This window comes from Pleurodeles waltl, chromosome 6 (assembly GCF_031143425.1).
Source record: "Pleurodeles waltl isolate 20211129_DDA chromosome 6, aPleWal1.hap1.20221129, whole genome shotgun sequence".
In the NCBI taxonomy this organism is placed as follows: Eukaryota; Metazoa; Chordata; class Amphibia; order Caudata; family Salamandridae; genus Pleurodeles; species Pleurodeles waltl.
In genome coordinates this window covers 274,194,252-274,266,340 of record NC_090445.1, presented here as the reverse complement: position 1 = coordinate 274,266,340, position 72,089 = coordinate 274,194,252, and the positions used below count along the sequence as shown (strand labels likewise).

Genomic DNA, 72,089 nt, shown 5'->3' with positions numbered 1-72,089 from the left:
TTTGCCCCTTGGGGGCGACCCTTGCCAAAGGGGGCGTGTTGGAAAATGGGTTATTGGTAAGGGCAGGTAGGTACCTACACTTAGCAATAGGCCACTAACCTCCACTAAGGTCCAGTTAGGTCTCAGTACATTAAACCCAGCTCAACCCTTGGTAGCTTGGCAACGAGCGTCAAGGCTTAACTTAGGAGACAGAGTGTAAAGCATTCAAATATCACAAAACAGTAATTAAATAAAACACAGGAAACAGTTTAAAAATCCAAAACCAATTTATAAAAATAGATGATATGTTTATCTTTAAAATGACACCAAAACGAATAAAATCAGATAAGGGGAACCGGAGATATGAATTTTTCAAGAATTATTATTTTTTTAGCGCCTAGAAACAAAAACTCCAATCGGGTCATCTGGTTGCACCTCGACCGGGGCAAAGTCAAAGTTTCAGGCCGACCGTAGGGAGCCCTGCTCGGCTACAGGCCGCTGGAGGCCTCAGTTAAAAGTTTACCTTCACACTTAGGCCCTCATTATGACCTTGGCGGTCTTTTCGCGAGACCGCCGAGTTACCGCCGCGGTGAAGACTGCCGACCGCGGCGGTATGCCGCTGTGCGCATTCCGACCGCTGAGAGCGTTCCGCCGGGAAACCGCCAGCAGCCACACTGGCGGTCGGCGGAAAAGTGGAGACTGGTCAACCGCCACGCCAGCAGAACACCGCCCACAGAATTACGACCCACATATCTGTGTGGCGGTCTTCTGTTGGCGGTGTTCTGTTGGCGGTCACCTCCCCATGGCTCCCGTCGCCTCCCGGAGGACCAACACACAAGGTAAGTTGACCGTCCGTGAGGGGAGGGGGAGGGGGGGTGTTGTGTGATGTGGGCGTGCATGGGGGTGTGCGTGTGAGTGTGTAGAGGGGGTGTGTGAGTGCGTGTATGCGGGCGGGGGGTGCTGCTGTGTCTATGGGTAATGTGTGCTGTTCGGCAGGTGCGCATGTCTGCATGTATGTGTGCGGGTATGTGTCCCCGTTGTGTATGTGTGTGTAGGGGGTGTGTATATGTGCATGTTGGGGGTGTGTGCATGTCGGGGTGCATGTATGTGCATGTCGGGGTGGGGGTGGGGAGGGGGTTCGTACCACCTCTGGGGGTGGCAGGGGGGTGGAGGGTGTGGGGGGAGGACTCGGGTGGGTAGTGGGGGGTGGGGGAGACCCCTATCAGTGCCAGGGAAGGAATTCCCTGGCCCGATAGTGCTTACCGCCATGGTTCGCATGGCGGTTCCCGACCGCAAGAAACCGCGGCGGTAGGCAGGGTCATGATACCGTTGGCGGTCTTGGGACGACCGCCGGGCCGGAGTGCGCAAACTCCAGCCCGGCGGTCATGACCGCCGTGGCGGTCGGAGTGGCGAAGTGGCGGTCGATCGCGGCGGTGACCGCCGCGGTCAGAATGCCATTTTTCTGACCGCCGGTCTGTTCGCGGTCCGACCGCCGCCTCTCCGCCGACCGCCAGGGTCAGAATGAGGGCCTGAGTCTCTTTTTCGAAGATTTTCTTCAGCGGGACGAACCTGCCAGTCCAAATCGACCTCCTGGAGCCCTTCTCCGGATACGCGATGCTGGAATCCTCGGTGGAGATTTTTACCTTCGGACTTAGTCGTTTTTTCGAGGTGAAAATCCTTCGACCGTGGTAAACCTGGATCTTGATCCGACGTCTATGGAGCCCTCCTCGGATACGCTGGCTGGGAGGTCCCGGTCAACTTTTTACCTTCGGACTTAGGCGGTCATTCCAACCCTGGCGGTCATGGACCGCCAGGGCCAGGGACCGCGGATGCACCGCCAACAGGTTGGCGGTGCATCCATGGGCATTCTGACCGCGGCGGTACAGCCGCGGTCAGAAACGGGAAACCGGCGGTGTCCCGCCGGTTTCCCGCTGCCCTGGGGAATCCTCCATGGCGGCGCTGCAGGCAGCGCTGCCATGGGGATTCCGACCCCCTTACCGCCAGCCTGGTTCTGGCGGTTTTGACCGCCAGAACCTGGCTGGCGGTAACGGGTGTCGTGGGGCCCCTGGGGGCCCCTGCAGTGCCCATGCCAATTGCATGGGCACTGCAGGGGCCCCCTAACAGGGCCCCACTAGGATTTTCAGTGTCTGCATAGCAGACACTGAAAATCGCGACGGGTGCAACTGCACCCGTCGCATCCTTCCCACTCCGCCGGCTCCATTCGGAGCCGGCATCCTCGTGGGAAGGGGTTTCCCGCTGAGCGGGCGGGCGGCCTTCTGGCGGTCGCCCGCCCACCCAGCGGGAAACTCAGAATAACCGCGGCGGTCTTTTGACCGCGCAGCGGTATTCTGGCGGTTCCCGTTTGGCTGGCGGCACCCGCCGCCAGCCAAAGTTGGAATCACCCCCTAAGTCTCTTTTTCTGAGATTTTCTTTACCGGGACGAACCAGCAAATCAGGCCGGGTCGCGGTTGAGGCAAGCCGGCTAGAGTTGCCGCGGCGGGCCGGTCCCTCTATGGAGCTTTTTTACAAAAGTTGTCCAAACTTCTCCAAACTTCTGGGGCTTCTCCCAGATGTCCTTTTAAGGTTCTTTTGGGGTCCACAGCACACCCCGAGGGTCCAGAAGTTCTGAGATGGTCCTTGGGCGGTGCGGACTACAACTCCCAGAATGCACCTGGCGCAAACTCCTTTTTGGCCACTGGACAGTGGTCAGCTGGTCGCTTTCTTCAGGAGTTGGTGCAGGGGACTCTGAATAGCAATTTTTCACCTGTAGCAATCAGGGAGTCCCTCCTTGAACCAGTTGAAGCCAGGCAAAGTCCTTCTTCTGGTGAAGCCCAAGTGTGCAGCTGGTGCAGTCTTTCTGAGTGCAGGTTCCTGGTGCAGGCCAGGGGTCCAGCAGGGCAGTCCTTCTTCTTCTGTTGTTCTTCCTTGTTGGATGTGGTAGGGAACTGAGGTGTGGGTGCAGGTCTGCCAGTTTTATCCTTGCTCCTGGGTGAAAAGCAGGGGGGTCCTGGTTCTCCAATCAGGTGCAGGGTCCTTCCCCCTGTGATGACCACTTCCTGGGAAGTGTGGCAAAAATCAGTGCCAGGAGGCAACATCCTCCAAAAATCCATCATGGCTGAATCTGATTTTTGGAGGTTACATCTGGCTGAGCCCACCCACTGGTGTGGCTAAAAATCATAAACACACCCCTCTCCTGCCCTCTCCTAATCTAATAAAGGGGGCACCTAGTTGTCTGGGGTTGCAGGATGTGGGGGTGTTGCTGGTTGCTCCAAATGTCCTTCTCTGCCTTTGAAGACCAGTTTGGCAGCCCTCCCCCTTCCTGCCTCACCATCTGCTGAGGGGAGATTCCCTCCCACAGGCACATTCCTTTGTGTGAAGCCAGGCCACTTCACACCTCATCAAAGCAGCTTGGCCAAGCTGCTAGAGGCTGGCCAATCAGAGCAGAGCAGCAAAAACACTGCAGGGCTGAAATTGGCAACTTTTCAGGTAAAGTTTAAAACTCTTTACCTGAACAAGTTATATTAAATCCCACAACTGGAAGTTGTGGGATTTATTACAACAAGTAATTTGATACCAAATTCTTGGTATGCATCACTTAAGGAGACTTTAAAAATTAAAATAAAGTCTCCCCATTCTAGCCTATGAAGGCCATTTACTACTATGAGGGAAAAACGAATTTGGCTGTTTTTACCTCACCATGGCTTATAAAACTATTTTTATAAAGTCCCTGCTTATAGTTACATGGCACCCAGCCCTAGGGGCACATAGGGCACACCTTAGGGGTGACTTATATGTAAAAATAAGGTAGTTTAAGACTTTGGAACTACTTTTAATTCCAAAGTCGAATTTGCATATAACTTTAATTTAAAAGCAGCCAGCAGGGCAGGCCTGCTTTTAAAATGACACTGGGCACCTCAGCAGTGCACCTATGGGTGCACTAGCTATGCTGTGGTCCCTAAACCTACATGCCCTACCATATACTAGGGACTTATAGGCAGGTTAACTTAGCCAATTATAATTAGCCTAATTGGCATATCCATTTTACACAGAGCACAGGTCCTGGGACTGGTTAGCAGTACCCAGGGCACCATCAGAGTCAGGAAAACACCAGCAAAAAGTGGAAAATGGGGGCAAAAAGTTAGGGGGCCTCTGCAATCAGCCCTGTTTTCTCACAGGGCGCTTCCCCCAAGGGCCGGTACATGGACATAATGGTTACATCCGTGGCACCTGAGAGGCGCAACCACAGTCGTAACCATTACGTCCATGGCGTACAAGGGGTTAAAAAACAAAGGGGCTCCTTATGAGTCTGACGGACGGAAGAGGCCGTCCGACAAACTCCTGTGGTTAGGTTGCCGCAAGTGTGGCTGTCTTCCTGCTGGCCCCATTACGAGTTCCCCGATAACCCAGCAGGGAATAAGCTACAACATTGACGCTAGCTCATAATTGAGCCGGCGTCAATGTTGCAGTATGTAGGGTGCACCAGCAACCGTTGCTCTGTTCACTGACAGTGAACACCGCAACGGGGCAGGCGTTGCCAAGTGCAAGTGCCAAGTGCATGGCCAGTGCAGGGACCCACTTGGCGACCCCTGCACCCCATTCCCGCCAGCCTTTACATGGTGGTGCTACCGTCATGTAAAAACAGGTAGAGAGGGGAATTGTAATCCCCAGGGCGGTGCTGCTTGCAGCGCTGTCCTGGAGGATCAGGACTGCCAGCACCGCCAGTCCCTCATGGGGAGGTTAACTGGGGGTGCTGGCGGTCAAACCGTGTCGCAACCACCACAGTCGTAAACTGGTGGTCAGACCGCCTCCAAAGCGGTTGGACCACTGTTCTGGTGGCAGACAGGATCGTAATGAGGCCCAAAGTACTTTTATGCTTTTGAATTAAACTCAAAACCATTGAGAATTGCATGCTATTGTTAACTGTGCAATCAATAGCTTGCAGAGCGGCCATAAAAACCATAACTTGCATACCAAATGCAACGCTTATTACCTCACAATATTTACACCAATAAGTAACAGCACATAAAAGCAAAAGTAATTAAGTAACAAGGCAATAAATTATATTACTTTCCTAGTCTTTTATAGTGTTAGGGTTATATATGTAATCCCATATGATAAATTATATAAAACAACGCATTTGTTTTTTTTCACTGCATTTCTGTTTTTGGTCATATACTAAATCAAACGTCAATGAAAGTACACCCTAACCATGTCCTGCAGCCACGCTCTATGACCAATCCTCAGATTACTTCAAACCCCGCTTCACATGTCCTTTGGCCACGCACAGCGGGTGATGGCTGCAGGGCCTGGTCTTCATCCCTTGCTCCTTGATATAGCTTTATCAAGTTAACTTCCACCCAGGGATACCAGGATACTTACAAAGGAGCCCTAAGCATGTTAAGAATGGACCGTGGTGCGTTTTCTGTACTAATCTACCAGAACAAATCACGTATCAGATCAGGGCCAGTATAGACAAATTCTTTCCCGCCAAGAAGCACTAACAATATAAATTAATGATTATCTTTTCAATGCTATCACTCCCATTTGAGTAAATAGTCATGCGTTGTATGAAGCTGGAGTTTCCCATCTCTCCATGATCATCCAACAAGATCATAGAGTGTGGGAGAGGTGAACCAGTGTCAGATAGGCATGACTCTATGTTCACCCCAAAAAAACTCTTACATGGCAGCTCACAGCTATATTTTACGACTATCAAAATGTGACTGAAATATATTTTAGTAGCATTAATTTCGCATTGAGCGTATGCAAATTAACGTGGAACTATCTTGTGCTGTTCTCCATTCCCCTGAAATCACAAATGTACATAATGTCCTTCCATAAGGTCAACAGTTTTCATTGGCATGGTGTTTGCTTCGTGCACTTGGTATTAATGGAATTATGCAAAAAAACGGAGAACCAATAAAAATATATCATATAAAATACTACAAACCTCTTCACATGCTCACACGCTCGCTTCCCTGCCACCTCAGATTTAGAGGGAAAGGATCACCTAATTAAATTGACCACTTTTATTATGATAATATTAATGGTTTATTTTTATAGCTACCATAATTAGTATTCCTGAACCTTTTACAACTTGGTTTCACACATTTTAATTGTCCCCTGTTTTGCATTTGTCCTCCTTAAAACCCTTTAGAAGGTGAAGAAATGTGCTAACTTTGCATGTGTTAGAGCTCCTGATCCTCAACTACTGCAGCCCTAATCTGTATGCTGAACCCAACTAATTTTACTTATCAAGCATTCTTTGATCCCAACTGCACCGCTCCATGCCCCCCCCCCTAGGATATGGTTGTGAAATAACTGTATTCCTTTAAAAGAGGGTTGCGCTTGAGAACCCTGAGAATAACAAAACTCAGGTACGTTTTCAGGACATTCACATTGAAAATGTATGACAAAATGTACATAGTGGACATCAATGAAGTATTTGGGGGAGGGGGTGTTTTATGGTCACTCACCAAACTTGAATGGATTTTACCTATTGGTGAGTCTAATAGGTCCTCCCGCTTTACATCACACTCCCAGAACAATATAGCCTTCTCACTCATGGCACACCTGTGTCAGGAACACCACGTAGTTACATTAAAATGATTTATCTTGTCATCAGTGGCCTAGCTAACCTGAGGGAGAACAGGCTCAATGGTATTTTCTGTTTCAAATAAACCCGAGTTCCCACAATTGTGTCATTAAGCTAAAAGTCATTAAGCTATAAGCAGAGACGCAGTTATAGTGAAATCGGTATTAATGATATCACTGTGGACATCGTGATTAGTCTTCTGTTTTTAAATACGTATATTTCGATGGTTTGCTACCACTGTGTGTATAGTGAAATGCTCATGTAGTGTGATGACTTCATCATTGGGAGACGGTGTGACTGGTCTTCTAGAAGGCTCAGTCTTTTTTTCCCGAGTACATCTGTTTCTAATGGCCACCATTATGTTCATTGTAAGTTGTCCATGTAGTGTTTAATGAGCCACTACCAGTGGAGATGCAGGCCCCTTGGAAATGTTTTTGAAGCATCATGAAGCCTTTTTGATGGAGGGTCAATCGACATTTCTAGTTTAACATAAGTCTGTTTCAATTTTACGATCATTGTGTGCGGCACGCTGTTCCCTTGTAGTTATATTTTATGATCTACAGTGAACATTTGTTTATACAAAGTGTATTTTCAAAATAACTTGTAAGGGTAGCCCAAAACACTTTTGTTCACTTTAATTAGGCCACGAATGCATCACGTTTTCTCTCATTCATTTCTGTCAGCTACAATTGTGGCATCAGTTCTGCTTTCCAACCTCGGACGCAAGACACGATCTTCATAAAAAGGAAGTGGCTAAATACGCTCACGGAAAACTTAAAATTTACTTATTTAAATATTGAGGAGCATAACAGTTCTTCTAGTCTTAATGGTCGTTAGTGCACTTTACTGTTCAAGAAAGTTATCTGAACATGATCAATCCTATTCCACTTTCTGACAGTAAACAAAACATGCTGCTTAGTGGCTACTACAGCACTGCAGTGCTTAATTTGTAAATAAAAACGTGCTGGTGCTCAGAGTTCTGACACGCAGCTGCTGCAGTTAAATGTGCGTGCACGGAATAATGAAGCAGAGTAATCCTGAAGCCATCTCCGGCCTCTTCAATACATTTAAAGCCACTCCCTGCCCCTTCAGCTCACTCCTGCAGATTTCTGCTTTCTCCTATTGTAACGCTTTTTCGTTTTTCTCTTCCTCTGTCTTTCCCAAATGCGAATTTTGCTCGCACCAAATGGTTGAGGCAGAAGAATTAGCGCCGGCCCTCAAAAATAAGTACAGCAATATGACCACGGCACACAGAATAGTATAATCACAATTCGTATTGAGGACAAGTGTCCCTGGTGTTCAGGTTCAGGATGTGGAGAACAAATTAGAAAAGTCCACAGTCGATGATGCACAGTGTCTTTATTTGTAGGCACAGTTTGCCACAGACTAGCGTTGTCTTCGAGAAACAAGTGCCGGTGTTCTGTCTTTAGCCGCTCCCCATCCGAATCGGGTCGGCTGTGTTATGTGCGCATGCGCACAACTGTGCGCATGCGCACCAGCGATTTTGTCAATTTCGCTGTCTGGAACTGCTCCCCTCAACGGGCACTTCTGGAGCGCATGCGCGCTTTGAATTTTATTGAGGATGACGCGCATGCGCGTTTTTCATTCTAACGGTCGGCATTGCCAGGGGCACAACAGATTGCGGTCGGAGCAGCATTACCGCGTTATAGACTCGTCGGAGCGGTGCTACCCCTTCTCTAAGGTCAGCATTCGTGCCGATTATATATTCTATATATATAATCTCGGCTTTCCTCTTTTACTGAGTTTCTTTTGTGTCACTGCCCTTCTACTAGTTACCTGTTCCCGAGCTGTGTCGCAGCACCTCATTGGGCCGTTAGAAGCAGCTCGGGACGCCTCACGCATTTTGGGAGCACTAAATAAATGGCAGTTAGCGCGATTACCATTATGAAATGCGAGCCTCTGTTTAGGTGGGGCCAGGCGCGCAGGCATGAATGTTACTGTTATTAGGGTGACCACCTGTCGGTAATTCCACGGACTGCCTGTAATTTGGCCTTGCCGCCTGTTGTCCGCGATGAAAGGGTTAAGGAACGGTATTTGTCCGTAATTTTAGCCTTTCACCAAAAAGGACAACGGAGGCAGGGCCAAATTACAGGCAGATTAGTTTCCCCAACTGGACTGAAAGGCAGGGGGTCTCCTGTGCTCAGAGGCAGGGAGGGGCAGATAGATAAGAAACTGCCTTCTTGCCAGGGGGTCTCCTTCCCTGAAGAAATGCAAACGTGGGCAACTGGTAAATCTGCGAACATAAAGGGGCTTGAAAACCTGCATTGACTTTAACCAAAGGAGTCACTTGAAGTTTTCTAATAGCAAAGATATTTTCTTTCAGAGAGATACTGTAATGGTGTTCCAAGGTGAGCTGTGGAGTGTGTGGTTTTATTAGACTGTTATAAATAATGTTAGTACTAGGTATAAACTATATATTAATCAAATCTGTATTTGAAAAACACTTTTTTAAAAATTTAACTGAAATGTATTTGCACATTTTGTAGCAGCCTATATTATGATGTAATTGTATTTATATAACGTTTACTATCCCCGACGAGGCATCAGTTGCATGTTTAAAACAAGGACTTACACATTCACAGTTCTTTCAGGGACCTCATACCTCATAGTACTAACAGGCATTGACAAAGCCAATAGGTCTTGTCTACGCAAGAGTTATTGGGTGTGCCAATGTGTTTTAACCAGAGTGGCTGCTGTTTAGCATGGCTATAAGTTAGTGGCATAGTGGCGTGAAGTTAATTTAGAGTACAGTGCAGTGGGGTACTGTGCAGTTGTTCAGAGTGCATTTGCGTAGAGTGCAGTGGCATGGGACAAAGTAGAGTGGCATACAATAGAGTGGCAGAGTGCAGTAGTGTAGAGTGGTACAGTGGCATAGAGTGCAGAGTAGACTTGCGTGGCAGAGAGTGCAGTGGCGTAGTGTTGAGTGGTGCAGTGCAGCGTTGATTATAGTGCTGTAGAGTGTAGTTGCGTAGAGTGGATTGATATAGAGTGCAGTAGCGTAGAATGCAGTAGTACAGAGTAAATTGCTGTACAGTGGCGGAGAGTGCAATGTTGCAGAGTAGAAGGTAGTGGTGTACAGTGTAGTTTAGAGTGCAGTGGCATTGAGTGGCATGGGGTAGAGTAGCGTAGAGTGGCATACAATAGAGTGGCAGAGAGTGCAGTAATGCAGAGTGGTGCAGTGTCATAGAGTGCAGAGTAGACTCATGTTGCAGAGTGCAGTGGCGTAGAGTGGTGCAGTGCAGAGTATAGTGCCTAGAGTGCAGTGGCATAGGGTGCAGTGATTCAGTGTAGTGGCATTGAGTGCAGTAGTAAAGAATAGTGTGGTGTAGAGTGCAGTTTTGTAGTGTCAGTGCAGTGATGTGGAGTGGCACAGAGAACAGTGGCATAGAGTACAGTGGTGCAGAGTAAAGGGCAGCGGCATACAGTGCAGTTGTTTAGAGTGCACTGGCGTAGAGTACAGTGGCATGGGGCAGAGCAGTGTCATAGAATACAGTGGAATAGAGTGTATTGGTGCAGAATGTATTAGTACAGAGTAGAGTGGTGTAGAGTATGGTGGCGACCAGTGCAGTGTTTCTCAAGGATTCCAAAATTAAATGCCCATTTTTCAGAGGATTTATACGATCTTGTATTGTCTGACATCTGCCCTATTACTGTTTCTTTCATGGAAAGAAGAGTGACCTTCATTTGTATTACGGACATTTGAGATAAGTAGGTGAGGTACTGGTTAGTTGAGGTACATCATCATACTTCGTATAACTCACATATAGTATGGCTCCCCTGTTAATATAGTTGATGTACAGTTAGCAGCTGAACTTAATTGTGTATGGGCAGTCAATTTCTTCTTTAAGTTAATTGGTTAGTCCAGTCTACTGGTATTTTGTACGAGCATCTATCCTATCTGCTCAGTTTATATTTTTTTCTGCAGAACATATTGTTACAGTGGTTCAAAAATGAGAATCAAATACAATATCTGTATGTATTTTTTGCGTTTTGCTTATTGTCAAATGTCCTTCTCTTAAGGTTCACCCCCAAATGTTGGCCTTCCTTCTCTTTCTCAGACTTTTTCTTGTTGTCGGGCCTCTGAGCACTTTACCACTACTAACCAGTGCTGAAGTGCATGCGCTCTTGCCTTAAAATATGGTGATGTATGCTTAACACAGTTGGCATATTTCATTTACTTATGAGTCCCTAATAAATTGTACTTACCTATGCCCTGGATTTGTAAATTAAAGGCTACTAGTGCGCCCACAGTAATGATTGCGCATCCCAATTAAGTAGTACGTCAACATAACTTGCTTGTCATTCCAGAGTCTGTGTGTGCAGTTCTAAACTTCCATTTTGATCTGTCAAGTTAAATCTTTCCAGGTTCAAACCTTTATTTTTAAAACACATGTAACCCCTTTAGTGGGCCTGGGACAGATCAAAGGGCAGGGGCAAGTTGGGCGTGTATTTTTAATTTTAACCTGTTGTGGTAATACAAAAACGATTACACTTGTCTTTCACCACCGCAAGGCCTAACTTTCACTTAAGCTAACATCAGGGTTACCTTGAAGCAGCCTGTCTAATTTCGAATTGAAAAAAAAAAAATTTGGACTTTGGTGTCTATGGACTCTCAATTCAAAATCACAACTTATGGTCAAGTCTAACATTAATTTGTGTGGCTGAAAATGTCACATTAATAAATTCGCCGTTTTATTTTCTTAAATATTTACTGCCTACTGGCATGTCTACATGTTTGGGTGGGTGACGCATCATCTCTTGTGCATTCCTTCCAGACAGGCACACGCCAAGGGAGCTCAGGTGTGACTGGATCATAAATATCCTGATGGCCCACCCTTGGCAGGATGAAATGGTGCAGCTGGCACATCTAAATGGGCTGGCTATTCTTCCCACACATGGATGCATAATCCCCCTTAGCAAGTCTGCAACTAGTCACTGCACTTCCTGTCCTATTTGCACTTTCTTCAAAGGCCTCTTTTTTAAGTCTCCCCCATTTCAGAGGCACCACTGGGCATAATAATTGGACCTTTTTTTCCCTTTCACTTGCTGCTTTTCTGTCCTTTTCTCTTTTTCTCCCTCTTGTGTTTACCCCGCACTGCTGGTGTCCCAGCATCCCCACCCGCCCCATGCAAAGCGCTTCTCCCACCTCCTTATCGCTGGACCACCGCCTCCATACCTCTCTTCCTTAACGACGGCCGCCACGCTAGTGCGCCACAGGGAAGCCTATTTGTGCATGGACGCCACCCAGCACCAGGGACCCTGGTTCTCACCCCTTCTGCTGGTTTAACGCAAGCACTCTACGTGCACTCAACCCCATAAGATCATCAGCATGCCACCAAGCTGACCACATGTACAAACATGGATCATTTTCTTGCTGCGCCTGCTCCAGCATACTCCCAAGTATCACCCCATGATTCCTCACTGCTCCTTAACACATGCTCCCTCGTCAAGCATGCACTACAAGTCTGAGACCTCGACTCAACAGCTCTGGACGTCACCATCTCGCTATGAGTTGGATCACCCCTGCAGCTACCACGGACAATGCCACGGCCATTACGCACAACTACAAAATCATACACAAGGACAGAGGCAACCTTCCTGGAGGTGTCATTGCCATAATCTAGTAGAACAACCTCCGCCTTTTATCATCTAGTCGCATTCTGTCAACGCACAAGCATCTACATTTCCACATCCTGACCAACCGAAACACCTTCCTACGTGGCACCCTCATCTACAGGCCATCTGCACCTCAACCCCAGTCTTTACAAGACATTGTCAACCTCATTGCCCCTCCAAGCACTCACTTCCTCCTGCTACATCCCACTCTGTGATCTCGATTTACAGCTTGATACCCTCAATGACCCCCAATACATCAAACATCCTGTACGACCCCACAATTCTCGGCGTCAAACAACTAGTCAACGTCCCTACCCACAAACCCCTTCACATCCTCTACGCCATTCTCTCAGCAGGGGACAACCTCACCTTCATCCACACCTCCAAACACTGTTGGCTTGACCAAGTGCATCTACTTAACCTACTCAAACACTGCACGCCACCACATTCCCTAACCCCCTGGCAAACATTGGGGTATAGTCGCGGAAGCACAGATCACCAAACGCTGTCAACCACTCCCTCCAATGAATCCGCAGGCAAACTAAAGCGCTGCCTCTGAATGTGCAGCCAATGTAGCCCCCCTAAGGAAATTGGCATGGAATCTACATAGCAAAACTCCCAAGTGGTTTACGCAAGACCTACATCAATCCAAGCGCTCCTGCAGACGATTGTAATGCAAATGGAGCCTCTGCAAATCCACCAAACCGCACCGCCTGCAAAAATACTGACACAACGTACCACCAGAACATACGAGCCACCCAAAAAGCTGCATTTCAAGCACGCCTCAACACCAGCACTCGCAATATCAAAGAGCTCTTCATCCTTGTCAAAGAGTTCACGAACCGCAGGGTAGAAACCTCATCCATCCATCCCTCCCAAGACCTCCGCAACGATCTTCCCCACCTTCTTTCACTGTAAGATCTGGGACATCTACAAAGTCTTCAGCATACAGGGCCCGCCTTCACTGCTCAGCACCATGGACCTTGCTCCCCCACCAGATACGAACTGCTGAACCACCATTACTGTAGAAGACACCCAAAGAATAATGAACTCCATCCACTTGGGAGCACCCTCAGATCCATGCCCTCATCACATCCTTAAGCTTGTCATTCCCATCATTTCACCAGAGCTTTGCTGAACCATCAACCTATCGTTTAAGACTGCCACATTCCCCTCAGACTGTACACACGCAGAAATCTGCCCGCTACTCAAGAAACCCAAAGCCGACCCTAGGGAGCTGAAGAATTACTGACCCATGTCTCTGCTCGCTTTCCCAGCCAAGGTAACGGAAAAAGCCATCAACTAGGAACTCATAGAGTTCCTCGAGAGACACCGTATCCTAGAACTTTCCCATTTCCGATCTGGAAGCAACCATAGCACCGAAACGGCACTTTTAGCCACCACCAACGACATACGCATCATACTGCACAGCGTAAGCACTGCCGCACTCAACCTTCTAGACCTCTCTACTGCATTTTAGACAGTCTCCCACTTCAGCCTCTGTGACAGGCTGCTCGACGCTGGCATCGAGACAAAGCCCTGAGCTGGATCTGGTCCTTCCTCACCAGAAGAACACAGAGGGTCAGACTACCACCATTCACATCAGAACTTAGACATTTGCTGCAGAGTGGCCCAAGGATCCACACACTGCCAGAAGCTTTTTAACCTCTACATGGCTCGCTCGCTAAGATCATCAAACACGCGGTAAAGATAGTCTCCTACGACAATGACACCCAACTGATCCTCTCCATGTCGGACGACTCTGCTCAAGCCAAGATGCATTTTCCCAATGGGAGGAGAGCAGTCTGCCCTTGGGTGGACGTCAGCTGCCTCAAGCTCAACTCAGACAAGAAATGCTTGTGATTGCCTACACCCCATTCTGCCTGGAACGACTCCTGGTGGCCCCCCCCACTCATGTTAATGCCCCCGCCCACATTAACCAATTGCGTAACCTGGCCTTTACCCTTGGCTTCTCTATCAATAACACAACAAATTAACGCTGTCTCCTCAACAAGCTTACACACCCTCTGTAGGAAAATGCCTCCTTTTTGCAGTCCACAACCCCCACCTACCCCAAACACTTTTTTCCTGCTATTGATGCTGACTCTACTGAGTACTGAAGTGTGCTGAGATCCTGCTAACCAGGCCCCACCACCAGTGTTCTTTCAGTTAAAATGTACCATTATTTCCACAATTGGGACACCCCTCGCACACAGATAAGTCCCTGGTAAAAGGTACCAGTGGTACCAAGGGCCCTGTGACCAGGGAAGGTCCCTAAGGGCTGCAGCATGTGTTGTGCCAACCTAAGGGATCCCTCAGCTAACACGGAGACACTGCCATTGCAGTTGGTGTGTGTTGGTGGGGATAAAAAGGCAAAGTCGACATGGCATCCCCTTCAGGATGGCATGCACACCAAATACTGCCTTGGCATACGTAAGTCACCCCTCTAGCAGGCCTTAATGCACTCTGCCTTAGGGCTTTATTCCACAGTTGAGGGCATAGCTGCATGAGCAATATGCCCCTACAGTGTCAAAGTCCATTCTTAGACATTATGTAAATATAGTGTGTCCATATTAAGAACATGGTCTGTGGGTTTGCAGGGATGTGGAATTCCTATCGCCCGACGCCCGGGACATCTTGTTTGGGGTCAAGGGCAACAAGTTTTTATGTTTACTTTGTCCTTGGGACAAGTAGGCCCAACCCCCTGCAGCACAAACCCTTTGGCTGCCTGTTTACAGAGAGTTGAACTCTCTGCAGTTGAGATAATGTGTTTTCAAAGGATAATGCTGTTCGAACTTGTATTTATGGTTCATTATTTGAAAGCCTTCATTATTAGGGTGCGTGCTGTAAATAAATGTTTTAAGGTCACACTTCACTACTGACGTTGGTTCCAGTACAAAAAAATAAAACGTGTACACACATGTTTGAAAAGTTTAGGCTAAGAGGCTAAGTATAATGCTCCCAGAATGCTCTCTGATTATATGCAAATGAAGTGTCATTTAGTAAAATGTGTTGATGCATGCTAGTATTTCCCAAAAATATTTCTAATGGAAAATCAGTGTAACCATTTTCAACACTATTATGGGAAGCATGAAAATGAACAAACACTGACAAAGCCAACTGATCTGACATATTTTTATAAGTCTTTTAGTTTTATCAATGCGTGTCTTGTTTTGTTTTGACATGGCTTTTGTAACACTTTATTGTTGTGGCAGCTACCAGGCCCTCAACATTGTAACAAACATTGGCAAAACCCCCCCAAAAAGTTTTTGAACTCTTAAAGCACACGTTGCCACCAGCGGCATAACAAAGGCCCACAGCCGCCCTCCAGGGGGCCCCGTCAGCACAGCACCTGCCCTGAGTGAGTCTGGAGAAGGGGCTCCTCCATGTTCTTTGCAAAGGGGCACCCTGCAGTTTCGTTACGTCACTGATTGCCACTGTAGTTACTGACACTGAACAAAACTACTTTGTGTGGCAATATGCTCCTTGTGGAAGAGCAGAATGCGATCACTCACAGTAAAGCCAGCCAAAAGAGAGAGAAATAGAAGTTTAATAAAAACAAAATGTCTTTGTTAACACCAGACCTAATTAGGGACCAAGACCCACATGTAGGTAGCTTTTTGCATGTCGCAAACAGCGACTTTCGCTGTTTGCGACGTGCAAAAAGCACATTGCGATGCACAAACCCAGTTTTGCGATTCAGTAACCTGGTTACCGAATCACAAAACGGGTTTGCGACTCGCAATTAGTAAGAGGTGTTCCCTTCCTAATTGCAACTCGCAGTGCAATGTAGGATTGTTTTGTGACCGCGAACGCGGGTGCAAACCAATCGCAGTTTGCACCCATTTCAAATGGGTGCTAACACTTTCGCAAAAGGGAAGGGATCCCCATGGGACCCCTTTCCCATTGTGAATGTCACTGTAAAAAAAATTTCAGAGCAAGCAGTGTCCTGTGGACCACTGCCTGCTCTGAAAAAATGAAACGAAAACGTTTCATTTTTCGTTTTTGTTATGCATCTCGTTTTCCTTTAAGGAAAACGGGCTGCATTACAAAAAAAAACTGCTTTATTGAAAAGCAGTCACAGACATGGTGGTCTGCTGTCTCCAGCAGGCCAGCATTCGTGAGGGGGTCGCAAATTGCGACCCACCTCATGATTATTCATGATGTGGGCATTTGCGAAGCCCTTGCGAATCACAGATGGTGTCAAGGACACCATCCTACATTCGGATTTGCGACTCACAATTTGCAGGTCACAAATCTGAACCTACCTACTTGTGGCCCCAAATTCTTAAAGAAAGTCACAAAAGTGCACCCATGGTATATGTCGTACCCCTATAAAATATTTGTGAACTGTATTTTAGCGTGGGTAAATACGATGTGTAGATTTGCTCATGTGAAAATCTATTGAGCATTTGCAAGTTCATTTTCCCTCCAGCCACTTTCTTCCCAACCCTGGAAGAAGTTCTAATTCTGCCATTGTCAGGAGTAAATGTCCAACCTTTCTTATTATGGGAAAATATTAGAGAGAAGCTGGTAAAAATCTTTAAAACATGCAGGTTAGTAGGTTTGCAGACTCAAAGGCATTCCAGCCCTGGAACTATTGCTTACTGCTTCCTCCAGCCCCAGTATGCAGATCTGCAGAAAGGTGGCAAAATAAGGAAATTTCTACAGTAGGGATTGAAACTCCAAGTATTCAAGCCCTACTATGGTAGTAGCCCTGGCATAATCAGAGAGGCTATTAATTGCTGCCATAATTTGTCGCCACACTACATGGCACCAAAGGGACAAGTAGATCTTTTTACAGGACAAGTAGATTTGAGAAGCAACCTGTCCCCTGGACAAGTAGATATTTTAATAAATTCCACACCCCTGGTTTGTCAAAACGAACTCCACGGCTCCATAATAGCTACACTGAGCACTGTGAAGTTTGATATCAAACTTCTCCAAATAAGAAACCCACACTGATGCCAGTGCTGGATTTATTACAAATGCACTCAGAGGGCATCTTAGAAAAGCCCCCTGTATTTTACCCAATCCTTCAATGCAAGACTGACTGGTCTGTGCCAGCCTGCCACAGAGGGACTAGTTTCTGACCTCCTTGCGTGAGAGCCTTTGTGCTCTCTGAGGCCAGAAACCAAGCCTGCACTGGGTGGAGGTGCTTCACACCTCCCCCTGCAGGAACTGTAACACCTAGCAGTGAGCCACAAAGGCTCAGGCTTCGTGTTACACTACCACAGGGCACTCTGGCTAGGGGAGATGCCCGCCCCCTGGACACAGCCCCAACTTTGGGCGGAAAATCTGGCGGAGATAATGAGAAAAACAAGGAGGAGTCACCCCCTCAGCCAGTTCCACCCCTAAGTTGACCAGAGCTGTAGTGACCCCCTCCACCTCCTTGGAAAATCCTCCATCTTGTTTTGGAGGATTTACCCAATAAGGATAGGGATGTGCCCCCTCCCCAAAGAGAAGCACAAGGAGGGTGTAGCCATCCTCAAGGTCAGTAGCCATTGGCTACTGCCCTCCAGCCCTAACACCCTCCTACACTCAGTATTTATGGGCGACCTTGAACCCAGGATTTCCTGAAAACCTAAAGGACTGCTGACCTCAAAACACCCGTGGAGAAGATGGAGACAACAACTGACTTGGCCGCAGCCCTACCTGCCTGTCTCCAGACTCAAAGAACCTACAACAGCGACGCATCCTGCGGGACCAGCGACCTCTGCCGACTCGGGACTGCCCTGCAACCCAAAGGACCCAAAAACTCTAGTGGATATGGGCTCTGTCAAACAACAAGGAAGAAACCATCTTTAAAGGGACACCCACCTCACTCCTGAAGTGTGAGTCCCCAGCTTGTGTCCAGAGAAACCAACACTGCAGCGTGGACCCCCAGGTGACTCCAACGACATGGCCACCCTGAGACAATCTCCCTGCATCCCCACGGTGAAGCCTGCAGAGAGAATTCAGAGGCTCCCTCTCACCGCAACTTCCTGGTAACAGAGACCCCAACGCCTGGAAGAAGCACTGCCCCTGCAGCCCCCAGGCCCGAGAGGAACCAACTACCGGTCCAGAAGTGACCAGCAGGCGTCCCTCATCCTAGCCCAGACGGTGGCTGGCCCAAGAAGAACCCCATGCCCTGCCTGCATCACCAGAGTGACCCCCATGTCCCTCCATTGATTTCTGTTCAAAACCTGACACCTAGGGCCAGATGTAGCAAAACGGCAATTTGCGACTTGCAAATTGCGAGTCCCTGCGACTCGCAATTTGCAAGTCGCAAATTGCTATGCAGTACGGTGTCTCAGACACCGACTGCGACTCGCTATGGGGTCGCAAATTGCGGCCCATAGCGAGTATAGGCACTCGCTAACATGGAGGCCTGCTGTCGTCAGCAGACCTCTATGTTCGTGACTGCTTGATCAATAAAGCAGTTTATTTTTTTTAAGTGTAGCCCGTTTTCCTTACAGGAAAACGAGCTGCACTTAAAAAAAAAAAAACGAAACCTTTAGTTTCGGAATTTTTTCAGGGCAGGGAGTGGTCCCTTGGACCACTCCCTGCCCTGAAAAAATATTTGTGGGTCGAGTCACAAACTGGAAGAGGTCCAATGGGGACCCCTTCCAATTTGCGAGTGGGTTACCATCCACTTGAAGTGGATGGGAACTGCGATGCCATTTGCGACCGCGTACGGTATTGCATGACACTCAGACTCGCAAATAGGAAGGGAACACCCCTTCCTATTTGCGAGTCGGAAATGCATTTTGCGAGTCGGTCCCGACTCGCAAAATGCATTTCTGCATAGGAAACTGCCTTTTGCGACTCGCAAACGGCAAATTTTGCCGTTTGTGAGTCGCAAACAGTTTCCTACATCTGGCCCCTACTTTGTACACTGCACCTGGCTGGACCTGTGCGCCTGTTTGGGACACCCCCCAACCCAGTGCTCTACAAAACTCCCCGGGTCTGCTCCGAGAGGATGCAGGTACTTACCTGCTAGCAGAGTGGAACCGGAGCACCCCTTTTCTCCATAAGCGCCTATGCTACTTTGACCTCTGCTCTTGACCGGCCCTGTGTTGCTGGGTGTTTGTGGTTGACTTGAACCCCCAACAGTCGGCTGCCTATGCCCTGGAGACTGAACTTGTGAGTGCTTTACTTACCTGCTAAATTAACTTGTACTTACCTCCTACAGGAACTGTTGAATTTTGCAGTGTCCTCTTTTAAAATAGGTTATTTGCATATTTGCCAGAACTGTGTACCTTACTGTTTTCATTCCAAGTTCTATATTTGCTTATGCCAAGTACCTTACAATTTATGTACTTACTTGAATTCAGAATCTTGTGGTTCTAAAGTAAATTAAGAGAAGAATATTTTTCTATATAAAAAACCTATTGGCCTGGGGTTAAGTCATTGAGGGGGTGATTCTCATTGAGGCGGGCGGCGGTAGCCGCCCGCCTCGCGGGAACCGCCATATGGCCGCTCTGCGGTCAAAAGACCGCGGAGGCCATTCAGGCTTTCCCGCTGGGCTGGCGGGCGACTGCCAGGAGGCCGCCCGCCAGCCCAGCGGGAAACCCCAACCCACGAGGAAGCCGGCTCCGAATGGAGCCGGCGGAGTGGGTATGTGCGACGGGTGCAGTTTGCACCCGTCGCGTATTTCAGTGTCTGCATTGCAGACACTGAAATACACAGTGGGGCCCTCTTACGGGGGCCCCTGCAGTGCCCATGCCATTGGCATGGGCACTGCAGGGGCCCCGAGGGGCCCCGCGGCACCCCCTACCGCCATCCTGTCTCCCCGCCGCCATGGAGGATTCCCCCGGGAGACCGCCGACTTTCCGCTTCTGACCGCGGCTGAACCGCCGCGGTCAGAATGCTTGTGGGAGCACCGCCAGCCTGTTGGCGGTGTTCCCGTGGTCGGTGGCCCTGGCGGCCACCGGCCGCCAGGGTCAGAATGACCCCCTTTGTCTCTTACCCACTATTATTCCTCAGTCTAGTGTGGTGACATACAGCCTGCTAGTCAATTTGAGTCTTTAAAGTCACAACATAATCTGGCTGAGGTCTATGCATTTTTGTGCCCTCTGTTATAAAGTTTCAGTTTTAGACTCCCACAGACTCTGCACCAGAAAGTTCAAGCTTGTACACACCATGGAAGATCCACAGGCAGCTATCAAAATGTTCTGCGCTTGTGTGACTAACGCTGCAACATTTGGTGCTGGCAAGGAAGAGCAGGCTATTTGGGATCGGCTCTGGATGTGGAGCTACGCAGACTTGACGGTAAAGTGCCTTTGGCTTGGTATTTTTTATTTTTTCAGTGCCAAGGTTTGTGCTGACTAACAGAAATGGGAGGGAGTCACTGGGAGGAATGGAGTTGGCAAAAGCAACAGCAGTGGTCATCTACATTTAAAAACCTGCGAAGCTCATGACCTGTTGCTATGTTCATTCAGTGTCTGATGGAGAGCTAATCTTCCTTGCTCCAGCGGGTGTTTCCATTTCTCTTCTGCACAAGCGCAGAGTAGGTTGTCCTACCTCCAGAGATAGGTTGTGGTTCTTTTTCTTTTTCATTTCTTTGTGCACAAAAAAAACTAAAAGGTCCTTTTTTGTTGTTGTCCGTCAACAGCTACCTCCACAAAGACAATTTCTAAATGCACACTCTGGCTGAGGTGTTGTCAGTGCTCAAACAGGATACTTTATAGTAGTGCTGGACCTTCACAATGCTTATTCACACACCCGCATCCTGAATTTTTCACACATGTTAACTGTGTTTCAAAGTGAGCAAGTAGCTTTTTAAGTTTACTGTGATCCTCTTTCGTGTCTTCACAAAACTGATGATGGGGGTGTCAGCTCACTGGCGTGGGACTATCGTCATCTTTGAGCACAAACAAAGGTTAACTTTCAGTGTTTCCAGCCTGTTTGCGGGTGCCTGACCGATCTTCCATGTTAGTCACCAGCTGTCGATAGTATTTCGAGCAGCTTGTTTCACTAGCAGCCTAAACATGTTTTTTTAGAGCACACTGAAATCTTACATTTGTTTTTGGAGATTTTCTTGTGAACTCCATTTGAGCCTAATCACTATGGCCCTCATTACAACATTGGCGGTAACACCAAAGGTCAGTGATAAACTTGCGATAACACACCGCCGCGCTCAAAATACACTCTCTTACAAAACACAACCACATTGGACAATTCCAAATACACGCACCTTATACACATACACACCCCACTCCCACATCACCCACAAACCCTTGCTACCTAAAATATTGACGAAGGCCAGAGAGACAGCACAGCAAAGATGACAACACCATACAGAGGCACAAAACACCATCACACACACATCCACGCACAAAACACCACACACTCCTAAACATCACCTCAGACATCACCCACACCACCCCATGTTCACCGCAAAGACACCCCAGGTTTTCTGAGGAGGAGCTCAGGGTCATGGTGGAGGAAATCATCCGGGTAGAGCCACAGCTATTCGGATCACAAGTGCAGCCCACCACCATAGCTAGGAAGATGAAGCTATGGCGCAGAATCGTGGACAGAGTCAGTGCAGTGGGACAGCACCCAAGAACACGGGATAACATCACTAAGAGGTGGAACGGCCCACGGGGGAAGGTGTGTTCTGTGGTCTCAAGACACCACATCGCGGTTCAGAGGACTGGCGGCGGACCCCCACCTCCTCCCCCACAACTAACATGGGAGGAGCAGGTCTTGGCTATACTGCATCCTGAGGGCCTCACAGGAGTAGCTGGAGGAATTGGTTAGTCAAAGCTTTCACTACTTCATCCCCCACCCTACTTGCATGCAATCACATACCCTCACCCTCACCCCCCATCACTCCAACTCCTCACAGATGTCCCACTATCACAAACCACACATCCCAACACCAGGCCCTGCATGCAACAACAAAGCATGGGTACCCATCATAAATGCATGTCCACTGCACATACCCACACAGACCCCTAAACATCAAGCACACAAGCTCCTACACAGGAATGCAACCACTGGGGTACAGGGTCACCCACCCATTGCACACCATGGCACACACAGATAAAAAACTATGCCTTTAAACCCCCTGCAGGACCCCTAACCAATGTCACCGGACAGGATGTTCCAGACATGTCCACTCCACCCACAGAAGAGGCCCACATTGATGACAGCAGCTCTGTCCAACTGGATCTAGATGACCAGCCCGGCCCATCTGGGACCTCAGGACAGTCGGTTCCCCTCACACTGGCAGAAGCCACAACAGAGCCTCCCCCCTCTGGAAACACCAGCACCCACTGGGCCCATACCTCTGTCCCCATGACACGTCAAGCAGCAGTGTGTCCACCACTACAGGGAACTCAGGCTAACCCACCACCCCAAGAACAGCAGGGACCTGGGGGCATTGGCAGTGGGCACACGGTTCAGGGGACAGAGGCCCAGGAACACAGGGGAACTGGGAGGGCTGCTGGGCGACAGGGGGAGGACAGGCCTAGGGAACCCACTCTCCATGAGGCCCTCCAACATCATGGGAGCCTACCACTATTCCCAGGAGACGATGGCAACAGTACTGTCCAAGTTTCAGGAGATCCAGCGGCTGCAGGAGGAACAGTATTTGGGGTTCAGGGAGGAACTCGGATCCATCAATACCACCCTGGGCACCATTGTAGGGGTGCTGAAGGAACTCGTGAACACCAGGAGGGACACTGTGGCACAACAAGGGGCCCCTGACACTCGCCTGGACGATTAACTGCCCACCGCTGGCGCTAGTGGACAGGAGGCACCGCCACAGGACCTCAACACCAGCACCCCACCCCCTGCAGATGGAGAACCACCCCGCAAGCGGTCCCTGAGATCTAGGACAAAGACAGAGCACGATGCCAAGACCCCCGTCAAGAAATGAGACCACCCTGATTGTCATCCTTCTGTCCCACTTTGTCACCCTGTCCATCCATCAACTGCCCCAGCTCCACTTCCTAGGCCGCTTTGGACAATGCACCTGTGAAACAAATAGACTGGACTCTGCCATGGACATTCCTCCACCATCAACCCTGACCACTTTACAACCCCCTCCACTATTTAGCACTTAAATAAACACACTTAAATCACAAAACAATCTGGAGTCAGTCTGTGCTTTCACAAATGTTTATTTGCAATAACTGAGGAAAATAGCAATATCCATTGTATTATCAGCATACCTATGTCACACAGCTCTAGTCCATGAGGAAACATAGCAGAGGTCACACAGTGGGACCCACATCTGTGAAATCGAAAGGGAAAGTGACAAATCAGGGTCCATACACTGGGTGAAAGTGACAGACAGATGAGAGGTAGAACAAGTGTATCATATGTAGCAGGCAGTGATGTCGTCTTACCTGTGTCTCACTGGAAGTATTGATGAATCACCTTGTTTCTGTTGTCGATTTCCTGTTCTGCTTCCTCGTCTTCACTATCCACAGGCTCCACAGCTGCCACAAGACCTCCTTCAGGACCATCCTCCTGCAGAAAAGGCAGCTGTCCTCGCAAAGGCAAGTTGTGCAGCATACAGCAGGCCACGATGATCTGACACACTTTCTTTGGTGCGTAGAATAGGGAAACACCCGTCATGTAGGCACCTAAACCTGGCCTTCAGGAGGCCGAAGGTCCTCTCTATAACCCTCCTAGTTCGCCCATGTGCATCATTGTAGCGTTCCTCTGCCCTTGTCCTAGGATTCCTCACTGGGGTCAGTAGCCATGACAGGTTGGGGTAGCCAGAGTCATCTGCAAATGTTGTTACATCTGTTAGACACACACTTACCCTTAGGGGCAACCCCATTCCCAGACACCTAGTCACACTGTATAGGGTCCATGTCCTCACCTAATAGCCACACACAGTGCCTCTGGAGTTGCCCCATCACATAAGGGATGCTGCTATTCCTCAGAATGTAAGCGTCATGCACTGATCCAGGAAACTTGGCATTCACATGGGAGATGTACTGGTCGGCCAAACACCATCTGCACATTCATTGAATGGTAGCTCTTCCGGTTTCTGTACACCTGTTCACTCCTGCCGGGGGGGGACAAGGCCACATGTGTCCCATCAATGGCACCTATGATGTTGGGGATATGTCCCAGGGCATAGAAGTCACCTTTCACTGTAGGCAAATCCTCCATCTGAGGGAGCACGATGTAGCTGTGCATGTGTTTCAGCAGGGCAGACAACACTCTGGACAACACGTTGGAGAACATAGGCTGGGACATCCCAGAGGCCATGGCCACTGTCGTCTGAAAAGACCCACTTGCCAGGAAATGGAGTACTGACAGCACCTGCACTAGAGGGGGGGGGATACCTGTGGGATGGCGGATAGCTGACATCAGGTCTGGCTCCAACTGGGCACACAGTTCATGGATTGTGGCACGGTCCAGTCTGTAGGTGACAATTACATGTCGCTCTTCCATTGTCAACAGGTCCACCAGCGGTCTGTACACCGGAGGATGCCTCCATCTCCTCACCTGCCCCAGCGGACGTACTCTGTGGAGGAGAACAGCGAGCAGAGGGTCAGCCAACACTGATGTACGAAAACACAACTTTATTGCACATATTTTTCAATCCGCTATGTGCCTGTCTTAGTGTGTATGCAAGGCCTAGGTATGTGTGACGCATTTAAACATAATGCCATGTGGCCCCCTGAAATGGCGGCTGCCTGACCTGTAAGGTGGGACAATGGGATATGAGGTAACTGAGCTGGCGTTGTACACCGTCGCAGTAGGCGGTCGAAGACCGCAGCGCAATCCTGCATTGGTTAACATTGGGCCCTATGGGTCCCAGGAGCCAATGACGATGTACGCTGGCGGTGACGGTATGCACCGCAGCGGACGTGACCGCCATTTTCTATGTGTTCACTCACTTGATACCTGATGTTCAACAGGAGATGACCTACACTGCAAGTGCTGCTGTGACCTCAGTCTGGAAGAGACAATAGCTCATGTGTCTGGGGAAAGGGCCCCTGCCTTCACCACGGAGGAGTTTGAGAAACTAGTGGATGGGGTCCTCCCCCCGTACACGCTATTCTACGTTCCTCCAGACAAACAGGTAAGTACACTGTGACCATGCTGTATGGGCAATGCCTGTGTGGATGGAAGATGGGGGGGGGGAGAATTAGGCGTGCATGAAACGACGGTGAGTGTATGTGTGTCATGGCAAGGGTAGGAACGCGGGCCAATGACTGTGACGGTGCGGACGGTTATATCATCTCCTTTTCCCCTGTCCTATTTCTGTAGGTCAGTGCCCACCAGAAGAAGGATATTTGGCGTGCCATCGCCAAGGAAGTCAGGACCCTGGGTGTCCACCACAGACGTAGCACCCACTGCCGGAAAAGATGGGAGGACATTCGCCGCTTGAGCAAGAAGATGGCGGAGGCCCAGCTGGGGGTGGCCTCCCAACGTTGGGGGGGGTGGGGGGGGTGCCTGTCGCACCATGACACCCCTGATGTTCCAGATCCTGGCGGGGGCGTACCCGGAGTTGGATGGGTGCTTGAGAGCATCACAGCAGCCACAAGGGGGTGAGTACACTCTCATTCAGCTGATTCAGCGCACATTAGAGGTGTCTGGTTGGGGGAGGTGGGCTGTGGGTACCCCCTTGGCTAGGACGAGTTTTGTAGGCATGTTCCCTCAGTAAGGCAGGCTATGTGGCACCCCACCAGTGTTAAGAGCCATCTACACATAGTCAGGCTCCTGTGACTCATGTGTGCAGCAGTCGGGCATAGGCCTTGTACCCCATGTCCCTGTGATTAATTAGGGAACTCTAAGTGCATGGCGTAGTGCAGAGGGCTGCTGTGTCTGTAGTGTCCGCCAACTGTAGCGGTATTGCATGCACTGAACATGTCTTTCTTCTGTCTTCCCCCACCTTTTTGTGGTCTACCTGTTGTTGTGTGCATTAGCATCATCAGGCAGAGGAGCAGTGGCACCGGAGCAGGAGGGAGCTGCATCCCACATGGCCCTGGAGGGCGAAACAGCGGAGTCTGAAGGCACCAGTGGGACGGAGGGCAAGGGGAGTTCCACGGCAGGGACAGGAGCTGAGACCAGCGACACGGACTCCTCCTCTGATGGGAGCTCCCTTGCCGCCACCCCCCCCTACCAGCACCGCCTTAACAGCAGCACCTCAGCCCCTGCCCCTGTCAGCCCTGCTGCCCTCAGTGAGGAGGCCATTGACCTCCTCAGATCCCTCACTGTTGGGCAGTCTACCATTCTGAATGCTATAAAGGGTGTAGAGAGGCAGTTGCAACAGACAAATGCATACCTGGAGGGCATTCATTCTGGTCAGGCAGCCCAACAGCGAGCTTTTCATACGCTGGCCTCAGCACTGATGGCAGCCATTGTCCCTGTGTCCAGCCTCCCCCCTCCAACTTCCTCCACCCAGACCCAATCCCCTGTACCTCAGCCTATCCCAAGCACACCATCAGACCAGCATGCACACACCTCAACACACAAGGGTAGCTCTGGCGAACATAAGCACCACACATCCCACAGGCACTCACACAAGCATCATACCCATGCAGACATACCAACATCCACTGCCTCCACTGTGTCCCCCTCCTCCTCGTCTCCCTCATCCCTCCCTGTCACGTCTCCACTCACACCTGCATGCACTACATCTTCAGCCACTACGTCCATCACCACACACCGCTCACGTGCACTCACCACACCACTACCATTCACACATCCCCAGTTTCCTCTCCCAGTGTGTCTGTGAGCCCTCCTCCCAAAGTACACAAACGCAGGCACCCACCCACCCAACACCCATCCACCTCACAACAGCCTCCAGCCCATGCACCTTCACCCAAATTCAGCAGATGTACACCTCCTACAACCACTACCTCTTCCTCCACTCCCAAACCCCCTCCATCTACCCTTCCCAGTGTGTCTAAAACTTTTCCTGTCAATCCTTGACCTCTTCCCCCTCACCTCCCCCACCTCTTCCGTCCCCTATGGCACAGCTTTCCAGGTCACAACCAAGCACCTCAGCCACCACATCAACGGGAACAGTGGTGCCAGCAGTAACCGGCTTCTGGAGTGCGCCAAGCAGCAGGGCAGCCAGTGTGCCAAGGAGCCAGACCACAGACAGTCCCCCACCTCAGAAACATAAGAAGTTGGCCAAAGCCCGGAGGGAGAAGGGCAAAACACCTGCCACCAAGGGCTCTCCCAGGACTACAGTTGGGAGTTTGAAGACAGCTGCACCACCATCCAAGGTGGGTAAGGGGCACAGAAAGAAAGGTAAGTCGCCGCCAACCTGCACGGCGGACAAGACCGCTTCCCAGGACACCGCCGCCACCAGCACTGCTTCCCAGGACACCGCCACCACCAGCACTGCTTCCCAGGACACCGCCACCACCAGCACCCCTTCCCAGGACACCGCCGCTACCATCACTGCATCCCAGGACACCGCCGCCACCAGCACGCTCACTGAGCCACCCACCAGCACTGCAGGCCAATGAGCGCCGCAAGCACCGCCGCTACTGAGGCTGCCACAATCACCACCAGTGGACACACCACATATGCCAGTGGCACCACCGCAGATATGGCTGCCATCCTCCGTTGTCAGACGTACGAAGCTGGTGGTCAGTTTCAGGGGCCTGGACAGCTTCCATGGCCCACCGGGAGTGGAGATTCACATCCACTACCTCTGTCCTTGGCAGGATGAAGCACTCTGGGCACCAAGCCCCCTCCAGAACCAGTGGAGATTCACATCCACTACCTCAGTCCTTGGCAGGATGAAGCACGCTGGGCACAAAGCCCCCTCCAGAACCAGTGGAGAAAAGCATCCACTACCTCAGTCCTTGGCAGGATGAAGCACTCTGGGCACAAACCCCCCTCCAGAACCAGTGGAGACTGTTATTCACTTGTGAGACTGTGGCTTTGCACTTCCCAGGATGCAGCAGTGGGCAAACCACCCACTGAAAAGACTTGTGAGACTGTGGCGTTGCACTCCCCAGGATACATCAATGGGCATGGAGCCCCCTCATGGATCTGGCGTTGTGCACTCATCCGGCTGAGGTGCCCCCCCTTCCCTTCCCCCTGAGGTGCCTGTTGTATTTCGATCTGATGCCCCTGCAGTGTTCGCTCCGTTTTGATTGGATATCTTGTGTGGGCCTCGCCCATGCATTTTGGGCCCAGTGGTCCACGGACTATGTATGTGAGGCACATGGACTTTAATTCTTGGTGTATATATTTGTTAATAGTGTGTATATATATTTATGAGTACTGGATTTTTATTGATCAGAATCGTTACAATCATTTCCATTGTCCTTGCATTCTTCCGGGGGCCTTGGGGGTGTAACTGTAATGTATCAACATGTATTTGTGTGTGTGTGTGTGTGTGTGTGTGTGTGTGTTGTAGTGGGTGAGGGTGGGGGTGTTGCGTGTGTGTGTGTCACTCTTTTCCCTCCCCCCTCCCCTGTGTCGTAGGTGCAGTACTCACTGTGGTCTTCGCCGCTGGCATTCGTGCTCCTGGTAGAGGAGCAGGAAGACAATGGCTGGTAGAATATGGAGTTCCAGCTCAATGGCATCCTGGTTCCTCGTATGGTGTGTAGAAGTGAGCATTTTTCCTTCCAAGTTCTTTTTCCGCCGTGTTTTTGTTCGCGTTGAATCCGCCCCTGAAAAGGTGGCGGATTGGCCTCTCATGATACTGTGGGTGGTACATTGTCTTCCGCCTGTCTGTTGGTGGTGACCACCATGCTGTTTGTTTGTACCACCGTGGCGGTCGGAGTGTTAAAGTGGCTGTCTATGTTGGCGGTTTCCACCACGGTTGTGATTACATTTTTTTTACCGCCGGCCTGTTGGCTGTTTTACCGCCGCTTTAACACCGACCGCCAGGGTTGTAATGAGGACCTATAGGTTTGTTGACGATACAATATTCTTTTTTTCCCGTAATTACTTCTTACATAAGGGTTTACGAGCATCTAACCCTCTCTGTAGCCACACATTTAACTACCATCTATTGAGGCAAGCTGGTTCTCTTTTTCCAAAAGTGTTCACTCTTTCACGTTGGTTTAAATATTGTCCTGACGACTTTTTCTCTACCTCCTCATTCTTACATATATTTGACCCACAGCGGTCATTCATTGTACTAAACAACGCTAAATGGATGATCAGCTTTTTATTTGCTTAATTGCTGTGAAAATTAGGCAAGCTAATGAGAGAAGAGGACCATATCCAACTATCTTTTTCTTCCTATTAAAAGGTGCAATGCCTTGGCAAAGAAGCAGACTTCTGATGGCTTATGTGGTCCTCCCACCAGAGCGGTGGCAGCTACTGCGGAGAGATATTCTTATGGTATCCATTCTCAAAAAACGAATGTGTGGGTGCAAATTGTCAATCAGAGGAACACATTATTTACCTTTGTTAACGTATATTCATCCATGTGATTTTATTTCTTTACTATTACGATGTTTAGATTTTCTTCAGTTTATATTTATTTTGTTATTGTAAAGAACAATGGATGCTACAAAGTACAACCAGATTCTGAATTTTATATACGAAGTAATGTGTACCCTGATGATTTCAGTAAAATAATGAAGCATAGATTACGGAGACTTTCCCAAAAAATCACCATTGATGGTAAGTTATTTTTCAAATTACTTTGGAATTAGAAAATTGTTATACATTCATACAATTTACTGTACTTGTTTGAATGAAGCTTCATGAATTGGTGATCCTTTCAATTATATTGATCTACCTACTTATGTGTTAACAAATATTGTTTAGTCTGATTCATTTCATTATATTTTATTTTTTTAAATGGTTGTTAGCGTGTGTGTGTGTGTGTGTGTGTGTGTGTGTGTATATATATATATATATATATTACGTGCTTTTAATGTATCTCTCGTGCAACATCTGCAGTAAATAGAAATCGTCCTTTAAACGTTCTCATGTTTTTTTGGCAAATTAGGTGAAAAGGTGTTCTTTGTAGGAAAGGGGAAGAAGGCACAAGTTAACGTTGGTGAAGAATTGGCAAAACACATTTTTAATAAGTTACATTCTTCACTAATTGGAGGTTACTCTGGAACTAACAAAACTAAAAAGAGTATTGGCAGCCATTTCTAGTGGCCAAACATGACTGATATTGAACAGTGGGTGAGTTATGTGTTGCTAATCTTTCAAAATAACTTCTAGGTAAAACATTTATTTTCTTTTATGTTTTTATTGAGACATACTTGTAAAGCTATTGCTAGGCAAGTTTTTCATTCCTAATAAAGGTATTTTTGCACACATCAGTCATTTGAGCAATCAGACGCTTTTAAAGGGCGGCTTATCACCCATGGAGGCTCAAATAGCTGTTGCGGACGTGCTGCACACTCTGCGATCCATGTCTTTAGATCCTTTGTGAGCTGGTTCAGTGAGTCTGCATGTCTGAGTTTGAGTGGAAGCGTGTTTGACTGGGCTACAAGGTAAGAGAAGCATCTACCTTCAGATGTGCTCTTCCTGATTCTGTGGATGGCAGCAAGGGTAGGTTTGGAGGATAAGATCTGCCTGGTGTACTTTCCCTAACCGGTACCCACAATTGGCACGGCCCTGGCACACAGATATGTCCATTGTAAATGGTACACCTGGTACCAAGGGCCTGTTGCCAAGGAAGGTCTCTAAGGGCTGCAGCATGCCGTATGACACCCTGGAGACCCCTCACTCAGCAAAGACACCCTGCTTGCCAGCTTGTGTGTGCTGGTTGGGAGAAAATGACTAAGTCGACATGGCACTCCCCTCAGGGTGCCATGCCAACCTCACACTGCCTATGGCATAGATAAGTCACCCCTCTAGCAGGCCTTACAGCCCTAAGGCAGGGTGTACTATACCACAGGTGAGGGAATAGCTGCATGAGCACTATGCCCCTACGGTGTCTTAGCAAAACCTTGGACATTGTAATTGCAGGTTAGCCATAAGAGTATAAGGTCTGGGGGTTTAACAAACACGAACTCCACAGTTCCATAATGGCTAAACTGAAATATGGGAAGTTTGGTATCCAACTTCTCAGCACAATAAATGCACACTGATGCCAGCGTGGTATTTGTTTTAAAATACACCCAGAGGGCATCTTAGAGAGGGACCCGGAATACCAGTCCGACTCCTAGTGCTAGGCTGACCAGTTTCTGCCAGTCTGACACAACCAGACGAGGTTCTGGCTACATGGGGAGAGTACCTTTGTCAATCTGTGGCCAGGAACAAAGACTGTACTGGGTGGATATGCTTCTCACCTCCCCCTGCAGGAACTGTAACACCTGGTGGCGAGCCTCAAAGGCTCATGCCTTTTGTTACAACACCCCAGGGCATCCCAGCTAGTGGAGATGGACGCCCCCCACTTTAGGCAGCAAGGCTGGAGGAGATGATGAGGGAAACAAGGAGGAGCCACCCACCAGTCAGGACAGCCCCTAAGGTGCCCTGAGGTGACGCTTAACTTTTATAATTCCTCCATCTTTAGATTGGAAGATGCCCCCAAAAGCAATATGGATGTGCCCCATCACCTCAGGGTGGAGGCACCAAGAGGGTGTAGCCACCCGCAAGGGCAGTAGCCATTGGCTACTGCCCCAAGACCTAAACACACCCCTAAATTGAGTATTTAGGGGTGACCCTGAACCCAGGAAATCAGATTCCTGCAACCTGCACAAATAAGTTCTGCTGACCTGAAAGCCCTGCAGAGATGACAGAAACACCAACTGACTTGGCTCCAGCCCTACCGGCCTGTCCCCAGACTCAAACTGCACAGCGACGCATCTGTCGGGGAACAGCGACCTCTGAGGACACTGCAAAATTTTTGCAAGTTTTGAAAGAACTCTCCTTTCCCGCCGGAAGCGTGAGACTTCTCACTCTGCATCCAATGCCCCCACCTCAAGCTCCAGAAAACAAATACCGCAGAGGGGACTCCCAGGCGACTGCGATAACGTGAGTAACCTGAGTTGAATCTTGTGGTTCTAAAATAAATTAAAATATATTTCTGATGGATACAACTACCTGTGGATTCCTCACCTTATGAATTGGATCCTTGCGCCAGCATCCAACAGAAAGTCTTCTTCCTAGCTGTCTACGTCGACGAGGACGTCATAATGGCATGGCTCCACGTGACTCCATCTGACGTCAACGTGCCAATAAGAGGTCCTTGTCGGCGTACTGACATCAGTTTTCCTTTTTTCCGGTTTTTCTTCCTGGCTCGTTAACTGTAACGATTTTTGGTGGTTACAATGTCGCCTCTGAAGAAGTCCGGTTTCAGGCCGTGTAGAGAATGCGCGGGTCGGATGTCAGTGACCGACCCCCACTCGGACTGTATTTGGTGCCTTAGTTCAGAGCATGATGTGGAAGGTTGCTCTTCGTGTCAGAGCATGAATCTAAAAGCTCTGAAGGAGCTCTTCTTAGCCAAAGCAAAGAAGAAGGGCCATAAAAAGGATTCCTTCCATGCTTCTCCCAAAAAGCATAAGAAGCAGCGTCATCATGACTCTCGGCGTCGTGCGGAGCCGATCGAGGTCTCGATCTTCACAATGCCAGAAGACATGGGAGACGAGTCCTACTGTCACGCCTCAGCAGGAGAGTCCGGAGTTGTCACTGGTGCCTTCAGTTTTTGAGGTCACTCAAAGTAGCCCTCACTTTTCGCCGGCGCCGAGGGATCCTGATGTTCTGCAGGCAAACTATTGGACTTAGATTAAGTCTTTTGAGTGTGTGTTCCTCATTTATTGCCTGTGTGTGTACAACAAATGTTTAACACTACCCTCTGACAAGCCTACTGCTCAACTACACCACCAAAAAATAGAGCATTCAAATTATCTAATTTTGCCACTATCAACCTCTAAGGGGAACCTTTAGACTCTGTGCACACTATCTCTCACTTTGAGATAGTATATTCAGAGCCAACTTCCTACATACATCAAAATAGAACCTCATATATTGTAAATGTGAGGGTGTCACACAGATTATTTCCATGAATAGTAGTGAGCTGCTCCTGTGTTACAATAATGGAAAGACCTCCCTATCCCTGAAAATGAGATGTTAAAACTTTTAGAATGTAGACCAGTGTGCCAGTGACCTGGCCAAAGAGCAAAAGGCAGAATGGGAGGGGGAACAGGGTCATAGAGAAGCAATCACCAGGAGAAAGTAGAGAAGAAAATGAACCTGCAAGGATAAAATAAGGACAAAGGAAGAGTAGGACGGTAGAAGAAAATGGGATAAGGTGAAACCAAGTAAGTCTTGGTTGCCTTGGAACTGAGCTGCCCTATATTTAACAACTTAGGCCAAGGTCATAATACATTCAATGGCAAGATTTTTTTGGCACCACGTGCCATACTTACAAATTCATCTCAACTCCCAGCCCGTGCTCCTTATGTAACATTGCAACCAATTAACGAACATCACAAAAAAGTCATACTCGCACTTGTACGTAGCTGTCCGTCCCTTGCCCCCTCCCAACTTGTTGCCAAGTTTTGATGCAGCTTTAACTGAAGTTCACTGGCTTCCTGGTAAGCAGGTCCCCAGTGCCAGTCTTTCCCCAAAACAAGACACCTGATCCCTTGATCCCAAGTGATAAGGCTCTGTAGCACCCTTCTAAGTCCCATAGTAAGTGTTACCTAGAGTGCCTCAGTACTGCAGAGGGTCGCTAAGAGCTGTAGCAGAAATTGTTCTTCTCTAAGGGACCCAGCACTGACCTCATGCAGACTGCTTGACAAGGTGCCCCCTAAAAGTGAAAACGCAACATAAATTATGGACTGTGTGCCATGTCTCCAAAACACTGCATGTAATATTTGTAAGTCACCCCTATAGCAGGCCTTATAGCCCCAAGGCAGAGTGCATATTATTATATGCGTGGTCATATCTGCAAGAGAAGATATGCCCCTGCTAGGTCTGTCGTTTCTTAGATATATTAGGTGAACAGGGAATCCATTTTAAATAGATGTGTTGGCCACTGATTAATACGAGTTTCCCAGCTCCATGTTGTCTTCAATGAAAATAGGGATGTTGAACCTCATGTTTTATAAGCCCTGGCGATTGATTTATTAATGCACGTATCCAGAGTGTACCTTTCAGTTTCCTCCTGAAAACATAACAACTGCTTTTGAGCTAACTGACCTGTTTTAGCCAGTTTGCCACCAACAGACTAGAATGAGATCCAGGGGTGAGATCCTTTGCTCTTTGGAGGTCAGACACAAAGCTTCTCAGGGTGAGGTGTTGGACACCCCTTCCCATAGCATGATCTGCATTCCAAGACAGATCTAGTCTCTGAGAGGGAGATGCCCACCCCCAGACCCCATCTGGCACCTGGATATTCAGGAACATTAGCTATGTAGGAGGCATTTTGCATTTCGAGGCTGGACACACCCCTAGGGTGACCAGCCCGAAATGGACACAGCCTAGGAAATTCTACTTGTGTCTGGGGGAATTTAGGACCTCTGTACATGGTGTTGCCCACTCCCCACAGAAAGTGGTCATCTACAGGGTGTTGTGACTCCAGGGTATGTAGCCGTAGCAAAGTACCCTGATTGTGGCATGGTTACCCGCACTTTTTGTTTGTCAGTATGCTAACCAGGACCCCAGTTACTGTGCACTCCCCCTGTACATTTGTTTGCTATGACTTCATACCTCCCACATTTGCATACTGGTGCCCCCATGTAAGTCCCTAGTATATGGTGCCCAGGGCGGGGAGACCCCAGGGGTTCCCCATGGGCTGCAGCATGTTATGCCACCCATGGGGACCTATGTAAAATGTGTTTGCAGGGCTGGCATTGCAGCCTGCATGTAAAGGTGCATGCACCCTTTCACTGAAGATCACTGCACCAGGTCCCTGTAAGTCACTCCTAAGGCAGGGCCTCCTAGCCCAGAGGGCCTGCTGCAAGTACCGATGTCAGAGGGCACCCCTGCATGAGCAGAGATTCCCTCACAGACTCTTCTCCATTTTCCTGGACTTCATTAGTGCAGGGATGCCATTTCACGCGTGTACTGGACATAGGTCACTACCTTTGCCAGCTACATGAGGGTAACTCTGAACATGGGCATGTTTGTTATCAAACGTTTCCGACTTGTAGTCCAGGAAGGCAGAACAAAAGAATTTCCTTTAGGTGACGGAGGCAACACCCTTTTCCTTTGGGTAGAAAAAAGGTGTTAAATGACTTGGGATGGGTAGCCTCGCAAAGCCACTGTTATGCTTTGATGGCCACCATTGGTGCCATCCTTTCATAAAACCAATCTGCACCAGTTGAGGGACCCCAAATCCCTGCTCTGTCCTGGAATTGAACAATGGAAATGGGAATGACCACTCCCCTGTCTATCACCACCCCAGGGTTGGTGCCCAGAGCTCCTCCAGATGGCCCTTTGATTCTGCCATCTTGACCTTAGGGTGGGCAGAGGCCTCTGGGGGCATCTTAGTGGCCATGTGGTTAGGTGACCAGTTCCCTTTCCAGGGCTATTTAGGGTCTTCCTCATGGGTGGGTTCCCAGATTCGACATGCAAGACTCCAGAAGGAATCATCTGCATCGTTTACTGAAACTTCTGGCCTCTCGAACCGCAGCTGGACTCCACAGGGACCTACAGTCCGCATCTACAGCTACGCCTCTGCTCTCCAACATTGTTTCTCTGGCTTCTTCTAGCAACTGCAACATTTCCCTGGCTGTGCATCATATGAGGGTGGCGAGTCTTCAGTCTGCCCTAAGAAGCAAACTTCCCGTGGAATGAAAGTCGCTCCTGTGCATCTGCAGGCATTCTGCTGCAATGATGACCGGCTGCATGGATCTCCTCTTCTATGGAACTGTGTGTTCCTTTGCGTCCTCCCTACCAGCTGTCCAACTTGGGTGAAGGTAGGACCTTCCCTTCTCCATGCATAGTGTCTCTTGCAACTGACAAGGCTTGATGGCACCGCCTCCAGGGGAACTTCAGTCTTTGTGTAGCTCCAGTCCACATCACTCTTCCCTGTGACACTCAGCCCTTTGCATGGTTATTCAGCGACGTGGGACTCCTTTTTAAGTGTCCTGCATGGGCATCACCGTGACTCCTGTGCTCCTTGCCTGCGAGTCATCTGTGTGGGCTGCATCATCTTCTTTGGACTCTCCGCACTGCTGAGGGTCGCTAGGGACATCCCCTGTGGGTTTAGTTCCCTCTCCCCCTCCCTTGGGCTTCCTGGTCCCCAAAAGCTCCACTGCTAGCAACTGCGATATTTGCCTTTTTCAGGTCTTGTATGTGTTTTTTTTCACTCCACAGACTGACTGCAATCCTTCATCCAGCGTGGGACGTCGACCGCATCAGCCAGGAACTCTTCACCTGCCCCAGTGTTGACCGTCTTCTTTCCACCGTCGACCAACTCCTGCATCCACCTAACCCCAACACCACCCCACCCCCACCCCCCCTGGTTTTGAGTGTTGTCTGCTGTTTTTCAGTGTTCTCAATTGCTTTTTAAGCCTATTCCTGATTGTTACTGTACATGTATAGTATGTTTACTTACCTACAATTAGAGTATTGCCTAACTAGTGTTTGTGTCTTTATTACTCTAATAAAGAGCCTCTATTTTCGTAGCACTGAGTGCCTTCTTTCATTTGTATAAGTGCTGTATGACTACAGTGGTATTGCATGAGAGCTTTGCGTGTCTCCCAAATAAGCCTTGGCTACTTATCCACAGCTACCTTTAGAGAGCCTGGCTTCCTTGACACTGACTCCACTTCACTCATAAGGGATACATGGACCTTGTATAAGGTGATCATACCATAGGTAGTTAGCACACACCAGGCCATATTCCTACAGTACTCCAGTGATTACTACCCTTCACTCTCAATACCGGTTCCCCTAAATTGAGTATTTAGGGTAACCACTGATACAAGATTGTAGGAAGATGGCTCTGGATATGCTATATCAAATTGAGATATAGTTGTACAGGGATTCACCAGAGTTTAGAGGCAACAAATATGATACTAATGCTGTTTTGTTGTACTGTGGTCGAGCAGTTAGGCTTATCAGAGGGTAGTGCAAAGCATTTTTTGTACACACAGGTAATAAATGAAGCATGCTCTCAAAGCCCTAATTTCAGGGCAATTCTTTTTAGATACCAAAACTTGTTTTTGTCCATTTATTTCTAGAACCACAAGATTCAATTTGCAAGGAAAGCACATTTACAAGTAAGTATCCAAAATATGTATCAATACCTATTTGTTTTAATTTGGCAATATAAATGGCTTAAGTGAATATAGCAAATATGTTTTAAAAGTTGACACACTGCAATTTTCAGGAACAGTTCCGTAGGGAATAAAAGAAAGTACAGTTTTGGCGGTAAGTACCAGACCTACAGTTCCATTCTCTGGGTGTTATAATACCATGGGTCTGAGTTTGAGTTAGTGCCAAGCACCCTCCACCAGCCTGGCTTTATGCAGGTTAATGTTGCTGCCGGGTTTTACAGTGGGAACCTATGGAGACTGGGGGCACTCAGAATCAGGCCTGCTTCTAGGTAAGAAGCCTAATCATTTGAGGCTCACCACCAGGTGTTCGAATTCCTGCAGGGTGGAGGTGTGAAGCACGGACACAGTGTCGGCTTTTTTTCTGGCCTACGAGAGCACAAAAGCTCTCACCCCATGGAATCAAAAACTTGTCTGTTCGTGGTAGGCTGGTGCAGACCCGTCAGTCCTGCATTAAAGGAATGGGTAAATACAGGGAGCATCTCTAAGATGCCCTCTGGGTGCATGTTTCAATAAAACCAGCACTGGCATCAGTTTGGGTTTATTGTGCTGACAAGTTTGATACAAACATTCTAGACTTTAGTTTATGGATCTGTGGAATTCATAATGACAAACTCGCAGCCCATATACTTAATATGGCCCCTCTAGACTTACAATGTCTAAGAATGGACTTAGACACTTAGGGGCATATTGTTCATGCAGGTATGCCCTCACCTATGGTATAGTGCACCCTCCCTTAGGGCTGTAAAGCCTGCTTGAGTGTTGACTTACGTATACCATCGGCAGTGGTTTGTGGTGTGGCACACTGAGAGGTGCAATGTCGAATTTGCCTTTTTCTCACCACCAGCGCGCACAAGCTGCAATGGCAATGTGCATGTGCTAGGTGAGTGGTCTCCAGGGTGGCATAAGACATGCTGCAGCACTTGGGGACTTTCCAGTTAACAGGGCCCTTGGTACCATGGGTACTTTTTACAAGGGACTTAACTGTGTACCAAGGGTGTGCTGTTGTGTGGACACAGTGCTACAGTTTTGGGAAAGAACACAAGTGCTGGGGCCTGGTTAGCAGGATCCCATCACGCTCTGTCAAGTTATCACCAATATCAGACAAAAAGTGGGGGGCAACCATGCCAACAAGGGCACTTTTCTACACAGATTCTCTGACTTTCTTCCATGACACAAAAGGAGTGTGCAACAAGACTGCAAAACCATAGACCTAAAAAGCACGACTGATGTGGTGCCAAGCCTGCTGCACCTGGCCCTTGAGGAGCATCTGACCTGTCCTGCCACTGAAGGTTCCAAAAATCAGGGAGCGCTGTCCGTGCTTCACAAATCACCAAGAAGAACTCTTTTGGATTACAGGAGCTGCTGCCCTGCATCTGCAGGCACCCAAGGAAGAACCATGAGGACCTTGACTGCCAAAAACCCAACACTGGGCAACATCACTGCAGCTGAGCTGCCTAGCCCGAGTTGAAGTGGTCCAGAGGTGTCACCATGGTCCCCAGGCCGTTCAGACACAGCCTACCCAGAGCTTGCCCTCTGTGGACTTCCTGACAGCGTTTGCAGCCTGATTCTGCAGACCCCTAGCAACAGTGAGTGACAAAGACCCCATGTCTCAGGACACCTCTGCACCCGTCTGCCCTGGGCCTAGGAGAAGAGGACCAAGGCTGTCCCCACATCTCTCTGCCTCGTGAGACCTGAGGCTTGTTTGGACTAAACCCCAAGTCCATTCCTATAGACTGTTTCTGCGGGGCTCCTTACAACCACAAGGAACTCCAGCACTAGACCTGATGCGAGAAAACACCACTGCACCTGCACCCCACAGCCTGAGGTGAAGTGGACCGGTGGTGTCCCTACGTGCCTAAGGGTCTCCAGGTTCAAAACCCACGTGGGTTCCTCTGATGTGGACTCCCAATCCATCCCTCAAGCAACTTTGTGACCAAACCGGTCACCATAGACTTACATGGGGCACCTGACGCTGAGGTGTACCCATGCACCCTGCTGCCTGAGGTGAATGGTCCGTGTGGCCGAAGTCCAGGAGATTGATCACGTAAGTCGCTTTACTATACCTGTATGCGCTAGCTCTTCCTTCATAGGATAACTTTACCACATCTGAAAAATGCACTGTATCAAGTTTTGCAAGCTGTAAAAATTCATAAATCAAAATATCAGACTTTATATAAAAGTACATGTTATTTGTATAAATTGGTGTGATTTCTTTCAGTGTGTGTCTCACTTACCGTAGGAGTCGCTTGACCACACTACCGAAAAAAGGAGCATTTGGGATGTAATTTGTTCCTCTGATTGCTTTGACTTTTAGCGCAGTGTACCTCGTTTTGGTTCACTATATATGCTGCTTCCTACAATACTCACATACTCATGCGCCCAGTAATACACCCACAGAGGCAATCGTGAACTCACACAGACCTGCTCAGAGAATCCCCAAGCACTCACACTCACAGAGCCACTCACTCAGCGACTCGTGCACCAACTGAGTCTCTCAGACCCAAACAGAGACCGGTAACTCCGCTCTGCACAAGTTGCCCCTGCTGCCACCCCTAGAATTGGTAACAATGCAGCCAGAGGGAGATCCTTTTCCTACATCGCAGAACAGACCTGGAACACGCTACCTCGCCAACTCAGTCAGCCCCCTTTGTAGGAAGCTCACTCTTTATATACTATATCAAAATGACATGCACAGACTCCAGGTGTTCCACAGAGGCTAAAGTAGATACTACAAATGCATCTGTTCTACACACAATAGAAGAAGCACACACTTAATGACTGAACTACAGACCAATAGGTTTTTATATAGAAAAATACATTTTGTTAATTTATTTCTAGAATCACAAGATTCTCTTTGCATGTAATTACATCAATAGATAGTATTTCACATATATATCAATAATAATACTTTGAATGGAATTCATATAGCATACAGTTTTTGAATAAATGCCAATAAAGCTATTTTAAATGTTGACACTGCAATTTTCAGGACACATCCTTGGGGAAGAAACTAAAGGACAGTTTTAGAGGTAAGTACTTGACTTACAGTTTCAGTCTCTGGGGCTTAGGAAGTCCACAGCTGGGGGTTCAGATGAACCCCAAGCTCCCAGCAACACTGGGCCGGTTGGGTGCAGAGGTCAATTTTGAGCCATTTTGAAGTGGGCTCCTACGGAGACAGGGTGCACTCTGAATCAGATATGCCAGAAGATAAGTACCTGTTCTTTGGTGGGCAGACCTGGGTTAGGAGGGGGAGGGTTAGAGGGGCACTGTTGGGGCCACAAGGAGGCATCAAACGCACACCCTCAGTGGCACTATGGCAGCTGGGTGCAGGATGCAAACAAGGCACTGGGTTTCCAATAGATCTCTGTGAGGAGACCCCGGGGTCACTCAGATGCTGCATGTGAGGACCAGGGGGTCCCCTGGAGCAAACCCTAAGCTAGACAGGGAGGAATGTACCTGTGCTGGAGGTCGGGTTCTCTGGGGGCTGCGGGTGCAGTGGTCTTTTAGGCATCTGTAGGAGGCTGGCTTTCTATGCAGTGTGCAAAACTAGGCACACTATGCAGTGGGTCCAGGCAACCACACTTTGGTTTCCAGGAGCAAAAATTAGACCACTTAATGCTACAATTTTTAAGGTAGCTGGTCGAGCAGTTAGGCTAATCCAGGAGATGTGCTAAGCATTTGTTGTGCTCACAAAACCAATCATGCAGCACATGCACTCAATGAATAACTCGAGACCAGAGTTTATAAAAATACTTCAGTTTTATTTAATTTTTAAGACCAAGATCATTCAAATACTTTTTTAGATATTAGTTTTAAAAGTTGTAATAAAGTTAGTCTTTCTGCGCATAATTACGCATCATTGGAATCAATGTACAGTTACCATTCAAAATCGTACAATTAAGTTACCAGTCTCTTTTGTGTATTTTTTTTTTTGTTTGTTTTTTGCATGGTGGTCGCAGCAGTCAGTAGGCACCTTGTACCAGCCGGAGAGCCTCTTGCGGCTCCCGTTTCAGGCGGGAGCAGCGTAGGAAACGCTTTTGGCACAGGGCCACCTGTAGGGGCCACTTGGAAAAGATGGTTTCAGGGGGTCCCCTTGGGCTGTCGAGGTCGCATGGGTTTGGGGATCAGTGGAGCACAGCTAGGTCCTTGTTGCGGGCGCAGAGCGGCCGGATGCGGCGTGAGATCCAAACCTGTGCGCAACTGAGTCCTTTTGGAGGTGAGTCTCTCTGGCTGCTTACAGGACACTGTGAGCAGTCTGGTGGTAGGTCCCAGGGTGTTATTAAAGTCCCTCTACAGGGGCTTCCTCCTGATCCTTTCAGCTCTTGGGGAGCTGGTTTGAGGTTGTCCCAGGGAATTGGCGTAACTCGGCCACTGGAGGGCACAGTGCCACCAATCTTGGCACACTTGTAGGTCACGTCCGGGACGGTAGTTAGTGTGTTGTGGGGTCCGGCTGCAAATTCCGGTTGTGGACATATCGGCCAGCCAGTGAAGCGACCTTCACTGGCTTATTGGATCTTGCTTGGTTTTTGAGTGGTGCCTCTACTCAAAAGGGATATCTGGGGTGATTCTTTAAGCCTGGATAATACCTGGGTTTGTTGGGCTCGGTCCAGTGTCCAGATCCTCCACAGCAGCAATTTGCAGGTCCTGGGTGCAGCAGGCAGGGTTTGGCGCCTTTTCTTGTGCAACAGGTCCGTAGTTCTCTTGCTTTGGATCTTCTTTGGTGCAGGTCTTCTTTGTATTTTGAAATTTGATTTCTTGTTCTAGGGATGTCCAATAAATACTGAATTTAGTGGGCGTGCTAGGGGAAACCTGGTAATGTCCAATGGGACACTTACCTATGGGTGGCTCCACCCACTTTAGTGTCCACTTCCTTTGGGAAGGGTGACTTCCCTAAACTTGATTGGCTAGTTTTCTTCATTTCAAGATGGAGGAAACTGAATTTGAGGGTCCACTTCACAGACAACACCTTAGAGGTGGTGCATGCTAGGCCGCCACTCCTAATCTTTGTGTGGTTTCCCACCTTTGCTCACTCAAAAAGTGGGTGTTTTGCAAAGTGGCAACCCCTCAGATGCTAGCAGCAGGCCTGGAGGCTCGAGTTTCAGGGGCTGTAGCCCTTTGAAGCTCACTACCGGGGTTTTGCACGTTCCTGGGGGAGTGGGTGGTTAGCTCCTCCACCAAGGGAGGGCATTGGTTTACGAACCAGGGAGACTGGGCTCTCCACCAAGGTTTGTATATGGACTGTGTGGGTGTGGCAGGCTGGATGAAACCAGTCAGAAAATATGCCAGGATAGTTGGCTTTTGCAGGGGACACCTCTAAGGTGATCCCTGGGTACATTTTATTATAAATCCAGTACTGGTACCAACCTCAGCTCTGGACACCCTAGGGATGGCCCTAGCTTTGGATGGCAGGGGGAGGGGTGAGTTTTGGGGGGTCACTCCTCCCTGCTTTCCATAATTTTCCTGGTGGACTTGCTGCCAAAAGTGGGGCTTTGTCCATGTGCGGACAACTCAACTAGCTGGAGTGCCCCATGGCACTGTAACAAGAGGCTTCAGCCTTTGAGGCTCACCATCAGATGTTACAGCTCCTGCAGGTGTGATATTGGAAATGGCCCTTTTTGCAGGGTTATCCCCAAACGTTTTGCTGCCTTCCTACAATATTTTTCTGGTCCGTTTTTTATGGTTTATTGTCTGTGCACTTCACCACTGCTAATCAGTGCGCAAGTGCTCCCTATAGAGCTTGTACTCTTGATTGGTTTATCCATGATTGTCATATTTGATTTACTGGTAAGACACTAGTAAAGTGCACTAGAGTTGCCCAGGTACTGTAAATCAAATGCTACTAGTGGGCCTGCAGCACATTAGTAGCCTTGTAACCATGGCTCGGACCTGCCACTACAGTGTCAGTGTGTGCAGTTTTAAACTGCCAATTCAACTTGGCAAGCTTACCCACTTGCCAGGCCTAAACCTTCCCTTTTACTACTTGTCAGGCACCCCGAAGGTAGGCCCTTGGTAGCCCCATGGGCAGGTTGCAGTGTATGTTTAAGGGAGTACATATATACTATTTCAAATTGAGAAGTAGTGTGCACAGAGTGCAAGGGTTCCCCTTAGAGGTAAGATAGTGGCAAAAAGAGATAATTCTAATGCTCTATTTTGTAGTAATGTGGTCGAGCAGTAGGCTTATCAGAGGGTAGTGTTAAGCATTTGTTGTACACACACAGGCAATAAATGAGGAACGCACACTCAAAGACTTACTCCAGGCCAATAGGTTTTTATATTGAAAAATAGCTTTTCTTAGTTTATTTTAAGAACCACAGGTTCAAGATTTACATCAAACACTTTAAATGCAAGGTACTTCACGTAGATACTTTAGGAACTTTGAATAAACACAATATCATGTACAGTCTTTGTAGAAATGGCAATAAGCTATTTTAAGTGGACACAGTACAAAAATCAACAGTTCCTGGGGGAGGTAAGTAAAGGTTAGTTTTGGAGGTAAGACAGACACAAGTCTCAAGTTTGGGGCATAGGCAGCCCACCATTGGGGGTTCAAGGCAACCCCAAAGTTACCACACCAGCAGCTCAGGGCTGGTCACGTGCACAGGAAAGAGGTATCCAAAACACATAGGCGTCTATGGGGAACAGGGGTGCTCCGGTTCCAGTCTGCCAGCAGGTAAGTACCTGCGTCCTCTGGGGGGCAGACCACGGGGGTTTTGTAGAGCACCGGGGGGGGGGGGGACAGGAGAAGGCACACAAGGTACACCCTCAGCGGCACAGGGGAGGCCGGGTGCAGTGAGTAAAGCAGGCATCGGGTTTTAGGTTGAAAACAATGGAGGAACCTGGGTGGGGGGGGTGTCACTCTAGCGTTGCAGGCAGGCACAGCGGGGGCTTCTCGGGACAGCCACCACCTGGGTGGGCTCGGCAGAGGGTCACCTGGGAGTCGCTCCTGCAATGAGGTTCGATTCCTTCAGGTCCTGGGGGCTGCGCGTGCAGTGTTGGTTCCAGGCGTTTGGTCCCTTGTTACAGGCAGTCGCGGTCAGAGGGAGCCTCTGTATTCTCTCTGCAGGCGTCGCTGTGGGGGCCCAGGGGGGTCGTCTCTGACTACTCACAGGCTTGCAGTCGCCGGGGAGTCCTCTCTGTGGTGTTGGTTCTCTGCATCTCGAGCCGGGGACGTCTGGTGCAGAGTGTAGTGTCTCACGCTTCCGGCAGGAAATGTGCAATCTTTGGAAGTTGTTTCTTTGTTGCAAATAAGTAGCTGGTTTTGAACAGGGCCCCTGTTCACAGGAGGTTCTTGGTCCTTTGGTTCAGGGCAGTCCTCTGAGGCTTCAGAGGTTGCTGGTCCCTGTCGGATGCGTCGCTGTTGCAGTTTTCTTTGAGTCAGGCGACAGGCCAGTAGGGCTGGGTCCAAAGCAGTTGTCGTCTCCGTCTTGTCTGCAGGGCTTCAGGTCAGCAGTCCTTCTTGGTTTAGGTTGCAGGAATCTAGTTTCCTAGGTTCTGGGGAGCCCCTACATACTGAATGTAGGGGTGTGTTTAGGTCTGCGAGGGCAGTAGCCAATGGCTACTGTCCCGGAGGGTGGCTAACACCCTCTTTGTGCCTCCTCGCAGTGGGGAGGAGGGCACATCCCTAATCCTATTGGGGAATCCTCCAAACTCAAGATGAAGGATTTCTAAAGGCAGGGGTCACCTCAGCTCAGGACACCTTAGGGGCTGTCCTGACTGGTGGGTGGCTCCTCCTTGTTTTCCTCATTATCTCCTCCAGCCTTGCCGCCAAAAGTAGGGGCAGTGGCCGGAGGGGCGGGCATCTCAACTAGTTGGGATGCCCTGTGGTGCTGTAACAAAAGGGGTGAGCCTTTGAGGCTCACCTCCAGGTGTTAACAGTTCCTGCAGGGGGAGGTGAGTAGCGTCAATACCAACCACTGCCTACTTCTGATATGGGGCCCTTTCTATAGCTCCCTTGGCTAAGAGCTGTAACTTCATGTCAGAGCATAGACAAATGATCCTTCACCAGCCGTTCGTATGCCGGTGGTATTGGTGAGGGAAGGATTGAAAAGGCAGGGCATAGCCCTTCCGAATTATCTGCAGAACCCAAGCGTCTGATGTAACAGACTGCCAGTGGAGGGGATGATGCTGAATTCTACCTCGAACTGGGCATGCATGGTAATGCAGAATCAAACTAGGTGGACTTTGAGGTTGCAGCTGCCAGGGGCATGGTGGCAAGAAGGCATATGTGGTATCTGCAGTGAGACCTGAAGTTCCAGTAGGTGCAGCATCAGAGGAATCTCTCAGATGTTGTAAGGAAATGCCTCCTTGGCATGGTTACCCCCTGACTTTTTGCCTTTGCTGATGCTAAGTAATGATTTGAAAGTGTGCTTGGACCCTGCTAACCAGGCCCCAGCACCAGTGGTCTTTCCCTAAACTGTACCTTTGTCTCCACAATTGGCACAACCCTGGCACTCAGATAAGTCCCTTGTAACTGGTACCCCTGGTAATAAGGGCCCTTATGCCAGGGAAGGTCTCTAAGGGCTGCAGCATGTCTTATGCCACCCTCTGGACCCCTCACGCAGCACATGCACACTGCTTCACAGCTTGTGTGCTGGTGGGGAGAAAATGACTAAGTTGACATGGCACTCCCCTCAGAGTGCCATGCCAACCTCACACTGCCTGTAGCATAGGTAAGTCACCCCTCTAGCAGGCGTTACAGCCCTAAGGCAGTGTGCACGCTACCACAGGTCAGGGAATAGCTGCATGAGCTCTATGCCCCTACAGTGTCTAAGCAAAACCTTAGACATTGTAAGTGCAGAGTAGCCATAAGAGTATATGGTCTGGGAGTTTGTCAAACACGAACTCCACAGTTCCATAATGGCTACACTGAAATCTGTGAAGTTTTATATCAAACTTCTCAGCACAATAAATGCACACTGATGCCAGTGTGCAAATTATTATAACATATACCCAGAGGGCATCTTAGAGATGCCCCCTGAACGCCAACCCGACTTCTAGAGGTAGGCTGACCAGTCCCTGCCACAAACCAGACAACTTGCTGGCCAAATGGGGACCCTGTACTGAGTGGAGGTGCTTCACACCTCCCCCTGCAGGAACTATAACACCTGATGGTGAGCCTCAAAGGCTCGCCCCTTTTTGTTACAGCACCACAGGGCATACCAGCTAGTGGAGATGCCTGCCCCTCTGGCCACTGCCCCTACTTTTGCCGGCAAGGCTGGAGGAGATAATGAGGAAAACCAAGAGGAGCCAGCCACCAGTCAGGACAGCCCCTAAGGTGTCCTGAGGTGACCCCTGCCTTGAGAAATCCTCTATCTTGAGTTTGTAGGATTCCCCCAATAGGATTAGGGATGTGCCCTCCTCCCCACAGGGAGGAGGCACAAAGAGGGTGTAGCCACCCTCCAGGACAGTAGCCATCGGCTACTGCCCTCCCAGACCTAAACACCCCCCTAAATTCAGTATTTAGGGGCACCCCAGATCCCAGGAATCAGATTCCTGCAACCTGAAGAAACGAGGAGGACTGCTGACCTACAAGCATGCAGAGAAGACTGGCGACCACAACTGCTTTATCCCCAGCCCTACCGGCCTGTCTCCAACTTCGAAAACCTACAACCAGCGGCGCATCCATCAGGGACCAGCGACCTCTGAAGCCTCAAAGGACTGCCCTGGACTAAAGCACCAAGAAACTCCCTTGAACAACGGCCCTGTTCAAAACCAGCTACTTCTTTGCACCAAAGAAGCAACTTTCAAAGACTTCACGTTTCCCGCCGGAAGTGTGAGACTTCACACTCTGCACCCGACGCCCCCAGCTCAAGATCCAGAGAACAAACACTACAGGGAGGACTACCCGGTGTCTGCGAGCCAGTGAGTGACAAGAGACGACCCCTCCCTGAGCCCCCACAGCGATGCCTGCAGAGAATCCAGAAGCGCCCCCTGACCGTGACCTCCAACAAGGGTCCAGCGCCTGGAACCAACACTGCATCCGCAGCCCCCAGGACCTGAAGGAATCGAACCTCATTGCAGGAGCGACTTCCAGGTGACCCTCTGCCGAGCCCACCCAGGTGGTGGCTGTCCCGAGAAGCCCCCGTTGTGCCTGTCTGCACTGCTAGAGTGACCCCAAGGTCCCTCCAATGAAACCAGACGCCTGCTTTGCACACTGCACCCGGCTGCCCCTGTGCTGCCGAGGGTGTATTTTGTATGCCTACTTGTGCGCCCAATCCTCCCTCCCCGCCCGCCCCACCCCCCACCCCCAGCCTGCCCCTAAGGACGCAGGTACTAAATTGCTGGCAGACAGGAACCGGAGCACCCCTGTTCTCCATAGGCACCTATGTGTTTTGGGCACCACTTTGACCTCTGCACCTGACCAGCCCTGAGCTGCTGGTGTGGTAACTTTGGGGTTGCCTTGAACCCCCAACGGTGGGTTGCCTATGCCCCAGAACTGAGACTTGTAAGTGTTTTACTTACCTCCTAATCTAACCTTTACTTACCTCCCCCAGGAACTGTTGATTTTTGCACTGTCCATTTTGAAAATAGCTTATTGCCATTTTTACAAACACTGTATATGATAGTGCTTTTATTCAAAGTTCCTAAAGTATCTAAGTGAAGTACCTTACATTTAAAGTGTTAACTGTAAATCTTGAACCTGTGGTTCTTAAAATAAACTAAGAAAATATTTTTCAATATAAAAACCTATTGGACTGGAGTAAGTCTTTGTTCCTCATTTATTGCCTGTGTGTGTACAACAAATGCTTAACACTACTCTCTGATAAACCTACTGCTCGACCACACTACCACAAATAGTGCATTAGTATTATCTGATTTTGCCACCATCTTACCTCTAAGGGGAAACCTTGGAATTTGTGCAGACTATTTCATACTTTGAAATAGTATACACAGAGCCAACTTCCTACACATGGCCCCAGATGTTCACACTCACACTAAAGTCTTCTGTCCACCTCAAGGACCGATAGGTTTTGTGAATCCTAAGGACTTGCGGTTCTTACTCCCTATCAGTTGGTGGATACTGCTCAGAACTCCGAAGCTACAGGTCACTGTTAGGTGCCTTTGGATTCCAGCTCATCTTCTGATCACCTGATTTCATCGGGCGGACTGGATAAGAACCAGTTTTTTCATCCATACAATGTGAGTCATAAAACTTCTTGGTACTAGAAATTGTTTATCCTCCAAATCCAGAGGGTAAAGTACATTGCGTATTTTGTTCATCATCAGACAACCACATGAAGTCTTGTGTTTTTCCTTCACTTTCATTTGCCTGTCATTGAAAGTCTTACTGTTACAGAAGCGGCAGCCTCCACTTCATATGTTCTGGAGAACGTAGCAAGGGTGAAAAGGACACTTTGTGATTTCATACCTGAAACGCCCATAAAAGGCTCAACCATGTTGTCATTCTAAAGTCTGACCTAAGCAGGGGAAAAGGCTGTAGAGTGTTGTTTGCTGCCCCCAGTTCCCATCTCAACCAGACCTGTATTTTCCTACTTGTATCTTGTTGTATCATACAAAAGTTAAGTACTTCGAAATTGACTGAGGTTTACCTTCCATTAGGGAAACCTTTCAAAAGTCTGTGTATGGATACCTACCTTCCATAAGCCACTACTTTGCCATGCAATCATCCACAACATTTTAGTTCCACTACTTGAGGAAATCGGCGTAGTGACGTCCTTTCTTTTCTGTGCCACACGCTGATCTGGAGAAGAGATACCCTGTTAATTTTTTAAGTGTATTGGACCCTTTTGTCTGTTTTTTGTGTTGACCCTCGGCGCATCATGATGTCCCCGAAGAACGGGTTCAAGCCTTGCGAGGCCTGTCACCATATGATGTCGGGGACAGATCGCCATCCGGTCCGTTTGTGTTTGTAGTGCAACCCGAAGTTGTGCTTTGAGTGCCAGGCCATGCACCCGAAGGCTTTAAGGGAGCGGTCCCTAAAGCTCATGAAGGCCCGACGCGCGACTCTGCATCGTTCATGGTGTCACTCATGAGGAGTCTTGAGACTGTTTGCGGAGTCACCACCACTCATCATCATAATATTCGTGTCATTCAGGTCAGAGAAAGAAGTCATCAAAGAAGGCCAGGCGTTTTCCAACTTCACCGCATCGCTCAGCCGATGCGACGATGGAGGAGTGTCTTTGCTGTGCTCCGCACCTCCCCAATTTTCCGTGAGCCAGGGCAACCCTTGCCAAACTCAAGGAGTATTTGGGCATTCTGACTCTTCTGTGGCACCTTCGAGGCCTAGGGGTTCATATGAGGGCCCTTTTGGTTCCACGCCTGCGTCTTTGGCCTCTGCCCCCAGTGGTCCCTCCGGATCCTTGCTGACCCTGGTCGTGCCATCGCGACCTTCCCCGACACCAGCTAGGTCATCAGTGCTCCCGACATTGGTGGTGCACACGATCGATGTTGACCCAATTCTTACCCATGATGACACGGAGAAAGAACGGCGCCTGCCGACGCTGCTTCTGACTTCGATGTGGTTCTCACCCCAGATTGGGTTTGGACCCTTATTACTATGGGTACAAATACAAGGAAGGATAGGAGGGGACGCTGGACCCTTTAGAATACCAGCTAGATAACCCTGATTTGGACTGGGCACAGGAATAGGGTGAAGCTAATGGTCTAGATACTTCTCCAGACGCTGGCATGCATTCTCCTCCTACCGTGGCTACGGCGGAGGGAACCTCTTATTCTGTTGGGGTCAGTAGGGTGGCTGAGGTCATTGGCATGGAGCTGTCCACTGTAGCGGTCAGGACGAATCTCCTGACGGAGGTGCTTCAAGCTGGGGCTTCTACCGCCGAGCCTCCCCTTCAATGAAGCCCTCATTGATGTCCTTCCGGGTACTTGGTCCAGACCCAGAACATGGGCTCCTGTAAACAGTAGAATCGCTCGCCCCCATCAGCCTGCTCCAAACGACCCTAAATTCCTGGCCCAACACCCCTCACCGGAGAGCCTTTTCATCCAGGCATCATTGTCATCTGGTGCATTACTTTCCACTCCCCCGGATAGAGAATCAAAGACCAACTTGGTAAGAAGATTAGGTTTTCTTCCTCCAGTCTGGCGTTGCGGTCGGTGAGCACTGCATGCCTTTTGTGCTGCTTTAACCACTGCTTGTGGGATACGGTCGTCCAAGTTCTGCCGCAGATCCTGGAGAAGAGCCGGGCTAACATCTCCCAAGCCTTTGCTGATGGGAGAGATGCAGCTAAGTTCACCATTCCCTGTGAAATGGACACAACCAATTCTACAGGTAAATCGGATGCGTTGACGGTGGCCTTAAGGAGCCATGCCTGGTTGAGGGCATCTGTTTTTCCAGGAAATGTCCAACAGACCCTCATGGACATGCCCTTTGATGGCACCTGTCTCTTTGGGGCAAGGCGGACTCGGCGCATGAGAGGTTTGAGTGCCGGGCTATGGCTCAATCCCTTGGCCTCTCTGTTTCACCTCACCACCAACAGTCCATATTTTGCCCCTTTCATGGCAACGGAACGGGCTTCCTGTTGTGTCCCTTTTACAGCCACCGGGGATGCAGAATCCTGCAGGCCCATGGGACAGGAAAACACCGGTTTGCCCACTCCACCCTGGTGCAGCCTCCAAACCTTCCTAGTCCGTACCCACCCTCATATACCAGTTGGTGGCAGGATTCGCATTCACCTGCCCCACTAGGAGACCATCACAACAGACAGGTGGGTTTTGCATATCATACAAAGGGGGTAATCCCCACCGGCCATGCCTCCATCTTACGGCCCCTTACCAGATGATCATCTGGCAATTCTCTGCTAGAAAATCACGGCTCTCTTCGCCAAAGGGGCCATAGAGAGGGTCCCTGTGCCAGAAGTAGGTTGTAGTTGTTATTCCTGCTACTTTCTGGTGCCCAAAAAAGGCAAAGACTTATGTCCTATCCTAGACCTTCGGGCCCTCATTCTGTTCTGCAAGAAGAAGTTCAAAATGCTCACTCTGGCTCATGTCTTGTCTGCCTTAGACCCAGGAGACTGGATGGTAGCGTTATACTTGCAGGGTGCTTGTTTCCATATTCCCATCCTGCCTGCCCACGGGTACTGTCTACGATTCCTAATAGATCACGAGCACTTTCAATTTACTGTGATCCCTTTGGGCCTTACCAGCACCCCTCGGGTGTTCACGAAAGTGATGGCGGTGGTTGCAGCTCATCTGCGCAGGTTAGGGGTTTCGGTCTTCCCCTATCTCGACAACTGGCTGTTGAAGGCAGACACGCCCCAGAAAGTTGTCTCCCACCTTCAGACTAAGGCGAACCTCCTGCATACATTGAGGTTCACTATAAACATGCCAAAGTCTCACCTGACTTTCTATCAGATGCTCCATTTAATCGGGGCTGTTCTGGACACAGTGCAGTTTCGGACCTACCCTCCCAAAAAGCGAATCAAGAATATTCATGCTATGATTCTGATGTTTCAGCCTCTATCCTGGCTTTCGGTGAAAACAACTCAGAGGCTGCAGGGCCTCATGGCGTCCTGCATCCTGCTAGTTACACATGCCAGATGGCATATGCGGGCTCTTCAATGGGACTTAAGTTCCAGTGGGCACAGCATCAGTGTAATCTCTCCGACATGGTCTAGATCTCGGAGGGGACTGTGAAAGATCTGCTGTGGTGGCTTTGGAATCTGGATCTCTTGCTTCCCCAACCAGATATCTCAGTAGTGACAGATGCCTCACTCCTGGGATGGGGCGGCCACATAGGAGAGGCGTAGATCATAGGCCTCTAGTATCATGCGGATTCTGGGCCCAACATCAACCTTCTGGAGCTCCAGGGAATCACGCTTGCATTGAAATCCTTCCCTCTCTCAAAGGGAAAGTAGTGCAAGTGTTCACAGACAGCACTACTGGCATGTGATACTGCAACAAACAGGGTGGAGTAGGGTCCTGGACCCTTTATAAAGAGGCTCTGTGATTCTGGACATGGCTGGCACATCAGGGCATATCACTAGTGGTTCAACATCTGGTGTGATCCCCAAGCGTCAGAGCAGACAAATGCAGTCATTGAGTCAGTCGATCTAGAATGGCGTCTACATCTAGAAAAGGTGCAAGGTCTCTTTCACAAATGGGGAGAGCCTTGGTTATATCTGTTCGGCTCTGTAGAGAGCACTCAATGTCAGCTGTTTTGCATGTTGAAGTTTTCATGACTGCACTCGCTCTGCAACGCTTTTAGTCTTGAGTGGATCTCGGGCTTCCTTTACGCCTTCCCGCCAATACCACTTCTGGCCCAAGTAATCTTTATGGCTCCAGACTGGGCATGGAGAGTACGGTATCCAGAGCTATTGAGCATGGCCACCGATTTTCCAGTCAGACTGCAAATTAGGGAGGCACTTCTGGCGCAGCAGCAGGGGATGGTTCTCCATCTGAAGCTGTCCAATCTTCGCCTTCCATGTGGCGATAGAGCGGCGGCAGTTGACGGCTTTTGACCTTCCACACGAAGTCTGTGAGTTTATCTTGGCAACCAGGAGTCCCTCCACCAAAACGGTATACGCTTGTCGGCATCAATTTGTGTCATGGTGTAGAAACAAGTCTCTTGATTCCCTCCCCCCGCTTCTTTCTATGCAATTCTTTTGTTCATCATATCTTTCACCCAGTAGGGCTCTGCATTGGCACTGTTTAAAGGTTACTTGGCGGCTCTCAGCCTCCCTAATGTTGGCGGACCAACATTCTCTTTTTAAGTCTCCTCTTGTGGGTAGATTACTTAATGGTCTTACCCATTTGTTCTCCCCCCCCAACTTTATCACGCCTCAGTAAGACCTTAATGTTGTTTTTACTTAGCTGATATGTGCTTCCTTTGAGCCATTACACAGCTGTCCTGTGCGGCTCCTTATTCTTAAAACTGCATTTCTGATGGATACAACTGCCTGTGGATTCCTCACCTAATGAATTCTCCCCATGTGCAGCATTTAACGGAAACTTCTCTCTAGCTCTGCACGTCGACGAGGACATCACAATTGCCCAGCTCCGCGTGACGTCATTGTGGCAATAAGAGGTCCTCGCCGCCGTGCTGACGTCAGTTCACTTTTTTCCGTGCCTTCGATAACGGTTACTTTTCTGTTACCTGTATCATTAGCTCTTTGGAAGGTATACTTTGTGTATTTCCAGGATGTCGGCTCCGAAAAAGTCGGGGTTCAAGCCTTGCAGGGAATGTGGAAGTTGCATGTCTGTGACTGATCCGCACAACGATTGTCTTTGGTGCCTCAGTTCCGATCACGACTTCCAAGAATGCGGATCCTGCCAAAAGATGAATACAAAGGCATTGAAGGAACGCGAGGCAAAGCTTTTCTTGGCAAGGTCCAAGAAGGAGAGGAAGCGGCACCATCGGTCCTCTTCTGGAAAGTCATCCCATAGGAAGTGACGTCATCGTGACTCCCGACGTCAGTCCAGAAGTCGGTCGAGGTCTCCATCGTCCCGGCACCAAAAGTCTTGGGAAGTGAGTCCGACTGTGTCCCCCTCAACCTGCGACGCCGCAAACGTCCCCGGCCCCGTCAGTCTTTGAAGTTGTAGAGCCTCAGTCATCTGGCTTCGCCGGTGCATCCTGAACCTGAAGAGTCCAGCCCGGCACCGGCTCCACAGGCTTATTCTTCGTTCCCGGCTCCAGGTACGGATCCTGCGGCATTCCTTAATCCTTAATGCCATGTTCCAAAATATGGCTCCGGGAGGTGGCGCGCCGGCTGGTCCCACTGGTCCTCTGGCTTTCAATCTCGTTCCAGCTCCATATAAAACCAACGCCGTTTATGCCATTTTGTTTGGCTGGAGATTCAAGTCAGGCCCCTCTGCCGACAGTGCAGCCCTCGATGTCGAGGGAGAGACCTTTGATGCTGGTGTTGGAGGTGATGGGGCCGAGAGGTCGGATGTCGGCATCGGATGCGGGTGCCTTCTCCATGGCGCTGATGGATCCATCTGCGGCTTCGGTGTATCCGGTGAACCTGTCATGACGCCTTCCCGGCGCCATTCATCGACGTCGCTCTGTTCCATGACTTAGACTTTTAGAGGAGAGGAAATATCAGCAGCAATTCCTCGAAGAAGGGGAGATCACTGACCCCCAGGGTGATTTCCCTGGGTTGGACACAGCAAGTGGTCTTGATACCTCTCGAGTATGATCTGGCCTCCCCTGGTGAATATACAGAGGAGGCAGCCTCTTACCAATCTTATTAGGAAGGCCGCAGCATTTCTGGATCTTCCTTTACCGACGGCGCAGGTGAAGACCAACCTTTCGACTGAAGATTTGCATCCTGCTACAGCCATGGTGGATCCTCTTTTACCATTTAATGAAGTCCTGATGGATCCGATCGAAGAGGTTTGGAAGAAGCCTGTTTCTTCTTTGGCTGATAGTAGGTCGGTGGCCAGGCATTATAGATCTGCGCCTGGGGACCCGGAGTTTTTATCCAAACACCCTTCACCAGAGAGCTTGGTGGTGCAAGCATCCTGCTCTCCGAGGTCAGCCCCTGGTTCGTTTCCGGGAGTACCCTTGGACCGGTAATCCAAATGGATGGACCAATCGGCCAGGAAGGTGTTTTCTTTTTGCAGCATAGCTCTAAAATTGCCAATGCAACATGTATTCTGGGCAGGTATATCCATGCCATAATGGATGCGACGAAGACTGTACTTCCGGACATGTGCCAGGACTTGTGTAGTCTTCTTTCGGATGCTCAGGCGGCGGCTACACAGGTTATTCAGACAGGTCTGGATACCACGGACTCTATTGCAAGAGCCATGGGGACTTCCGTTGGCTCCAGACCGCATGCGTGGTTACGCACTTTTGGATTTTCGACAGACGTCCAGTCTATGTTGCTGGATCTGCCCTTTGATGGGGCAAAACTGTTTGGGTCAAAAGCGGACTCTGCGCTAGAGCGCTTTAAAGAATGTAGGGCCACAGCTAGATCTTTGGGTCTGCAGGCTGCTGCTACCCCATTTCGATCTCTTAGACGGTTGCATGTTTTTGGAAGAGGTTCTTCCTTTCGTGGGAGATCGCAGAAGTCCTCCAGCCTCCCTTATCGCTCATACAGGGGGCGGGGAAGAGTCAGCACAAGAGGTGCCACCCAGCAGCAGCACCCTTCCTCTTCCGCTGGAGGGTTACCTCAAGGAAAGAAGCCCTAGTCCTCTCACCATTGTTTCTTATACCTCTCCGGTAGGGGGGAGGCTTTCACTCTTTCTTCCCATATGGGAGTCCATAACAACAGACTTCATCAGTTTGGTGAGAAGAGGTTACGCCCTTCCCTTTCGGGAGATTACGCCTCACTTCCCTCCCCGTCTTTCCTTTTTGTTCAGAAGATCATCTCTTGCTGTTACAACAGGAGATTCTCTCCCTATTATTGAAAGGTGCAGTGGAGTTGGTTCCAGAGCAAGAAAGGGGTCAGGGGTGTTATTCCAGGTACTTCCTGATCCCCAAGAAGGATGGTCATCTGAGGCCTATTTTGGACCTGAGGATTTTGAATTGGTTCCTCAAACAGGAGAAATTAAAAATGCTAACTCTATCACAGGTGCTTTTGGTGTTGGACAAGGAGGATTGGATGGTGTCGGTCGACTTGCAGGATGCTTATTTTCACTTTCCCATTCTCAAGTCGCACAGGAAGTATCTCCGGTTTGTGGTAGGATCGCAGCACTACCAGTTTGCGGTCCTTCCTTTTGGTCTTACTTCCGCACCATGGGTCTTCACGAAGGTGATTGCAGTTGTTGCAGCACACCTCAGGAGGAAGGGAGTAGCAGTATTCCCTTACCTGGACGATTGGTTGATCAAAGCCGAGTCTCTGGGGCTTGTGCTGCGTCATCTGCAGCTGATAACCCAGTTGTTGTTCAGTCTGGGTTTTTCAGTAAATGTGCCCAAGTCTCACCTAGAGCCCTCTCAACGTCTCCTGTTCATAGGGGCAGTACTGGACACAACATTGAATCGAGCCTTTCCTCCGCCACAGCGGATACAGGACATTCAGGCGCTGGTTCCAATGTTTCAAGAAGGAGCAGTAGTTCCGGTCCTCAAGGTCCTTTTTGTTTGCTCGGTCTGTTCGCTTCTTGCATTCTGTTGGTCACGCATGCATGCTGGCATATGAGGGCTCTTCAGTGGTGCCTCCGCAAGCAGTGGTTTCAGCACAGAGGAGATCTCGGGGAATCGATAAGGGTCTCCAGAGACACTGCAGCGGATCTCCGATGGTGGGCTGTGGAAGGCAACCTTTCTCAAGGGAAGCCGTTCTCGCAGCCAACTCCGGTGGCCACGGTGATAACGGATGCCTCCACCGTAGGGTGGGGAGCTCATCTGGGGATCAAGGGACGTTGGTCTCCAGTAGAGCAGAGGTTTCATATCAATCTGCTGGAACTGCGGGCGATTCCTTTGGCCCTCAAGGCCTTCCTCCCTTCCCTTTGCGGTCAGTCAGTCAGTTCAGATTCTGATGGACAACACAACTGCGATTTGGTATATCAACAAACAGGGGGGTGTAGGGTCGTACCTTCTTTGCAGAGAGGCTCTGCGACTCTGGTCCCGGGTGCGGGACCATCGGCTTTGTGTAGTGGCAAACCATTTGGCCGGGGTCCTAAACGTACGTGCGGACAAGCTCAGTCACTTCTTCTCGGACAACCACGAGTGGTGTCTGCATCCGGATCTAGTTCTTTACATCTTTCGGATGTTTTTTTTTCCCTGAATAGACCTCTTTGCCAAATGAGAATGCGCATTATCAGTCGTTATGCAGCCTTCAGTATCCGATGCAAGGAGCATTGGGGGGCGCATTTCAGATGTCCTGGTGCGACCAGTTGCTTTATGCGTTTCCTCCCATACCCTTGATTCCTCGGGTTTTGAGGAAGATTGGGCAAGACCGGGCCCAAGTCATTCTGCAAGCTCTGGATTGGCCATGAAGGGACAATCAATAACTCTCTTGACGTTCTACCCTCCTCCGCATCCATCTAAGGAGGAGGAAAGACTCCATCGTCTGGACCCTAAGAGGGCTCTCAGTTTTTATGTCGACAGGACGAGAGAGTTCCGGTTGGATGAACAACTCTTTATTGGATACGTGAGGAAGGGGAAGGCTGTCCACAAGAGAGCGATCTCTATGTGGGCTGTTCTTTGTATTAAAATATGTTACTCATTGGCAAAGAAGGATCCTCCTGAGGGGATCAGGGCTCATTCCACCAGGGCCAAGTCAACCTCATCGGCTTTGGCCAGAGGTGTTCCGATGGTGGACATCTGCAAGGCTGTGACTTGGTCTTCCCTCTACACCTTTGTGAAGCATTATTGTTTGGATGCAGAGGTGCGGAGGGATGGCAATTTTGCGTGGTCGGTGCTGCAGGATTTCCTGGTTTGACCAGACGGACACCCTCCGAGGTGGTACTGCTTTGGGACTCTATTCATTAGGTGAGGAATCCACAGGTAGTTGTATCCATCAGAAGAGCAAGTTACTTACCTTCGGTAATGCTTTTTCTGGTGGATACATTAGCTACCTGTGGATTCCTCACGGTTCCTCCCGCCTCCCCGTTGTCTGTCTGGTCATACCAGGATCGCCTTGGGTGTGCACCTCAGTTTCAATGTTTTTACATATGTTTATAGTTCACATTCAAGTTATTTTCAAGTTTGCAAACCATTCATGTTGGTATGTGCCCTTATTTAAAGAACTGTGCAAAAGTTTTTAGATGAAGATTCTCTATAAAGTTTATTCTTGTTAATCTTAAAGGGTGTAGATTGTCGATGTTCTTTATATGTTTCAAAGGCACCTAAAAAATTGCATGAACTGACGTCAGCACGATGGCGAGGACCTCTTATTGCCACAATAACGTCAAGCGGAGCAGCGTGGAGTCGGCAATTGTGATGTCCTCGCCTGACGTGCAGAGCTAGAGAGAGAAGTTTCCGTCTAATGCTGCGCATGGGGAGAATTCATTAGATGGGGAATCCACAGGTAGCTAATGTATCCACCAGAAAAAGCGTTACCAAAGGTAAGTAACTTGCTCTTCTGGTTGCCGTCATCTGTGCTCACTGGGTGAGTGAGGTTCAGGCTCTTTCTTCTAAACCCCCATTGTTGTCTGTTTTCCCTGACAAGGTGGGGCTCCATACGAGGGCCTCATTCCTTCACAATGTGGTCACGCCCTTTCATGAAGCCCAATCCATCACTTTCCCTTTTTTTTCACTCCCACATTCTTCTCACAAAGAGGAGAGACTCCACTGTCTGGATGCAAAAAGAGCCTAGGCATACTACCTCAATCTTACCAAAGATTTCGGGTTGGATGATGAACTCTTTTTTTTTTGGGGGGGGGGGGGGGGGTATGTGGGCACTAAGGAAGGGAAGGCGGTGCAGAAGTGTAACATCTCACGATGGGTGCTTCTTTGCATCAAAATGTGCTACGCTTTGGCTAAGAAGCAAGCCCCTGAGGGGTTACGTGCTCACTCTACATGAGCTAATGCTGCTACCACAGCGTTAGCACCTGGAGTTCCTGTCATTGATATCTGTCAAATAACAACGTGGGCATCTCTGCACACATTTAAAATGCCTTACTGTCTGGACAGTCAGGTCCGCATAGACGGCTGCTTTGGTCATTCGGTCCTGCAGGACTTTCTAGTAAAAGCTTAGATTATCAGCCTACCTCAGAAGATGGTCTTGCTTGGGTATCTATTCTGAGAAAAGAATCTGCAACTAGAAGTCTCTATCAGATGAACTAGTTACTTACCTTCAATAAAAATGTATCTGGTAGAGACATTATAGTTGCAGTTTCTTTACCAACCCACCCATCCTTCCTGCTCGCGAACTGATTTCATTGGACAGGGATAACCATTACAGGGCTTAGTTTTGGGACACCGTTCTTGGTGTTCTTCATGTCTCTGTGCTTTGGCGTAAAAGTTGTGAAAAGAAACTTGACGTCACTACGCTGAGGTGGCGCCTATATACGGCCTCCTACGCCATCACGGCGACCACGACGACAGACGCGGAGACGACTGCCATCACTTGACTGTGCACAAGGGTACTGTGATAATAAAAAAATCTCCGGATCTAGTCTGACGCCTGGGAGAAATCCAAAGGTAAGGAATTTGCAATTAGAAAATGTCTCTACCAGATAAATTATTACCGAAGGTTATTCTGAAAATGTATTATGTCAATGGAAAATGTTTGAAAATGACAGTGCACAACCATATCACTTTTTAGCAATATATTTTTTTAAACTGAGATCTTTATCAAGAATTAACAAATTTCTGCCCCCACCCTGATGACAATGATATTAGTGAACTAAGAGGCAAGTCAGGGTTCATGTGTAGCCTAATGTGGGATAGATTTGTAATATGCATGAAGCAAACGTTTAGCTTATTAAATCAAAAAGGGTTTTTTGTACAGCAGAAATGCTGAACTTTCATATTTGAAGGTGCTCTCATATACGATAATGAAAAAATGACAGCTAAATAAAATATTGCCTAGGATCACACAACTTAACAACAGTGTGAGGGTCAAGTATATTACAGATAGGTCAAGTAGATTCAGTCTAATCGTTCTGCAGGCCGGGTAAGATATTTATGAATTTTTGTTGCATGTGAAGGTTTGCAAGCTCATGTCAACAGATCTAAAGATGCGACCCCTGCGTTGGCATGAAGAGTTCTGTTACTGGACCTCTGCCAGTCAGCCGCGTCTGCTTCCTGCACACGTTTATCAGACACTACTGCCAGGTTGGCCCAGGTCCATAAAAATGAGAATTTTGCCCCTTTGCCCCATCAGGACTTACTCCTTTGAAATTGGTCTGCAAACACACCACCGGAGATGGTATTGCTTGGGTATCGATTCCAAGGTTAGGTGTCTGCAGCTAGCATGATCCTCACCTCTTTTCCTGACACCGAATATAACATTTCCCAGCTTTAATAACAAAGTTTACATTTTACTAACCGCTTCTCTGCCAGGCCTTTCCCCCTCAGGTGCCAGGCATTTTCTTGGCTATTCGGGGCAGTTCGTGCTTAGGCTTTCATTACTTTTTGGCCACATAAGCTACCCATGCCAAATGTGCGTTTAAAAAAAAAAAAAAAAAAAAGTATTTATTTTTATTTCTATTTTTTGCCAACTTCATAGGGATTCGAGAGGTACCCATAGTTTGTGGGTTCCCCTGGAGGAGAACAAGAATTTATCCCAGACGACTCGGAGAGGCATCGGTCGACGGCACCATCGGCTTCAGTGGGGCCTATTCACCCAAGGTCTGATTCGGACCCTTTTTCCTATGGGGAGGAATTGGATGGATCCCTGGACCATTATGAATACCAGGATGACCATGCTGTGGACTGGGAACAGGATTTGGGCGAAGCCAGTGGTCTGGATACTTTTCCTGACGCTGGCATGCTGTCTCCTCCTATCATGGCTACGGCGGAGGGAGCAACTTACAGTATGGTGGTCAGTAGGGCAGCTGAGGTCCTCGGCCTTGAGCTACCTACTGTGGAAGTCAGGTCTAATCTCCTGACTGAGGTGCTTCAGCCTGGGGCTTCTACTTCAGAACCCCTTCTCTCATTCAATGAGGCCCTCACCGATGTCCTTTTGGATACATGGTCCAAACCCAACACAGGGGCTCCTGTGAACAGGACTATTGCTATCCGCCATTGGCCTGCACCGACCGACCCAAAATTCCTGTCCCAACACCCCACTCCTGAGAGTCGTGTTATCCAGGCTTCCACTTCTTCAGGCGCATTCCCTTCCGTACCCCAGGATAGAGAATCCAAAAGGCTGGAACAATTTGCCAAGAAGTTGTTTTCTTCCTGCAGCCTCGCACTGCGGTCTGTGAACACTGAATGTCTTTTGTGACGTTATACCCACTCCCTGTGGGTTACAGTTGCGCAAGTCCTGCCGCAGATACCGGAGGAGGCCCGTGCTATCGTCTCCCAAGCAGTGAAAGATGGGAGAGATGCAGAAAAGTTCAGTATCCGTTGTGGGCGGGATACGACAGACTTTCTGGGCAGATCGGTTGCAACAACAGTGGTCTTACGGCGCCATGCCTGGTTACGCACTTGTGGCTTCTCGGGGATGTCAAACAGTCACTCATGGACATGCCCTTTGATGGCACCCGTCTCTTCGGAGACAAAGCGGACTCTGCCTTGGAGAGATTCAATGATTCCCAGTCTATGGCTCGGTCCCTTGGTCTTTCCTCCGCCACTCGCCCACCGCATTCAGCTTTTCATCCATTTCGTGGAACACGGAAAGGGCACCCTGTCATGTCCTCAACCCAGCCACCGTGCCACGCACGCTGGGCAGCCTATGCATGGCCGAGGTCGCGGAATTCCACGTGGCTGTGAGACAGGGAACCATAGGTCTGTCCATTCCACCTCTGCCCCCCCCCCGCTGCAGTCTCCAAACCCTCCTAGTCCGTCCCGTCACTCCCACCCAGTTGGGGGCATGATCCGCCATCACCTGCCCCACTGGGAACTTATCACCACTGATGGGTGGGTTTTGCAGATCATTCGGAAGGGCTACTCCTCCCCACCCTCCTTTCGAATCTGCAGCACCACACATGCCATCATCCTCCATCATCTTCCGGAGGATCATTTTGTGCTTCTCCACCAGGAAGTCATGGCTCTCTTGGCCAAGGGAGCTATAGAAAGAGTCCCTGAGCCAGAAGTGGGTCGTGGTTGTTATTCCTGCTACTTTCTTATACCAACGAAGGACAAGGGCTTACATCCAATCCTAGACTTTCGGGTCCTGAACTACTTCCTCATGAAGGAGAAATTAAAAATGGTCACCCTGGCTCAGGTTCTGTCTGCCTTAGACCCATGAGACTGGATGGTAGCGTTGGACTTGCAGGACGCTTATTTTTACATCCCCATCCTGCCTGCCCACAGACATTACCTACGATTCATGGTAGGTCACGAGCACTTTCAGTTTACCATGCTCCTTTTCGGCCTTACCAGCGCCCCTCTGGTGTTCACAAAAATGATGGCGGTGGTTGCAGCTCATCTGTGCAGGTTAGGGGGTCTCAGTTTTCCCCTACCTCAATGACTGGCTGTTGAAGGCGCCTTCTCCCCAGACAGTCGTCTCTCACCTTCAGACTATGGCGAACCTCCTGCACAAGCTGGGGTTCACTATAAACGTGCCGAAGTCACACCTGACTCCCTCTCAGACGCTCACTTTCATTCGAGCTGTTCTGGATACAGTGTAATTTCTCGCTTATTCTCCAGACAAGCGAGTCCAAGACCTTCAGGCTATGATTTAGATCTTTCTTTCAGCCTCGGTCTTGGGTTTCGGTGAGTGTGAGCCTGCTGGGCCTCATGGCCTCCTGTCTCCTGCTAGTACACATGCCAGATGGCATATGCGCACTCTGCAGTGGGACCTAAAGTTCCAGTGGGCGCAGCATCAGGGAAATCGCTCAGACATGGTCCAGATCTCGGAGGGGACTGCGAAAGACCTGCAGTGGTGGCTTTAGAATCCAAATTGTGTCAACAGCAGATCCCTCTCCCTTCCCCAACCAGATCTCTCTATAGTGACAGATGCGTCACTTGTGGGTTGGCCTCATAGGAGAAGCAGAGATCAGAGGCCTCTGGTTTCCGGCGGAGTCGGGGCTCCACATAAAAATGCTGGAGCTCCGGGCTCCGGGCAATCAGGCTTAGGTCAAAAGCATTCCTTCCCTCTCTCAAAGGGAAAGTGGTGCAGGTGTTCACGGACAACACTACCGCCATGTGGTACTCAAACAAACAACGCGGGGTAGGGTCTTGGACCCTTTGTCAGGAAGCACTATGCCTCTGGACATGGCTGGAATATCAGGGCATTACGCTGATGGTTGAACATCTGGCAGGCTCTCAACGCCAGAGCAGACAAACTCAGCCGCCGACGCACAGTCGATCACGAATGGCGTCTCTATCCAGAGGTGACGCAAGGTCTCAAGTGGGGAGAGCCTTGGTTAGATCTGTTTGCCTCCGCAGAGAACACGCAATGTCAGCTGTTTTGCACGTTGGAATTTTCAAAGACGGCACTCGCTCGGAGATGCTTTTCATCTCGAGTGGAGCTCCGGCCTCCTGTACGCCTTCCCGTCTAGCCCTCTTCTACCCAGAGTTCTCAAGAAAATCAAGTACGACCGGGCCCAAGTTATCTTGGTGGCTCCGGACTGGGCTTGATGAGTGTGGTATCCAGAGCTATTGAGCATGTCCATCTATCCTCCACTAAGACTGCCTCTTCGGGCGGATCTTCTGTCACAGCAGCAGGGGACGGTTCTCCACCGGCACCTGTCAAACCTCCACCTTCATACGTGGAGATTGAGCTGCAACAGTTGAATGCATTTGCCCTTCCACCCAAAGTCTGCAATGTTTCTTGGCAGCCAGGCATCCATCGACTAAAACTGTATATGCCTGTCGTTGGAATAAATCTTGTGGCATGGTGTACCAACAAATCTGTTGATCACATTTCTGCCCCTCTGTCAGAGGTTCTTCTGTTCATTATTTAGCCCAGCAGGGCTCTGCTTTGGGCACCCTTAAAGGTTACCTGATCAGCCCTCACTCTTTAAATCTCCTATTGTCAGTAGGTTCTTAAAAGGGCTCACCCACTTATTTCCTCCCACTCCATTTATTATGCCTCAGTGGGATCTTAATCTTGTACTTACTTATTTAATATGTACCCCCTTTGAGCCAATGCATAATTGTCCCTTGCGGATCCTCGCATTCAAACTGTCTTTCTGGTCGCTATCACCTCTGCTTGCATGGTGAGTGAGCTCCAGGTGCTTTCTTCAATGCCTCTATACTTGTCTGTACACCCTGACAAAGTTGTGTTACGCATTAGAACTTCCTTCCTTCCTAAGTTATTTACACCATTTTATGTAGGCCAGTCCATCACTTTGCCTACCTTCTACACACTCCCATACCCTTCCCATGAGAAGGGGAGAGACTCCACTGTCTGGACCCAAAAAGAGTGTTGGTGTTCTACCTCCATTGTACTAAAGATTTCCAGGTGGACGATCAACTCTTTGGCTATGTGGGTGCTAAGAAAGGGAAGGCGGTGCAAAAGCATATCATCTCTCGATGGGTGCTTCTTTGCATCAAAATGTGCTACACTTTGGCTAAAAAGCAACCTCCTGAAGGCTTGCTTGCTCATTCCACCAGAGAAACTGCGGCTTCCACTGCGTTAGCACGCGAAGTTCCAGTCGACCAACGCCACCTACAGACGCCCAAGGGTATTGCTCGAAGAAAAATCTCCGGATACAGTCTAATGCCTGGGGGGAAATTCTAAGGTAAGGAATCTGCAACTAGAATATGTCTCTACCAGATATTTTGTTACCGAAGGTAAGTAATTTGTACTTTAGGCCATTTGGGAGCTTACATAAGGGGTCGCACCCCTTATCAATATAAAGGTTTAAAAAAAAAAAAAAAAAAAAAAAACCTGGTTTCTAGTGGCTTCTGCACCCCACCCCCTGCCAAAAGGGGCAGATCGGCCTGATTAATAAAGGCCAATCTGCCCCCTGGGGGGGCAGAAATGGTCTTAAAAAAAATTGCTTGAGGGGGGAACAACCCTTGCCTAAGGGGTCGCTCCTGTTCTCAATATAAATAAAAACATCCCTGGTGCCTAATGGCTTCTGCCCTCCCTGGGGGCAGATCGGCCTATTTCTGATGGATACAACTACCTGTGGATTCCTCACCTAATGAATGCTCCCATTGAGCCAGCATTCAACGGAAATCTTCTTCCTAGCTTCTGCACGTCGATGAGGACGTCACAGTTGCCCACGCGACGCCGTCTGACGTCATACAGGCAATAAGAGGTCCTCGCCGACGTCAGTTTACTTTTTTCCGTGCCATTCAAAACGGTTATCTTCGAGGGTGCTACTGTTGCTGTTCGACAGTTACAGTGTGTTTTTTGGATCTATTTTTTCTTTGAGATTACAATGTCGCAAAGAAAGTCAGGATTCAAGCCCTGCCGTGAGTGTGGGGGCAAAATGTCGGTAACGGACCCACATTCTGACTGTGGTGTCTTAGTTCCGATCATGATGTTGACAAGTGCGATTCTTGTCAACATATGAATCCTAAGGCCCTGAAAGAGCGCGAGGCTAAGCTTTTTCTGGCGAAGTCGAAAAGGAAGGAAAAGAGACATCATCGAAAATCCTCATCACCGAAGTCTCATCGGCGTCATCGGGACTCCCGGCGTCATCGAGAATTACGGCGCCGGTCGAGTAAAGAGAGGTCTCGGTCGAGGTCACCATCAACTCGAAGTCGGAAGACTTGGGAGGTCAGTCCCACTGTCCCTCCCCATCCGTCAACGCCGTTGCATTCTCCAGCCTCACCGACTTCGCACAGGTCATCGGGCCAACCACCTTCAGTGTTTGAGGTTCCGCAGCCTCAAATGTTTTCTCTGTCGTTGCCGACGTCGAGACTGGCGTCGGTGTAGCCTTCGAACCAGGCACCCCACTACCCGGCTTTCCCGGCCCCTGGAGCTGATAGTACGGCATTTTTAAATGCGATGTTTTCCATCTTCCAGCAGATGGCTCCAGGTGGTGGACCGGCTGGTCCTTCGGGCCCTTTGGCCTTCAACATGGGTGCTCCGGCTCCGCTTCGACCGGCACCCTTTATGCCCTTTCTCCCCCTGGGGAACTTGGGCTCGGTGCCGGTATCGGCTCCGGTGGCTCCTGAGACTTTGGCTCCGACAGCCTCGGCTCCGGCGGCTTCGATGTTTCAACCAGTGGCGCCGTCTAGACCTCCTGCGACTCCGAAGCAGTCTTCTCTCCATCCGACTCCTCGTTCGGCGCCGAAGGGACCTATGGCGCCTGTAGATCCGGCGTCAGACGGATCCGAGGATCGGCATCGTTCTTCGACATCCGCTGATGCCATGTCGACGCCGAGGATAGAGGAGAGGCTGCACTCGAGGAGGCTTGCTCTCCGCCTCCTTGAAGAGCAGGAGTACCAGAGACAAAACCTGGAGGAAGGAGAGATTGAGGACTCTAGTGAGGGTCTACATGGGCTGGACACTGCTAGTGGCCTAGATACTTCCCCCAAGTGGGACTTGTCATCTCCTGGGGAGTATACAGAAGAGGCGGCCACTTTCCATTCTGTTATCAGGAAGGCAGCTAGCTTCTTGGATCTTCCTTTGCCGGTAACTGAAGCCAAGCAGAATTTGTTGACAGAGGTGTTGCACCCGGCCTCTACATCGGCAGAACCACTTTTGCCGTTCAATGAGGTGCTGCTGGAAGTTTTGGAAGTCTGGAAGAAGCCGGGGTCTTCTTCAGCTATCAATAGATCTGTGGCTAGGAGGTATCTGGCTGCACCGGCTGACCCTGGTTTTCTTACCAGACATCCAACACCTGAAAGCTTGGTGGTCCAGGCTTCCTGCTCGGCAAGGTCTGCTCCTGGCTCTTTTCCATCTGTGCCCTCGGATAGAGACTCCAAGAAGATGGACATGGCATCCAAAAAGGTGTTCTCTTCATGTAGCATGGCATTGAAGTCCACCAATGCTACATGTATTTTAGGAAGGTACTTTTATGCCCTGATGGACGAGATTGCATCAACGCATACAGAGGTCCCTCAGGGGCTGTTAAATCTAGTATCGGACGCTCAGGCAGCTGCAACTCAGGTTATCCAATCTGGGTTGGATACAACTGACTCGGTTGCTAGGGCAATGGGCACTGCTGTAGTTACGAGGAGGCAGGCTTGGCTTCGTAACTCAGGATTTTCCTTGGATGTGCAGTCGACCCTACTGGACCTTCCTTTTGATGGGGACAAGCTCTTTGGTGCCAAGGCGGATTCGGCCTTAGAGAGGCTCAAGGAGAGCAGGGCCATGGCCAAGTCGTTGGGCTTGAAAGCCACTTCTACTGCCTCCTCCAGATTTTTTAGGAGGTTTTGAGGATTTGGTTGTGGCTCCTCCTCCTCCTCCTTTCGAGGGAAATTCCAGCAGCCTACCTCTGCTCTCTCCTATAGATCATTTAGAGGGAGGGGTAGGGTCTGTACCAGGGGAGCCTCTCAGCAGCACTCTGCCTCTTCCTCTTCCTCTGGAGGGGTGCAGCAGGGGAAGCAGCCTTAGGCTTCCACCAATTCCCACTCACTCCACTCCTGTAGGGGGGAGGTTACTGAATTTTCTCCACAAGTGGGAGGTCATAACTTCAGACTCCTGGGTTACCAGCATTGTGAGAAAAGGCTACACCCTTCCCTTTCGGGAGTTTCCGCCCCCCATCCCGCCCCGCCCATCTTATTGTTCAGAAGAACACCTCCTGTTGTTGGAACAGGAGGTTCAAGTCCTCCTTTCAAAGGGCGCGGTGGAGTTGGTTCCAGAGCAGGAAAGGGGTCAAGGTTGTTATTCGAGGTACTTCCTGATTCCCAAGAAGGATGGTCGGTTGAGACCAATCCTGGACCTGAGGATCTTGAATTGGTTTCTCAAACAGGAAAAGTTCAAGATGCTGACCCTACCTCAGGTGCTTTTGGCGCTGAACAATGGAGATTGGATGGTGTCTGTCGACTTGCAGGATGCTTACTTTCATATCCCGATACTCAAGTCGCACAGGAAGTATCTCCGTTTTGTGGTGGGGTCGCAGCACTATCAGTTTGCGGTCCTGCCGTTTGGTCTTACTTCAGCACCTCGAGTCTTCACGAAGGTGATGTCGGTGGTTGCGGCAGAGCTCAGAAGGAAGGGGATAGCAGTATTTCCTTATCTAGACGACTGGTTGATCAAAGCCAGGTCTCCGGATCTCGTGTTGTATCACCTGCAGTCGACAACCCAGTTGTTGTTCGACCTGGGCTTTTCAGTGAACGTGCCCAAATCTCACCTAGAGCCCTCTCAACGCCTCCTGTTCATAGGGGCAGTACTGGATACAACATTGAACCGAGCATTTCCTCCACCTCAGAGGATTCTGGACATTCAGGCGTTGGTTCCAATGTTTCAAAGTGAAGCGGTCATTCCAGTCCTCAAGGTCCTACGTCTGCTCGGTCTGTTTGCTTCTTGCATACTGTTGATCACGCATGCTTGCTGGCACATGAGGGCTCTTCAGTGGTGCCTCCGAAGGCAGTGGTCTCAACACAAAGGGGATCTCGAAGGCTCGGTGAGAATCTCCAGAGATGCTGCCATGGATTTGAAATGGTGGATTGCGGATGGCAATCTTTCCAGAGGAAGGCCGTTCTCACAAGCTCTGCCTGTGGCCACAGTAATAACGGATGCTTCCACTCTAGGGTGGGCAGCTCATCTGGGGGACCTGGAGATCAAGGGACTTTGGTCTCCAGTAGAACAGGTGTTTCATATCAATCTGTTGGAGTTACGGGCTGTACATCTGGCTCTCGAGGCCTACCTCCCGTCCCTTCGTGGTCCGTCGGTTCAGGTCCTGACGGACAACACTACCGCGATGTGGTATATAAACAAACAGGGAGGGGTAGGGTCGTACCTTCTCTGCAGAGAAGCTTTTCAGCTATGGTCCTGGGCAAAGGACCATCAGATTTGCTTGGTAGCAAATCATCTGGCCGGAGTCTTGAACGTACGTGCGGACAGTCTCAGTTGCCATCTCTCGGCCGATCACGAGTGGCGTCTCCATCCAGATCAAGTCCGGTTAATCTTCCAGATGTGGGGGTTTCCTCGGATAGATCTGTTTGCCACCCGGAAGAACTCGCACTGCCTGTTATTCTGCAGCCTCCAGTATCCGGTACAAGGAGCTTTGGGGGATGCGTTTCAGATGACCTGGTGCAACCAGTTGCTTTATGCGTTTCCCCCCCCATACCCATACCCGTGTGTTGAGGAAAATTCACCAAGACATGGCTCAAGTCATCTTAATTGCTCCGGATTGGCCAAGGAGGGTGTGGTACTCGGACCTTCTCCAACTCTCACTGTGCCCTCCACTCCGTCTCCCTCTCAGGGCAGACCTCCTCTCGCAGTCGCAGGGGCAGGTTTTACACCCCCACCTCCAGAGCCTGCACCTTCATGCCTGGAGATTGAATAGGGCAACCTGAGTTCTTTCTCTCTCCCGCCTGATGTAGTGGATGTTATCTTATCGGCCAGGCGACACTCCACTAAATCTATCTACGCTAATAGGTGGTCTAAATTAGTGGTTTGGTGTGGAGAGAGGCAGATTGATCCCTTACGTGCTCATTTGTCAGATGTTTTATCTTTTGCTTTGTCTTTAGCACAGAGGGGTTGTGCAGTGGCTACTGTTAAGGGTTACTTGTCTGCCTTGTCAGCCTTTCTTTGTCTTCCAGACCAGCCTTCTTTTATTTAAATCCCCAATAGTACTTAGATTCTTGAAGGACCTTATGAATAAATTCACTCCAACTCCTTTTGTTATGCCTCAATGGGATTTGACCTTGGTTCTAACTTTCCTTATGGGGTCCCCTTTTGAGCCTATGCATTCTTGCCCCATAAGATTATTGGTTCTTAAAACGGTTTTCCTGGTTGCAATTACCTCTGCAAGGAGAATGAGTGAGTTGCAGGCTCTATCGGTAAAACCCCCCTATACATCTTTTTATGGGGATAAGGTGGTGTTGAGGACCAAGGCTGCTTTCCTTCCGAAGGTTGTTTCACCCTTTCATTTGGCCCAGACAATTACTCTATCCACGTTTTATCCTCCGCCTCATCCGTCAAAGGAAGAAGAGAGACTACACCGCTTGGACCCAAAGAGGGCGCTAAGCTTTTATATAGACAGGACAAAGGATTTCAGGCTGTAGGATCAGCTTTTCATCGGATACGTGGGAAAGAGGAGAGGAAAGGCAGTCCACAAGAGAACACTCTCCAGGTGGGTTGTTCTTTGCATTAAAATGTGTTACTCTTTAGCAAAGAAGGATCCTCCTGATGGTATAAGAGCTCATTCCACCAGAGCTAATTCGGCCTCTTCGGCCTTGGCTAGGGGTGTTCCTGTGGTCGACATCTGCAAGGACGCAACTTGGTCATCCCTTCATACTTTTGCGAAGCATTACTGCTTGGACTCTGAGGTCAGAAGGGATGGCCATTTTTCACGGTCCGTGCTGCAGGATTTCTTGGTTTGACCATTCAGGCACCCACCACCGAGTGCCGTACTGCTTTGGGACTCTATTCATTAGGTGAGGAATCCACAGGTAGTTGTATCCATCAGAAGAACGAGTTACTTACCTTCGGTAGCGACTTTTCTGGTGGATACATTAGCTACATGTGGATTCCTCACGGTCCCACCCGCCTCCCCGTTGCCTGTTTGGTCTAACCAAGTAATTCTTGAGTGTGCTCCTCTTGCTTTTGAAGATTTGTATATATTATGTATATATGTTTATATGTATATATATATAGTTCATATATTTATTTATTTGTTTAAAAAAAAAATGGTAGGTTGAATTCTCAGAATGATGTGTTTGTTTGGAATATCATTAAATATTACTATTGTTCTTTCATCTCAATGGCCTATTATTCTCAGGCACGTAAAAAATGTTGGTACTGACGTCGGCACGTCGGCGAGGACCTCTTATTGCCAGTATGACGTCAGACGGCGTCGCAGCGTGGGCAACTGTGACGTCCTCGTCGACGTGCAGAAGCTAGGAAGAAGATTTCCGTCGAATGCTGGCGCAATGGGAGTATTCATTAGGTGAGGAATCCACAGGTAGCTAATGTATCCACCAGAAAAGTCGCTACCGAAGGTAAGTAACTCGTTCTTTAATAGCATTATGTCCATGGCAGTGAAGGGGTTAAGGACATGAAGACAACACCCGCTTTAGCAAGAGGTTTCTGTTGACCCAGTGACAAAGTTGATGCAGGATACATTTGGGACTTTCCTATGGTAGTAGTATGACTATTTTGCCATTATGCTTTTGAATACTGTATTTGAGATTTAAGGTGACATTGCTATTTGCATGCCCTTCACTTGAACGTCATATTGGTTCTGCATGGAATAGTTACAAGGTGTATTTTCTCTTCTAGGGAATGACGGCTCCAAACGGGAGTGAACAAGAAGGAACTGACCATTTTTATCTCACGAAGAAAGAGGGGACATAAACATGGACTATGTTATGAATTTAGAGTTTGAAAGGTTATGTGGAACCCCCTTCCCTAAGATTTCTGTGAAATAAAGTTTTTTTTTTTCTAATTGTAAAGGCTGCTGATTAATAAAATGGACAAAGGAAATGCATAATCCATGGCTCCGGTCTTGAGATTGAATCATAGTTCATAATTTCAATAATTATCAAAAGTAAATGTGCTTTGCTAATGTGTCCCTCATTAGTGCTGACCTACCATTAGTATTTTTTTGTGAAAGCTAACTACCCAACTGCATCTCCAATAACTTTTTTTTAACCAGTTTTAAATTGCATTTTCAATATCACAATCTTGAATAAATTACATCTATGAAACTTACATTATCATTAGTAAAATTAGCTACATCGTCATTAATAAAATAGTTTCACATCAGTATCAGCATGAGTCCTTGGTTCAGTCCTTAAACAGCAACATTGGAAAAAACAAGTCATGTGTCGATGTTAACTCACATTCTGCAATTACCATACGTGCTATTCAATCTTCCTATCTCAAGCAAGTACTGCAAACATTGAAAATCAACAGTGACATCCATGAAGCTATAATGGCCACTAGGAAGCTATTTGGGGACATCAAAGGGTGTAACAGAAGGGCGTTGTCACTCACCTATGGACAGGCTGGAAGGGGTTATGATGGAGGTGTGGGAATGTGGATAAAAGGGGACGGGGGAGGAGGGGGTTATGTCCCCGCCAGGGTAGGTTTAAGTGATGGGCCACCAACTCTTGTATGTGTGCAAGTCAAGTAATAGTGCTTCCCATTCCACATTTCTGGGGTATTTGCGTAGTCCTCATATTTCTTGCCTCCTGAGCTCCTCTCCCTGTCCCCACTTCAGTATTGCCGCACACCAGTGGGCTATATCTAACAATA

The 72,089-nt window shown here is 49.2% G+C and overlaps 1 long non-coding RNA gene across 1 annotated transcript; it reads left to right on the top strand.

The window, feature by feature from the left end:
- Nucleotides 1–29,691: 29,691 nt before the first annotated feature.
- LOC138301915 (uncharacterized) lies at nucleotides 29,692–71,569 on the top strand. Its single transcript, XR_011205162.1, has 3 exons — nucleotides 29,692–29,773; nucleotides 37,249–37,287; nucleotides 71,112–71,569. It is a non-coding gene; the product is annotated as an uncharacterized lncRNA (long non-coding RNA).
- Nucleotides 71,570–72,089: the final 520 nt, after the last annotated feature.